The sequence below is a fragment of the Mastacembelus armatus genome, chromosome 17 (assembly GCF_900324485.2).
Source record: "Mastacembelus armatus chromosome 17, fMasArm1.2, whole genome shotgun sequence".
Taxonomy (NCBI): domain Eukaryota; kingdom Metazoa; phylum Chordata; class Actinopteri; order Synbranchiformes; family Mastacembelidae; genus Mastacembelus; species Mastacembelus armatus.
This window is the reverse complement of record NC_046649.1, coordinates 10,275,581-10,328,337: the sequence shown is the minus strand read 5'-3', so window position 1 is coordinate 10,328,337 and position 52,757 is coordinate 10,275,581. Positions and strand designations below refer to the sequence as shown.

General features: G+C 40.5%; 4 protein-coding genes across 6 annotated transcripts; 3 read left to right on the top strand and 1 right to left on the bottom strand.

The window, feature by feature from the left end:
- The first annotated feature begins 5,731 nt into the window (after positions 1 to 5,731).
- LOC113134525 (MARVEL domain-containing protein 2-like) lies at positions 5,732 to 11,111 on the top strand. Its single transcript, XM_026313940.1, has 6 exons — positions 5,732 to 5,881; positions 7,288 to 8,423; positions 9,683 to 9,891; positions 10,040 to 10,211; positions 10,428 to 10,478; positions 10,832 to 11,111. The coding sequence occupies exons 2-6, from the start codon at positions 7,296 to 7,298 to the stop codon at positions 10,946 to 10,948; spliced, it is 1,677 nt and encodes a 558-aa protein (XP_026169725.1). The 5' UTR covers positions 5,732 to 5,881; positions 7,288 to 7,295; the 3' UTR covers positions 10,949 to 11,111.
- Positions 11,112 to 14,512: 3,401 nt separating this feature from the next.
- On the top strand, positions 14,513 to 23,576 carry LOC113134660 (occludin-like). The gene is made up of 8 exons (XM_026314125.1): positions 14,513 to 15,061; positions 16,359 to 16,562; positions 16,640 to 16,801; positions 20,441 to 20,592; positions 20,797 to 21,057; positions 21,860 to 22,031; positions 22,306 to 22,347; positions 23,153 to 23,576. The coding sequence occupies exons 1-8, from the start codon at positions 14,513 to 14,515 to the stop codon at positions 23,252 to 23,254; spliced, it is 1,644 nt and encodes a 547-aa protein (XP_026169910.1). The 3' UTR covers positions 23,255 to 23,576.
- Positions 23,577 to 24,055: 479 nt separating this feature from the next.
- Positions 24,056 to 32,243, bottom strand: nr2f6a (nuclear receptor subfamily 2, group F, member 6a). Of its 2 annotated transcripts, none has more exons than XM_026313477.1 (6): positions 31,419 to 32,243; positions 30,281 to 31,096; positions 29,228 to 29,322; positions 27,401 to 27,732; positions 26,971 to 27,217; positions 24,056 to 26,158 (listed from the first exon to the last, which is right to left on the bottom strand). In XM_026313477.1, the coding sequence occupies exons 2-6, from the start codon at positions 30,547 to 30,549 to the stop codon at positions 25,884 to 25,886; spliced, it is 1,218 nt and encodes a 405-aa protein (XP_026169262.1). In that variant the 5' UTR covers positions 30,550 to 31,096; positions 31,419 to 32,243; the 3' UTR covers positions 24,056 to 25,883. The 2 variants fall into 2 exon arrangements, with proteins under 2 accessions (XP_026169262.1, XP_026169264.1); XM_026313479.1 differs by having other exon boundaries at positions 27,401 to 27,729.
- An 8,869-nt stretch (positions 32,244 to 41,112) lies between these two features.
- On the top strand, positions 41,113 to 46,271 carry plvapa (plasmalemma vesicle associated protein a). 2 transcript variants are annotated; one of them, XM_026314162.1, is made up of 7 exons: positions 41,113 to 41,252; positions 41,388 to 41,788; positions 42,048 to 42,108; positions 42,242 to 42,960; positions 43,734 to 44,583; positions 45,415 to 45,472; positions 45,912 to 46,271. In XM_026314162.1, exons 2-7 carry the CDS (start codon positions 41,393 to 41,395, stop codon positions 45,943 to 45,945), a joined length of 2,118 nt encoding a protein of 705 aa, XP_026169947.1. In that variant the 5' UTR covers positions 41,113 to 41,252; positions 41,388 to 41,392; the 3' UTR covers positions 45,946 to 46,271. The 2 variants fall into 2 exon arrangements, with proteins under 2 accessions (XP_026169947.1, XP_026169948.1); XM_026314163.1 differs by having other exon boundaries at positions 41,156 to 41,788.
- Positions 46,272 to 52,757: the final 6,486 nt, after the last annotated feature.

The window sequence follows — 52,757 nt, the reverse complement described above, 5'->3', positions numbered from 1 at the left end:
TTTTCCTGTTTATATGCTAAGCTAAGCTGACTAGCTGCAATCAGTGGGTTCATATTTACCCTACAGTCATGAGAGTGGTGTTCAGCCTCTCCACTAACCTTTTCAAGAAAACAACTAAGCATATTTCCCAAAATGTCAAGCTCTTTTGTTTTCTTTTTTAAATGACACTGAAACGCACTCGCTACGATAAAGAATCAGTTCGATTTTTATAAGATTTTTTTTCAGAGGCATGGTGTATGACATATTGTGATGACTTGTAAAGAGAATATTACTGAGTTTTAAAGTTTTTTTTCTCCCCTTGAAGAAGATCACAAAGTCAGTAGGTTAGCAGGCTAGCATGCTGTTCTAAAGTAGTGTGAATGGTAGATAATTTGAATCCCAAAATGACGTTAGTTCTAAAATCATCTTTATAGCCCCTTAAAATAACAGACAAACGTGATCAGAGGTGTTTCCTGGATTTTGATTATTTCCAAACTCCTTGGGGCTGAGCTAGATCTAAGACAGTTCACTCTCCCACAGGCTGTGGCCAGACACCTTTATTTAACAGCATATTCAGTTTACTGCAAGTGAAACTGAATCAAGCATGAATATTACCTTTTTCCTTTCAATCTGAGTTGATGAAGCATGACTCTTTACTGCCCCGACCTCACGTCACATCTCGTGCAGTACTGCACTCCACCCTTTCAGTTTGAAGGGATGTTTTTCATGTCAATCTTTGTTTCAGTCAGTGTCATCCAATGAGTCAGGATGGCTACTGGATGACTCTCTGGTTGATTACAACCTGCCTGTTTGTTTCTAAAGTTTCCACCATTACATCTGTCATTGTTTAGAGCATCTCTTCTGTCACCACAAAGACACTTCTTAAATAGCCCCTAAAATAATAACTAAAAAAAAAGACAGTGAGGGGGAAGCAGGGGAACCTCCAGGTCCTGTTCCATGTTGCACTCAGTGTGCAATATGCAGGTAGGATCATGGTGTGTGAGTGTCTTCCTCAGAGGGGTGTAACGGTGCCAGTGTTAAAAACTTCATCAGGAAACAGTAAATACGATGTTGGGGGTGTGGGGGGTGGTGGGGGAGAATATGAGAGTCATAGCTCATTTACTGACAAGATGTTTATTTTGGGCCTGGGGCCAACGGTCAGAGTGGGAGTCCTATAAATATGACTTCATTGTAGATGTCGCCAAGTAAACGGGACAAATGGTGGAAGATGGGTAAAGGTAGCTGGGTGCAATGCACAGCATGGTGTGGAGTAGAAACAACAAAAGGAATATGAAGTGTTTGAAATTTGGGCAAATATAGAGACAATGTTTTATCAATTGCACACCCTTTTTCTGTTAATGGAGGTATGATTAGCTTGTGTGTGTGTTTTTTTTTAATCCAGTTAAGGTTTGTTTTCTACAGACCTTAACCTGTCACCAACAAAGACCTGCCAAAATGTCATTCCAATATTTAATAGTGACCCAATTTGCTCCACTAGGGAACTTTAAAAAAATACACAGCATTTTGTAGTGAATTGAGGGACCATCATGACGTTACTTCAATGATGAGTCAAAGTGATAAATGCATCCCACAATCTTTTATTATCCTGAAAATGCAGGCTTTCCTCTCAGAGCCGCCATCAAAACAAACATCTACTGACAATAACAGAGAAAAACTCCAAAAACTGACAAAATGTAACCCAATCATTGTTCTGTGTACACTGCCACATGATGCATAATGTACGTAGTAGCACTGGAATAAATCAACTTTTAATGGATGGCAAATGGGTTCAACATGTTCTCTGTATACTGTTTGCTCTTCCTACATTTCGCAGGTCGACTTACGTCCAAGCCAGGAGTGACACCAAGGTCAAATCATTAAAGACTATCTTCAGCTATGACCATTAATCTTTGTTTTTCGCCTTTCATTTAAAAAAACAGACATTCTTATGTTTTATTTTACATTAAACCAACAAAATTGCAGTCTGAACAGCTGAATGGTCTGACTTCTAATCTGAAACATTTTCACACAAGGTCCTCCCCAAGGAAAGGGGAGATGGCAGCAGCCTAAAGCCATGTTTGACACTGAAAGGTGGGATGGCACGTGTTGACAGATACAGACATCACACGTCTCTTTCTGTAAAACTGTGAGGCAGTGACGTCTGAAAATATGATTACAGGAGGATTTACTGGTATAAACATAAACATCGCTCCAGAGGACACACAGCTGCTGAGGCGCTGTTCCAAGGTGAACTATGGGCTGTAGGCGACAAACACACACTCACACACACACACACACACACACACACAGCCATTAATGTTCAAATAACAAGCTACTATTCATGTCCACATGCACAAACAAGGCCCAGCCTGGTTAATTACAACAAATCAGGAGGGACTTGGCAGCAGACTGATATCCTGCAAGAGTGGTGCCCAAAGTGGAGTCAGCCACCCTGTAGTTGTTGCTACACAACCCCAAAGACATGCAGCCCACAAGAACACAGGGCCCTACTCCTCGTCCTCTGTTCTTTTTTTTTTTTTTCTTGTAACATGATCAAGGTTTTTTTTATGTTTTTTTATGGCAGAACATGCGGTAATTTGTCAAAATTTTGTTTAATAGGTCCAAGTCGTGCATCGAGGTTAGTTACAGATGCCAAGAGTTGGTAATGCCCAGAGCAGGTAAGGCTTCCAGTGTGTTTCCCTCTTTAATAATATCATCCTCCCAATGAATGCAGTTTGTTTATTAAGCTCTTACTTGTGTTTAGGTGACAAAGACAAGAATAGAAGCATCTGATTATAAAAGCTCTGTTTTAGGGGCAGCAAAGGCAAGAGAAATAAGCAGGTTACAGTGGACTGAAGATAACCCTGGACTGTGAATAGACAGGTGGTGGGATTGGTTTGTAGGACCATCCTAAAGTGTAAAAAGATCCTTCGGGGACAGCTTGTGGCAGACAAGGGAAGACATTTATTGAATTTACTACAGGCCCTACTTTTCTCCCCCGTTAAAACCTAGCAGCTACATTATGCTTAATGCCCTCCCTATCACTTTCAGCTAATGTGGTTTGGCATACACTTGGGGAAATCAGAGCAAATAGAAGTATTGATCTTAGTTTTTGGTCTTTTTAATGCACGTTGCTGTAGTGGTGGAGAGTGGGTGTGAAGGGCCTTTTCATTCCATCAAATGTTTTTTGAGTGTCATTTATTTCAGCCTCCGCCACCTCTTTTTCTCTTTCCATCTTTCCACCTCTATCTGTATCGCTTCCCCTGCCACTCATTCCTCCCTCTCTCTCTCTCTGAGTTCTGAGGCCAAATGAACTGATACAAATGGGTTTGTCTGTTCGAGGCTGACATAGCTTCCTTGCTTCATTTTGCTGTCGAGCAAGAAAAAAAAACCCTTTTCACAGCCCTCAGGCCATGTGTATATGTGTGTGTATATATACAGTGTTTATGTGCAAAAACTTTGATACACATATAATATATACATAAAGACTCCCACAAGTCCCACATTTGACAGAATCATTTCATCCAAGGCTAGTAATTCAGATCTATGGTTATATCTCATGTCTATTTCTGAGTTGTTGTTTTTTTTAATAGATTAACTTTTTCCGTACAACCACCAATACCTGGCATCATTCATTTAATGAAATAATTAGTCGAGGCTATTGATTGATATAGAATATCACCAGTGAAGGAAATATAACAACATAGCAGGGTGGGGGGTAATTAAGAGTGCAAAAAATGCTTTTGAACAATTTAATCTTTATTAATAAATAAATAAATAAATTATTACAGAAATAAATGAGACAAAGAAAACAAGATCAAATGAAATAAAGCACAAAAGACCAGAAAGCTTAAATGCAATAATATGTTGCCTCAAATTCGGTAAAAGGATGTAAATGTGTGGCAGTGGTAGAGAAATCAATCAATCAAATGATCAATACAATTAGAAAGGCTTTACATATGGATTTATGTGCAACAGCAGCATAAAAAACAAATGTAAAGGGAAAATAAACATGTACCTCTTGTTGCTAAGAGTCAATAGAGCATGAATAACACCAGGAGTGTTAGATTAGGATCTTTTGAAATCTCTGTCAAACTAATGACAGCTTTAGCTAAAGTTAATGTTCGTGTGCTAATCAGGAATGCTATTAAAAACTGAATAATATGTGTTAGCCTTTAGCTCAAAGCACCACTCTGTCCAAGTGCAGCCTCATGGAGCGACTGTTAATCTAGTGGTTAGCGGTTTCTTTCCAGTCCTTGTCAGTGTGTCAGGGACAAAGTTTCATATTTAGTGTACAAACCTGAGACTTTAAAAATCAATTTAAAATCATAATTTATTTCAAATATTTTGTGTGTTATGGGCTGTAAGACCTATGTATATGCTTTCTTATTTAATTATTTTCTGTGTTTGGGCTCTGATTATATGAGCATATATAGATCATATATGATCAATACCCTCCTTCTATAAGACGTTTGCATTGTTCCACATGGTATTTGAAGCTGAGTGGGCTCAGCGCCTGCAGTAGAGGACATGCATGGCAGCAGCAGATGAGGCAGCCGCGGGCCAAGGCCACTGGTGGGACTCACTACTCACTTGAGAGAGTGGGTTGTTTATTGTGTTTACTGTAGTGTATTGGCTATGAATACTGCAGAAAGTGTGTGTATGTGTGTGTGTTGGGAGGGGAGGGGAGGTTGGCGGGTGGATTGGGAATAACTACAGATGTCCTTGCCCTGAGCTTTCTCTTCATGAAAATCAGCTCTGCTCTGGAAGAGTCACTGGCACAGACTGACGTCACATTATATAGCAGGAACGAGTCCTGGAGTCAGTTTTGGAGGGTTAAACCGCAGCTTTGGACATTACATTCCTCAATATTGAAATGTAAATTATGAATTTAGATGCATTTTATTGTTTCCTTTTCTTCAACCAGGGAAACATGACCAACGTGTCCTAAAACATCAATTTCGAGTTGATATTTGCAGGGATAGGCCTGATATAAAACAACACAAAGATAGAAAGATAAGGAGACGGTAAATGATATGAAGAGACAAGCTGAACTCAGTCAAAGAGACAGGGGTGATGATGGACTGTGAGTTACAAGACCAGGAGCTTGCTGCCCTCTAGTGTCAAGCACTCCAGCTCCTCCTGTGACTCCAACACAATATGACACAGCTGAGATGAGAATGAATTATTCATAAATAACAGGATGATAATGCAGTTTTTCACAGATCTTAGATACGCGATGCAATTGATAATGTAGTGCTGATATCAAACACACGCCTTTGTGCCTTGTCTCTGAAAAATAAGTGTAATCTCTTAGAAGAGTTAGCGTTTTGGAGCTCGAAGTGATATCCAGAATACTTTAAGTACTACTAGACAGTGCTAGGCTTGATGTGTACCCAGCAATCCCTGAAGCAGGATTAATGGGTGGATTATGCACTTTTTTTTATGAATAAAGTCCCAGTAATATGAATTGCAAGCAGCCTAAAAAGGCCACCTATGTTCTTTTACAGCTCTTCTTGTGGGCTGCATGCACTATTTCAGTTTAGCTCATGAGTGTCAACAGCACCCTCTCTGTCTACCCCAAACATTCACCTAGCAGTGCCAGGCAGCACCAGCACAGGGGTGTTTCAGGTTTAATATTTAAGCTTGAACTCCCTCCCCCTTTACCCCATTCAGTTCTGCACACACATTGGCCAATCACCATGTGTGTGCGGAACCGAGCGCCTAACCCTGGGAGTGAGTCACCTCAGAGACCGAACAGGGTGAGCTGAGTGGGCCTGGTGGACGCTGCGGCCATTTTACAGTACAGTAGGTGTCAGTTCCTGTTCCCTTCAAAACACCCACTCAAACCCCTGTGAGAAACTAACACCTGCCTGATGTAAGAGACAACTTCGGGTAACAGGTAAAAGAATTGCTCTTTTTTTTATTGTCTTCAAAACAAATATGCTCCGTGTTGTTAATGTTTTTCCGCTTTAATGTGTTCTGACAGTTTCATGACTGTTGCTGTGTATTAAGAGCTTACGCAGCCACTTGCTGTGAGTCACAGCTCAGCTTAAACTGCTCTGTTATTAGTGGAGCCTGAGCGACACTGTAGTCATGTTGTGGCTCCTCTCTTAGCTGTTCTGCCATAGACAGCCTGGCACATTTCTGCTGTTGTACCACAACATGTGGTTAAAGGATCATTCCAGTTTTTTTTTTTTTTATTGTTTTGGGTGCTGAGCTGCACATCACACACTGTGCTTCAGCAAACAAAGCTGGTCGTTTTTTAATCTTTATTCTGCAACATCAAAGTCAGAAATGTTTGGAAAAATCTAATCAAGCTTCATTTCAATAGCAATAACAATATTAATGATTATAATAATGTAACACCTACATACAAGAAAGGGACTTTTGTGTTTATTTTATTGTGGTTGATTGTGCAGATGTAATAGTAGTTTTATTTCAACAGTGGGCAGGTTGTTCATAGAGACAAACCCATAGAGCGTCACCTGGCTCCTCAGTTCATCTCAGCTCTATGGAACATTTTAGCTCCTTTTAGCTCACTTGGTTTTTCGGGTCACAAATTTAATGTTTTAGTTCATTCTCACTGCTCTCTTCAGCTTGGTTTCCCAGTATAGAAGCAACTGTTGTCACTAAAACCAAGTCACCAAGTGTTACCTCTACAGCACCAAACAGCAGACAGAACCGTCAGTAGTTAATGAATGCCAAAATTAGGCTAAATCAACATTAGACTCCTGTTATTAAGGTGAACACAAACACGATTAGAAATAAATGCAAATATTGTCTCTGTCTCTGGTGACCAAAAAATTATCATTTAACTGAATTTTATATCATTTAAAAATTGAAAATTGAACACTAACTGCCTGACATGGTAGAAAGAGGACACTGAAGATCAACCTAAAATTACAGACTTTATTGTTAGGAGGTCAGTGAAACTGCGAAGAGCACCTGATGTGTACAGCACAGTGGTATGGTCCTTTGAGATTGTTAATGTAAAATCAGGGATTAACATATATAAAAACATATATGTCAGCCCTTTTGTTAATACAACTAAGAGGTTTACAGAAGTAAAAGTTCATAAATATGATATATTAATTTTAGTCAGATGAGAAACACTGGAGTCTTGTTAAAAACATAACCTAAGCTACTGAAGTTCATGAGTGTTAATTATAGATTTCAAAGCATATAATAATGTACACTTGCATACTTACTACACAAAAGTAATACGTTTTTCTGGCACAGTTTTTCTCTGCTGTGCCTCATGATGATTCTGTGATTATTTCTTTCTCAATAAATTACCAAAATCAGCCCACAGCATGAAGAGCTGGAGCAAGAAATTTGAGGGACAAGTGCCAGACAGTGTGGTCGAGTCCTCCTCTAGCAAGAGTGATCCACCAGCTCCTGTGTGGGTTACTCACACACCCGTACCTGATGATATCACGGATGATGATGAAAACTCCACAGTCCACACATCGAGCACACGACCTTATGCAGAAAGGAAGCATAATGACCTAAAAGGGAATATGAAGGACAGGCTGAAATCCCTCATCCCCCAGTCATGGGGCGGCATCATCCAAAAATGGACAAGACAAAGTGACAGTTCTAATAACTCTGAATCCAGCACCACTAGGATTCAGATTCTTCCTAATGGGACCAGGGTGAGCCCTCCTGTAAGCCCCCTGTTTGAGCACAAGAATTGGAACGAATCATTGGGCAACTCCAGCCAGAACTCCCATAAGCCTTTGTTAAGAGACAGCCCCACTGCTGAGCTCTTTCATCAACGCCCACAAGAGGAATCTCTGCTCACCGTTATCCACCCTGCAGAGTACTACGCTGAGAAGCTGCAGGTCTATACCCAGAAGTACTCTTACCTGAAGTCCTGGCCAGGCCTGCTCAGACTTCTAGCTGGACTTGAGCTCCTGTTTGGGGGCATGGTCTTTGCCTGTGTCATCGCCTACATCCAGAAAGACAATGAGTGGTCCAACACCTACGGACTCTACAATGGTGTATACAACAATGGGCTTGGCTTGTCTGGTTACAGCTACCAAGGCCCTATGACTCCTTTCATTCTAGCAGTAGCTGGAATATCCTGGATCGTTTCCCTGTGTCTCTTGGTTATGGGAATAACTATGTATTATCGCACCATACTACTTGACTCCCCCTGGTGGCCTCTGACAGAGGCCTTCATTAACATGGCACTGTTCCTGCTCTACATGTCAACGGGGATTGTATACCTGAACGACTTGAACCGCGGGGGGCTCTGCTACATGACAATAGGTGTTAACCCCATCATGGCCAATCTGTGTCGGGTTGATGGGGGCCAGATGGCAGGAACAGCTTTCATCTTCATCAACATGGCAATGTATCTGGGAAGCTTCCTGGTTTGTCTGAAGATGTGGAGGCATGAAGCAGCACGTAGGGAGAGGGAGCACTGTGAGAACAAGGTAGAGTTCATAAACAAACACGGAAACTTTAGATGAAAGACAAGCTCATTACCTCTAAATATTTCCTTCAAAGGAAATATATTTTAATGCTATATATATATAATGTTAGGTATCCTCCTGAATACAGTACATAAGTATGGTTAAATGTACTACACAAGGCCTGTAGAAAAGTGAAAGGTTCACTGTTGCAGGTTTTGCTCTAAGTTACCATTAATATTAATGTTTCATTCCTTATCTTTTGTGCCTCTTTCCTGTGTGTGCTGCTTGACTTTAGGGGTGAGACAGGTTCTCTAAACCAGCCAGGATTCATTGCAAAACTGTAAATTTTATTTTCTCAACTTTTTGTATAAATGTGCCTGTAAAAGGTAAAGCAGACATTGTTGTTCTTCTACCACACGTGATACTTTTTAAATTTATTTCAACATTTGTCCAAGGGGGAACAGCAAATATTCTCAAGCAGACAAAGCATTATAAACACATGAATGGACATTAAATGATTCAAATTATTACCATGGTGTGGTGATTTGAGGTAAACGCTAACATCAGTATGCTTAGCGACGTCATCACAATGGCAGTGATTGCTAACATGCATTGTTTAACGGGCAGTGTTTGCTACATTTACCATTGTAGTTTTGCATGTTGTTAAGATATCAGTCTGGACCAGTGGTGGACTGACTGACAGGGCAAGAAACATTGCCAACCCTAGATACACTGGCACAGCTACAAACCAGCAGCCAACAAGTCTGTGGGCAGTGGCCACTGGCAAGACACAATTTCATTAAGAAAGACTAATTTCCTGTACACGTTCAATACAGTATTTTAAAGTGTAGCCATCTCCATCGGTCCAAGTACTGCTGATTGTTCCCTTCAACCGCTCTCAAGCTTATTACTGTTTGCAAACGCAGTCCATGTTATCGGGCGTCACAGCCACCACCTACGGGTGAGAAACAGCATGGTCAGCTAATATATTTGATGTCAAAAATGAAAGGGTGAACATAATTTAATCTCTCAGGCGAAGGAATGCAGATACAGAGGTTTAGCTTGTCAAATGGGGTATTTTCTTTCCTCTGGCTGTGCTTACACTTAGCTTAATCTAAATTTTGCCCCAAGGACTTTTAGAGAGCTTCCAGTGATGTTGACACAGACCTACACACATTGTGGTGCGCAGTCATTAGATTTCAATTGTTGGTTCACATCTTATGAATATTAAATCCTGTTTTATGTTTTTTTTTTTTGTTGTTGTTGTTTTTTACCTGTAGCCCAAGGAGGAGGTTCATCAGTCCATCCCACTAACACAGAGAAAAACAAAACGTATATCATTCAGAGATGAAAAGGATCAGTCTCAGAGTAAAAACAACTCGGATCCACGTTCACTTGTCCCTGTGGTCCCTAAGAAGCCAGCCAGTGTGAAGAAAGGCAAAGTGTCTGAATACACTCCTAAAGAACACATCATTGCAGACTACATCAAGTGAGTGAATATTTAAATTATCCATGTTGAGTAGCATAAAAATGACCAAAGTATTTCTGTGTTTACAGTTGTCAAAATGACAGTTTAGAGAAACACAGTTAGCCTGAGAATATGGGGTTTTTTTCTGTTATGCCATCTTTCTCTGTAGAAAGTATCCAGAGATCAGTTGTGTGGAAGAACGGGAAAAGTACAAAGCTGTTTTCAATGACCAGTATCAGGAATACAAGGACCTTCACAGAGACATCAGTGCCACCCTCAATAAGTTCAGAGAGTTGGACCCCATGATGGCACAACTCCTCAGAGAGGGAAGAAGACAAAAGGTTAACTTTATTTCTATAAACCATACAAACTCTTTCTGTAACCTGCTTCAGTACATGAATTAGACGTCAAGAAGGTTATTTAGCCTCCAGATTAACAAATGTTCTCTGATTCTGTTGATTTCTGTTTCTGGATGATGCAGTTTTGCTGCTGATTTTATGTTTTATGTCATATTCTGTCTGCATCTTTTTGATATCATTCTCATGTTTTTTCTTTAGGATCAGCGGAGGATTCAAAGCATTTTGGAGAAGTATCAGCAGAAAAAGAGTGTAAGTGAAATAGTATGCTAAAAAGTGAGGGCACAAGTCTCTTTATTTTTTCCATCTGTGCAACTGAGAAATTATTCAGCCATTCTAATATCCAACTAGAGATGTATTAGAAATGCTACTGTTGTGTAAACACCCAGGTAATAATTGCCTTTTTTTAATAAAACTATCCACTGGTGCAAAACAATACTGTTTCTATCGTGAAACGTGGGTAACTCTGGAAATTCTCATTTAACGCAGCTCCATTACAGAATGAATCAGGCGAGACATAGGAGGAGAGAAAACAGAAAGGCTTATTTAGGTAACAGAGGTTGCTCGCATTAATCAATACATTATTTTGTGTTTGTGTTTCACAGGATCCTGCTTTCCTAGAGAAAAAGGAACGCTATGACTATCTGAAAGCCAAATTAAGCCACATCAAAAACAGAATCCGTACTTTTGATCAGGAATCCATGGGAAATGGCCGAACATGAAGCGCAGATGAGCAGAAAAAACAAACCTTTTACCACACGTCTTTTCAGTCAGTATTTTGAATGAGAAAGATACGTTTTCATTCAAGACAAAATGGATGGTTAGATATTTTTGTACTGATGTCCACATACAGTTAGTGGTAACATGAAGCCTGACTTAGACGACAATCTGAACCTCTGAGCTGAGCTACAGCATTATAAGGGATACATGGCACACTGGTTTTGTACGATTTTCATTATGTCATTTTACTTTTTCTTATTATTTTCTTGTTATTTTTAATAAACTAACAACTGGTTGGTTCAGGATATGATTAAAAATCAGTTTCTGGCCAAAAATATCTGACAAAAACATTTTTCTTGAACATCTGTGCTGTGTGTTAATATCACCTCTTCCCTTTGCTTTGTATCCAATTTGTTTTTGGATTACAGACTTAAGCAGCTGTGTTTTACTTGTTTTGCCACCTTGCTATTAAATTAGCATTTGGTAAACTATACTATTTTTCAGTTCTTTAGCTTTGTAATTTCTTTTGTAAGCACTGAAGCGAAATGCCTTTCTTCAAAAGTCAGGTGGATAAAAAATGTGGGTGCAGACTGAAGTGAGAATTGAGTATTGAAAACTGTTAATTAAAACCTCACTCAGTAAACAAACACTACAAAACCTTGACTTACTAGCCTGATACATTGTTTACTACAAAACACCCCAAATCAATTTGGCTACAGCAGGTAGGACATGTTTTAATCAGTGTTTGGGTTTGAGTGTTAGCGTGAGTGTGTATTTGGGAGCAGCATCCAATGTACCATATCCAAAATATGTTGTTAGAGACCCAATACACCCTTTGAGGAGACAACAGAACTTAAAATGGAGCTTCAGTTCCTTCTCAAGTCCCTCCCACAACTAATGTTAGTTTTAGAAGAATGCATGTGGTTTTTGGAAGAATGTGATGCAGCGGTTAACGAAAAAAAAAAGGTCATGGCTTTGAGCAGCTTCAACCAGGGGCCTTTCTGTGTGGGTTTTCTCTGGGAACTCCAGCTTCCTCCAAACACATGCAGGTTACTTATGGCATTTTCTTCAGGACATGGATGCAGTACTAAGTGGGCCCAGGACCCCAAGGGTCAAGGGTTAGGAGGCCTCTAGGGCCAGAGTCTCTGTTTGAAGTAGTAAGAGACAAAACACCCACAGAGAAAGATGCAAAATAACTAAAAAAATATACATATTGAGCACAAATAGATGTAACATAACCAAAAATAGCTGCAACTGCTGTATATTTCGGTGCAATCTTTAATTTAGGAATATTTAGTTTCTGTTGCCTATTTTAATTAATAGTTCTTGGTCACCTGTTCTGGCAGTACAACCTGCCCAGTGCAGGTGAAGGCCAGGTGTGCTGTGATACTTATAGCAAGTTTAAAAGACTGTTTTGATTCAAACTCCACAGGAATTTCATGCCAAGTGATTTTAATTTTGACAGAGGTTTTGCCTCTTTCTCTGACCTGCTGTAGGAGCCTGCAGCTGTGTGCGCCCTATGCTAGCCCCTACAGCTGCAGCTTCTCCCTACTTTCTGTATTAAATTTGTCAAAGCTTGAAACATATAAAGGCAGAATTCATTTGAATGTGTCTTTTTTTAAATATATATATACACATACATACACATTGGTGTTTCTATTTTTAGTTAGTTTATTTTAGTTTTTTAGTTCAGCTGAATTGTGGGATTCCTGGTGAAACCACTGTAGTTCATGTTAATTGGATTATTTTCTTTGTGTTTACCATATGTATTTTGTTACACTGTTACACTGTGAGGCACAGTGCGTCATTTGGACTGCACATAATAAACACATTCATTATTCGACCTATAACCTTTCATGTGCACGCATCTGCAGCCTGCAGCCTAGAACGTGCAGCAGCTGAGCTGAGACAGAGCCGCTCTGCAGGGCCCACGGTGAGTCAGGCAGCAGCGCAGGTTTCATTTACGGTTTTTGACGAAATTTACGACCGAGGACGAGGCATGAAGCGGCCGTGTTGTTAGACAGGACAGTCGCGATGTGACGGCAGCTGAGCCAAGGACCGTTTTATAGAGTCTGCCTCGGTAAGTTGTACAGCACAACCTGCTCTATAGCCAAACTAATCATTTAGTCTATGCATGCAGAATAACTTACTTTTATATCTGTTCTGACCTGTTAAAGCAGAGACTCTAGTGCTTTAATAATGGACTTTAAAAGCATTTATAAATGACTTGCAATTCGTTTGATGACCATTTCCAAATGAAGCGGTCAGATCTTATATTGCTAATGGAAAGTGGACAGAAGCCAAATATTTAGACTGAAGGGGAATTTATCTTTTTCTTTTTTTTTTCTGGTGTAACAGGACAAATGAATGTGTCCAGTTCAGACACTGAAGTAAGAATAATGAGAAGAAAGTCATATTAAAAAGGGGGGAGATATTTATTATTATAATATCAGTTCATTATGGCTTTCTCTAATTAGTTTGTACTAAGTGGATCATTGGTTAAAGAATGTTAATTCACGTTTATTTCATGCATTTAGTAATAAGACACCAAATAGCTTCATTGCAGTTACACAAGGGTTCATTTCAGGCCCATGCATTAGACCAGCCTCTCTAAGTTAAACAGAACAGAGTTTGTTCTCATTGAAATAGTGTGTGTTTCTGTAGACTGAAGTTGTGTGAAGAGAAGGCAGCACCAAAACCTTTACTGGTGTAATTTTACAAGTTCGTGGAGAATGAATACATAGCTTGCCATAACAGTAAATGTATAAATTAAGTGTAATTTAACATTCCTTTATTATTGATTAACCACATACTAATAACAGAGAGCCATAGTAACAGAAATTTATGATACATCCTGCAATAACTGATGCACTAGTTAACCTTTACTTATGATTGGCAGCCTTATTGTACAGTGTATTGTACAGTGTTACCAAACAAATAGGTGGCTAGTTAAAATTTTTGTTGTTTCTTACTCTTTGAGAGCATATTTCAAAAACAATGCAATATGATCAAAAACCCAAACAGCTCTGTAATGCCTGACTGGGCTCATTCTGTAGCGTCCCCTCTCTCCCTCTCTGTGGGCTGACACTCAGCGGGTGCACCCAGGTGACATACAGTAGACGCAGCACAGGGAGGGAGCACGTCTGTGGTTCTCTGCAGTAAACACCACGCATGGCTGCCCCGGCTCACCTCTTATCTGCTGTCTGTCTGAATTATTGAAGCCTGTTGGGCTGAGTTCCTCTGGAGTGATGAAGTGTGGGTCAGTGATACTGGAGAGAGGGTTCAGGGCTGGGCTGAGATGAACAAAGGGCAGACAGGTGGATGTTGTGTGGGAAAGAAAGCTTAAAGCTAAAATTAAGTTACAGCAAATTGACCGAAGTGCTGAAAGAGTAAAGTTGTTTTCAATTCTGTGTTAATATTTTCAATATATATGTGAATTTACTAATCATGGCATATTAAATGACATGGTGATACTACAGCATGTGACAAGGACGTTGCTTTTACTATGTAATTATTTCACCTTATTTTTCTACCCTCCTCCAGGGGAATTTGCCATAAAGTCCACCATGTATGAGCCTCAGTACTACGATAGCCCTCCTGTGTACAGCCCACCTTACAGCACCACCTCCCCCAGCTTCTATCCCCCGAGGAGCGTCCACTCCCCCCACAGTCAGCATGTCCCCTACACCTACAACCCCCCTCCAGAGTCCTACTACATGGAGGAGAAACCTCAACACTTCTACCGCTGGTTTTCTCCTCCTGGTTTTGTCAAAACCTTCCAGGGAGCCACGGTGCTCATGTGTTTCCTCATCTTCGTTTGTGTGGCTTCAACTTTGGTGTGGGACATGAATGGCTACGGCTATGGAGGTTACGGTGTCGGGGCTACAGGGGGTGTCGCAGGGACTGGGTCAGGATATTATGGAGGCAGCTACGGCTACGGCAGCTCCTACATGACGCCATACTCAGCCAAGTCAGCTATGATCTCCATGGCAGCCATCAACTTCCTGATTTCACTGGGGTTCTTGGTGGGGAGTTTCTCACGGTCCCGGGTCATGAGGGGCTGCAGGTTTTACCTCAGCGTGTTCATCTGTGATATCATCTTAGCTGTCCTTCAGGTGAATCTGCCTCACCCAACAAAACAAGTGGATCAGTCACGTAGAGTAATAACTATAAAGCCATCATTCAGATAATACAGTGTCATCAGTCAGCTCATGTGAGTCTTACTCCTTAGACAAAAAACCTTGTAAGTGCACTGCATCCTGCTCTGTCTCCTCCATGATAGACTTCACTTTGCAAGATTGATTGTTTTGGCTTGTGAACACAACATTAACCTAATCCTTTACACATCCAGCAAACTCAAAGTAGCATTACAATTTATTTGAAATTTCTAGTCATCTGATGTATGTAAGTCCAATATTCTCTATATATTATACTCTTTAGCAGCTATATTCTCCACCATGTAACTGTGTAACATAGCTTTGTACTGGACAGGTGCTGGACAGTTAACAGCTTTTCACTCAAAACAGGTTAAAACTGTAACGGTTGTATGTAACCAAAATAATGAGCTCAAAGATACTACAGTGCTCTATAAAGCTGAGATCTGTAGACGTGATATTATTGTGTGGGTTCATCACAACTAGCGACCTATTTCATATGCATTTAGTGATGCATCCATCCATCAAAACCAGGGTCACAGGGATCTGCTGGAGCCTATCCCAGCTCTCTTTGGGTGAAAGGCAGGGGTACACCCTGGACAGGTCACCTGTCCATCACAGGGCCACATAGAGACTAACACCTCACACACTCACACTCACTCCTATGGACAATTTAGAGTCACCAATCAACCTGACATACATGTTTTTGGACTGTGGGAGGAAACCAGAGTACCTGGAGAAAACCCACACAAGCACAGGGAGAACATGCAAACTCCACACAGAAAGGCCCCTGATGGGTTTCAAACCAGGAACCTACTTGCTGTGAGGCAATAGTGCTAACCTCCATTGTTAATATAAAATATTGATTGGAGCTGCTTGAAGTTGTCCTATGCCTGTCCCAGAATATTGCTGCAGTGTAGAAAACATCTTCAGTGGTGTCCTCATGCTGCATTTGTAGTCCAAACCAACCGGTCATGACTAGGTCAACAATGCAGGTTTACTGCCAATTCTCTCAAATCATACTTCTGTCCTGTCTATGACTAATATCCCATTGAGACTTGATTTTTCACTCTAATGTCTATCCCAACATGTTTTCAAAGAAGATAATCTGCACAATAGAGACTTGGTATGTTTTTTCATTTGACTTCAGACATTATACCTGCCTCAGGAAGAAAGGCAGACTGTTTTATGTATTGCAGCAACATTATGTAAAAGTACTCAAAACTGTGATTGAGCCTATCTCTCTTCTGAATTTTAGGGCATCATTGACATCATCTTTGTGATCGGGGTGAACCCGATGTCTCAGAGCTCACAGAGCATGCTGTACAACCCCATGCTGATGATGTGTCAGAACATCCAGGGCAGCCCCAGCCTCAGCGGCAGTGTGGGGGCCGGTTTTCCAGGGGGTTTCCCCATGTACAATCAATACCTGCAACACTACTGCTACATGGATCCTGAAGAGGTTTGTAGAATGATTGTTTTGTTTTATTCTCATGTATTATTTTTCTTTTCATTCTGCAATTCACTCTTTTTACTCAGGCGGTGGCGTTAGTGTTGGGTTTGATGGTGGTCTTGGCCCTCTCCCTGGCTGCTTACTACGCCTACAAGACCCGGAGCAAGATTTGGCGTCACGGTAAAGCTAACATCTACTGGGACGAGCCACTTGTTAGACCATCAGAGGGGCAAGACGTGCAGGACTGGGTTAGTAAAGACTCTGTCTTTTACTGTTTCTTGATGTGGCATTTTAATAGAGGACGAATGGGAATGTCAGCAGCTGTTGAATCTAAGGAGTGAGAGAGTAAGGACAGGGTCAGTTAACTTTACTGATGAACATTTTGCCTGGTAGCTGGTTGGTGAAAGGTTTATACTATTTGCGAGTCAACAAATGAGGGTTTATGTATATTTTTACATTCTCTTCTGCCAAATGAAGAATCTAAAGCTTGGCTTGTTCCAGTAAGTTTGACGTCAAAATAAACACATTATGACTCTAATGTTCTGCTAGTGACCATTAGGTTTCACAAACACACGTGCTGCCCTAGACACAAACACTGTCAGTGTTTATCTTCAGCACACCCAGGTTTTACTCTGGCTACTCATTAACCAGACTAGTGATAAGCAGCTGCACGGAAACCATAAAAACGACTGACAAGCAACATCAAAGGGAAAAGGCAAGGAGACTCTTTTACAGCAGTTCACCTCGTGGTCAAGATCCAGGTTTCAGTTCCATAGGCCAAAGATTCATATTTTTTTATATTGTTTAAACAGATAGTCTCTTCACACACACACAAACACACACACGCGTTTCCATTTCACGTGGACAGTCATGATCACACATTTTTGTTTAATGTTAACTGATTCATTTGAAACCAGTACAAGGTAAATGACTCATTATGTCTTAAATTACAGTTTTAAAACAGACTTTAAAAGCTTGTGAAGATGATACAATTGATAAATATCAGCACATTAACTGTGACCGTGTTAGCATGCTGATAACGTTTAGCTCACTGTGTCTAAGTATAACATGGCTGTAGACTCTTAGATGAAGCTTTGAACACTTTTCTCTATATAATTCACAAATTAATATCTGAATTCTCACCCTCACATTTTTAGACCCTACATAAGTCCAATACAGTACTGTTTATTTAAAATCGTGTGGTATTTAGGAAACTCATTCTCAGTGAGCAACCCATAAACTGTAAATAACAATGGGCACCACTTCCTGTCACTATGCAAAAGTGAACCCAAAATAGTGCAAAGACCTGTGCTGCCATCTTGATTTTGTGACACATTTTGGAAACAGATTCTGCAAGGTGTCATGTCAGACCACCGATCAAAGCTGTCAGTCATTCAAAATACATCTGTTTTTATAACTTAATGATGTATATATAATAATAATAAATTAGCAAAGTCATTATATCTACCTAAGACGACAGACCTCACCTTTGAAAGAAGTGAATGTTTAGTTTGGCTCATGTCCCATCCAGTAACATGTAGAGGGTGGGGTTTGGTTTATGACCTGCAACCTGACACCAGGGGGCGATGGTTAGACTACACTACAACCAGAGGGTCCAGATTAAGGTCTGTGTATGGCTAGGGGTTTGCAGCAATATGGCAGCTCATTTTTTTCCAGTGGTCATGATGTGGCCTACAGAAATCTTATGTTAATATTTTTCTGATGAGTAACATCGTGCAGCCACATGAATAATGAAAGAATAGAAAACTGACAGCTTTGGTCATTTGTTTACACCACATATGTTAATTAATGTTCAGAAACAAAGGCGGTATTAGCTGTTATTCTGGCAGTGAATATGGATGGACAAAATGTCTAACTTTGACTGTGGACTCACGGCCTCAGCAGTTTCTGGCCTTGGTGTGGACATGAGTTTTGAGGCCTTGGCCTACATACTGCCTATCACTGCAAAACATGTACCAAGTCACTTCATCTGGATGCAGACCCTATTCTAGGGCACTCTTGTATCTCTGGGATACTGACTGCCTTGCAGGGAGTCATATATAATGTATGTGGCATGTATAATGTATAAAAAGGGTTGAGTTGCCTCTATGTTGCTGTGTGAATCCCTACAGAGTGTGGTGGCGCTAAATGATTCAGTCTGCAAAGGGGCTGCGACACACTGCTGCAGACCTGACTCCTGACAAAGAATACATTTTCCTATGTGCTACATGTTCATTAAACACAACTGGAAAGCTGTTGTAATTGGAGGAAGAAAAATATCCCAGCATGCTGATATAAACAATATATACAACAACAATTAGCTCCTTGTCACAGCTCTCTAAGTTTTAGCTTTCACTGAAAGTGTAAATTTCACAAATACTGACTGGATTAAACGGCACGAGAACTTATAACACTTGAATTTCACACAGCTGTGGCTGCTGCAGCACCTTTCTGCTGCTGTGTGTCAGATTCCCTGCAGTTTCTGGGAGCTTTCTGTGATTCCACATTCGTGAGATCTGTTTCACAGGCTGCTTTTTCCAGACACATGTATCAGCTCACTAGAGCATCATCCTGCATGACTACACCCCGATCCAGAATTAGGTCAAAGACTAGAAGTCATTAATGATGCATTATACAGTATGACAGGAAGGATATGTAGATTTAGTGTTTTGCATACTGTACAATTTGAAGATGTTTTCCTTTGACCATACTTTTTTGAATTCTGTATTTACATTTTTTCCACCGTCTCTGTCATTAGTGTTGTACCATGGGTGTCAAAAGTTTAAGTATATTTTTTTTCTGAGAAGAAGCCTGGTTCTCTGCTGCATGTTAACCTGATAGTTCAGAGAGAAACAGTAGAAATGTTTGTTCCACTGATTTCACGCTTATCTCAACCTTTCTCACTGTTTACATTATGACACACACACACACACACAATTCTTCACTGGTAACTCGTGTCGCAATTCCCACAATTCATAAAACTGCTTTTGTGTGTTTCCTTTCAATTCATTGGCTTTGATAGCTGTGGTTAACAGTATGTTACCAAAGTCATCAAACATTTTTCAACTCAAACTCCTAAAAAGTCAACATGTGTGAATGTAGCCCTAGAGAACTCAGCACGTATGCACAAAGCACATGCAACAAATATCTTTGTCTTTCCATAGTTTCTCTACTGACAGCAGTAATCATCATGGCACTGAGCCTCTGTACCAGCACAGATTCTCAGTCAAGAAACAGATGAGACTGTGGGGACTCAGCCTTCCTCGTGGGGACCAGATGCTGGTCCCTATCATGCAAATCATTAAATTTTATTGTGCTGACTTGGTGAAAGTTTAGTGAAAGATTACAGTCAGGGTGAGACATGTGGTTTTGGTAAGTCATGGTTATGATTAAGATGAGGGTGTTGAGGAAGTGAACATTTTGTCTTAACATGCATAGATGTCTGGAGGTGATGCAACCTCTCTCAGCCAAGCAGTTTTTTTACCACAGTGTGCTCACAGTGTAGAGAACTCTCCAGTTGTGCACTTTGCTGCTTATAGTATGTGACAGATTTAAATAGCTGAAATGTTCTTTCTTTCCAACATAAAAAATGAATTTGATTGATTCTTGATTTGGACTTGTATATACCATGGTGCCAAATCTGGCATTATGTTTCATAACACTGAAACACATAACATGTCACAAATCTTGTATTTTTTGGTTGTTAGTGGTTGTGATCTTCTGTCTTGTTAATCTCAGTACAAACAGAATGAAATTATCTGTGCTGTGGTGGAACATTTAAAGATTTAACACTGAGAAACATAATTCTGCATCATTATCATCCAGAAGACACAAACCCTGGCATTAAACCAAGGCACTCTGATTCTTCTCTCCTGATACTGACTTAGGTGAACCACGTTGGAGAAGTGCGCAGCACCCAGCAGGCGCCGACTGTTGTATCAGAAAGGGCAGCCCCTAACCTCAGGGTGGAGAACAGTGTGGTCTCCTATCACAATGGAACCGTCAGCATCCACAGTGAGAGAAATTATAAAAGCAACAGGTGAGTGCCAGTCACCACTAAAAACACACATTATGGTCAGGACAAATAAGAAAAATATGTTACAAAAAATGACCTGTAAACCACCTTGTAGGAGAAAAGTTACTTTACTAATTGAAATAATTGAAATAATAGCATGTTACCTGAGCCATCAGACATTTCAATAAGTCAACATTTACAGTATGAATTTGACTGTAGAGCTCTGAGCACGTATGCACAGGAACACAACCAAATATCTTTTTCTTTCAGTTATCGTGGTGCTGCTGAGCCTCTGTACCCAAACAGTTCCTCAGATGAGACGGACAGCATCCAGAAACGCCCTCCTCTTTATGTGGCGAGGACACAGAGAAAGGCTGAAGAGCCACAGCCTGTTGTTCAGGAGATGTTGGAGTCTCAGTATGAAACTGGCTACACCACCGGAGACACTGGCAATGAGCTGGACGGGGACCACAGAGATTACCTTTACAGGTGGGCCTATCCAGTGACGCCAGTAGTACAGCAATCTGTGTGTGTTCACAACGTATCCACACAGGGCAAGTTTTGTTTTGTAGCACATTTCATACGTGTGCAATTCAAAATGTTTTACATGACCTCTGTACAAAACAAGAAATGCAACTTAAAGCACTGAACCATAAATTAAAATGGCATAAGCCATTTTAAAAATTGAATAAAAGTCCTAAATTAGTTTCCAAGATGATATTATATGTTTGCTTATTCAGAGGCTTTTCTTGGCTTTTAAAAATGGAATCTTCTTCTTCTTCTCCTTTCGGCTGCTCCCTTCAGGGGTCGCCACAGCGAATCATCTGCCTCCGTTTAACCCTATCCTCTGTATCCTCCTCACCCACACCAACTATCCTCATGTCCTCAAATGGAATAAACCATGTAATTTTAGGTGGGAAAATGCTAAAATTTAAACATGTTAAATATCAGTCATGTTCCCTGCTGGTAGAACAATAATTATTTGTATTACATTTAACACCAATCTGACAGTGAGGCTGCCTTACGTTTGGCTTTGTTTTTAATGACTCATGGCTTTGTAGAAAAAAATGCACCCTGTCAAGTGTTCCTAGTATTTCAAAAGAAAATGTTGCAATACAATAAATCAGCAGCACAGTCTTAAAGACCAGCCAGCTAACAGTTTGAATGATTTTCATTTAATACCAGTAAGATCACTGATAAAAAGCTCATTCCCCTCTGTACTAGCTACTGCCTGAATTATCATTTTAATTTAATAATCATTTCATGTCTACATATTAATATCCAACTCCAGGCTGTACCCAGAGATAATTTCAGAAGAGCAGCGCAGGCAGTACAAGAAGGAGTTTGACTCTGATCTCGTCCACTATAAAAGTCTCTGTGCTGAAATGGACGACATCAGTGACCAGATGCACAAGCTGAGCCGAGAACTGGACACGTTGGATGAGGGCTCCATGAAGTACCAGGTAGGGAAGAACAGGAGGGAGCACCACAAGAGTGGAAAAATTCAGGGCAGTCTGCCAGGAAAAAATAGTCATAGCTGCACCTTTTAATTATACTGAAAAGGCCAGGTCATAGAAGTGTATTGGACTGCCACAGAACATTAAGAAGTGAAGATTTATTGCGGTGATTATCTATGTCTTTTAAAAATGGGCATAGTCGTGTATTTCTGTGCTACAAATTCAGAATTTGCTTAATGTTTATCACAAAAATCAAGTGAATTTGTATTTCCATTCTCAGGGTGTGGCAGAGGAGTATAACCGACTGAAAGATCTCAAACAGGTGAGTGCAAGTACAGCTACGGTATAATAATGTGAAATGACATAGATAGTTTGACATTTCATTCATTTGTTTTTGTGATTCATTTTAATTAATTTGGGAGATATGCCTTTTGCCAAGAGTTAGCCTGGAGACCATCAGCTTAGTTTAGTATAAAGAGTGGAATGAGTGGGGTCTTTTAAACAGTTATCATGGCTGTGTCTAAAGGGAACATTTCTGGGCTGAGTGAAGTCAACGCCTGTAATTTCTTTGTGTTTTACACAAACAGGATAAAATGTGTTCATTTGTCAATTAAAAGTTGCAGGTTGTTACCTTATGTTCCCATTACTTATGCTAAGCTAAGCTAGATAAGCTGTAGCTTCATATTTAGGCAAGGCAAATTTATTTATATATCACATTTCATACCAAGAGGTAACCAAATATATTGAATCAAAAATATATATACAAAATATATATTGAATAAAGTATCTATCTATCTATCTATCTATCTATCTATCTATCTATCTATCTATCTATCTATCTATCCATCCATCCATCCATCCATCCATCCATCCATCCATCCATCCATCCATCCATCCATTTATCTAAAGGCATGAGCACAAAATCACGCGTACAGAGAATCAAAACATTAAACGTTCAAACAAAACCCAAAGAGAATAAAGTTTAATAATTAAATTAAAGCTAATTAAAGAAATAAGCAAAAGTACACAGGGTATCAATATAGAGTAATACAGTCACCATACAAATATGAAATATTACTACAGATGGTACTGCTGGTTAAATATCTGCTTTCTTAATGTTTCTTTAGAAGCCAGACTATCAAGCAAAGAAGAGGCAGAGCAAAGAACTTCGACAAAAACTTTTCCACATCAAGCGTTTGGTTAAAATCTACGATCAAGGTCTTTGTTAGCGTGTCTTAAAAATCTGTCTGAACAGCTGAGGATGAACACTGGCAGGGTGTGACCTGTCCTCTAGATTGAAGCTCAGATTATTACGTTCAGTCCATACCAACACAGCACTAGTACTGGCCTTACAGCTGCTGAACCTTAACTCTGGTTTTGACCTTAATGTTTACAACTTCTGTCTTACATTTGCAGCTGTCGGAATAGATTATTGCCAGAGTAGAGCTGCTGATTGACTCTGCTTTGTCTGGGTTTAATTCAAACTCTTTAACAACTGGCACTGTTGTGTAAGATTTTACTTTCTGTACCAGTGGCAATTTTACTTTATGTAAAATATAAATAAATATATAATAAATGTGAGTTTCACATGGTAATAGCATATGTCATGACTGAAGATAATGTTCAGAAGGTAGTTAAAATATGAATCCGCTGTGTATTTATTTAACATTTTGTGGTGTTTATTTGGAATCAGTCCTTAAGGTGTAATTACACATTTTCAGGTAATTTGAGAAAACAACAACAAAACAACAAAAGGAATTCATTATCTTGTGATTCTTTTATTAACATTGTCATACACATAACATTTTAAAAACTTAGGGACGCAGTAACGCAAAGATAAGAAAACATTAATAGTACATTTATCTTTTTTTTTTTTTAGTCTATGACTCAGCTGTTTGAGTAGTTGCCTAAAAGAAGAATATGCAAATATCTTTCAAAAGGCCCATTGGTAGATCAAGAAGCCGAGTTAGAATCTTCCATTTTGTATCTTCACATCAATAAATGCTTAAATATTTTCTGTTTTGAGTTGATTTTATTGTTTCCTTTGACGTACCTAAAATACTTAACTCGCCTTTAGAAACACCCATGTGAGGTAAATTCTGGTGGACCAGCGAATCAGGGCCCATCTTCTTTTAAATTGTCACAGACAGCGTGATGTTTTGGCATTGAATATCCGCTAAGTGCAGTTTTTCCACCAGATTCTCATCCATGACAACATCATTTTACACCATTCACAGCAGCAGAGACCTACTCAGATGCTTAAAGATGGGAGCATGAACATCATATCAGCTGCAGTGGCGTGAAGATAAGCTTCTTCTTTGACGTTTGAACAGATGAGAGAGGTATTTTCCATGTAAATGCATACAGAAACAAACATCTAGGAACTAACAGAGAAAGCAATATTTTTAATGTTTAAATGAATCCTGAATTACATAATGTAAAAGAAGGGAACTCAACTTAGCAAAGATGCAAAACATTTGAACATGCAAAAAGACAAAGTCGACCTCCGTTTATATACACATTGCAACACATTACTCAGCGTAAACTGGTATTCAAATGGTAGTGTTGGTTAGAAACTCTGGTCACCAACTCTATGTGCAGAACTAAGTACTGAAACCAGTTTCATTTACAGAAATGTCAGCCTGCCAGTTTTCATTTGCAAAGATTTATCCAAACAATGTTTAATAACTGAATTCATCATATTCAATCAGTCAAAACTAATATCAAAACACAAGTAAAAATCACTTTGGGGATCTTTTAAAGAGATACAAGACAAATGTTTGTGATGCTCATAAGACTCATATTTCATAGGTGTCCCAAATTCATACTGAATAACAAGGCAGTTGTCAAAAAGAAGGCGGTTTCTGGTGAATGACATTTACAGAGGTTTGTGTTGAGGAAATATCAGACTAAAGCATTCTGATGTCTACTGAGGTATTAGTCCATTCTTGTGTAAGTGTGGCTTTATTTTTTTTTTTTTTTTTTTTTTTTAAATCGCCCACTACAGCAACAGTGAGCCCTGTAAATGGATTTAAAATTATTGTTCTCTTGATGGTCAGGAGTCTGTTTATCTTCTCCTCTCTGCTTTGTGGTGCTAATTACTCTATTTGAAAACCATCTCAGAGGATGTGATAGACTTTGGTGAATTCTCCTTTGTTTTATTTCATTTCTGTTCCTTTTGCTTCTTCCTCAAGAGCTGAGAAAAGAGAACGCGAATTCTGTACTTTCTCTTAAACGACGAGGCCCCAGCTGTGTCTTATATCCAGTTCACAGAGTTCACTAGAGTTTTCTGATGCTTTACACTGTTCAGTTAGCATCACTGTAGTCAGGATTGTGATACTATCAGTTCTGTGGATAAAAAGGTCACCGTATCACAAATGGTGAGCCGTGACAAATGAGCCCAGTGTGGGAAAAATTGTTCTGCTGACTTTCACTGGGGATAGTTTTGTCCTCTAGATGTTTTTGTAGCGGGGTGCTGCTGCCCTCTACATGAAACTGAGAGATCTTTAGTCACTGTGGCATGTGGGTGGTGACATGACTAGCTGTGGTGACCATATCGGAGCCCAGCATGAAGATCTGTTCTCTGGCCTGAGACCTGGCACCAGAACGACTGGGCTGGCAACAAGACAGATCCATCCTGGCACCGACTCCTCTCTGTTCTCTGGAGGCCCGTGTGGAGACGAGGGGCTTGTTTCATGAGGGGGAATAGAGCAGTTACAGTAAAGTACATTTGATGGCCAGCTGGCACTGCAGTTTGACAACAACACAGATGGACAGTGATGAGTCAGGAGGTTTCCTGTGGGTCCTTGTCGTCACTAATTCCAGACGGAGACCTCATCCAGTAGGGGAGGGGGTGTGCTACTGTCCTGGGACATACGGCCAGCTGATTGAGCTTCCGGAGAGCTGCATGTCACGGATCAGTGTCTCAATGGGTGTCTTTCCTACCAGGCGCATGAAAAAGAGCTGGGAGATGAGACTGGCGGGAACGGCGCGCAGGGCAGGGAGACGCAGGAGCAGGCGGCCGAAGCGCTGAGGCTGACTCGGGTACTGCATCCTCTCGTACTCTGTCAGAGCCACCTGAGCCTTCTCCTGCAGAGACTCCACATGTACTGGGTCTGTTAGACCGCAGGCGTCTGAAAGAGGAGGAGGAGGAGGAGGCAGTTACTTAATAGTGTAGGCAGGTTACATAAAGAGTCGTGATGAGCCGAGAGGAAGATTCATATCCTAGCAAATAATGTGATAAAATGCCCCTGAGGGGAAATAACAAAAACAAAGTGTGGTATCAAATGTATACATTCAAACCCTACGACCCAAACATAAATTAAAACTCTTAGCAGGACCTGATCATTTAGCTTAGAGAAGATCTGAGTGCCTTTAGAAGTGGCACTTACAATAAGCAATTTATTTAATGTAGCCACTTATACAAGACTTTAGCTATTAAATGCACTGTGCTGCATAATGGCTGCTGACAGCATTAATTACACAGAACATTGAAGATTACTGCATTTTCATTAATAAGCCAGGAGATGGTGCCATAGTAGGAGGCAAATTCCCAGATTAATACAGCAAGTATCACTGCAGTTTCCCACTCAGTCTAGACAAAATGATTTGAAGTTTTTTAGGTTTAGGACCTTCAGTATTTTCACATTTTTTAGTTTCTTTTACCATTATTGTTTAATGTGCTTTTAGGCTCTTACTTTGTGTGTTCACTTCAGTTCATTGATAGCAACATTTTTACACATGAAGATAAGTGTACTAGTCCTACTCAGCCTTTGTATCTCTGAAAAACTGGTGGTGTGGTGGTTGGAAGCCATAAGTGGAGGCCTAGTGGATGACAACATTAAATTACTGAAGTAACTAATCACTGAAGTCAGTACCTACTATGGTTCTGCAACACACTGTGTTACAATAAGAACAGATAAAGCAGAAGCGCAAAGATGGTCACCTGGAGAGAAGAGTGCGATGGCCTTGAGGCAGCTGTATTCAGCTGAGTCCACCTGCAGCCTGGTCAGCTTGTCTACCTGGTCCTGGAACACCCTCACCTGGTCCATGAAGGACACCACACGCTCAGCAGACATGGGTGAGGAGTGGAAGCCAGCCGCAGCCAGCAAAGGAGCCATGTGGAGCGGCAGTGCCGACTGGGCTGCGTTGAGGATGAACAGCTCGCTCCAGCTCAGCCTCAGCAGGGCCACCTGCAGATTTGATTGGTTGTGAAACTGGTACTGCTACACTGTCACCATCCATTTGCTCCTTTTCTGTTTCTTTTCTACATTTACTAGAAAACACTCTGATAATGAAAGGGAAAAATCTGAAAATGTACATCCTAACACATCACCACACCTTTTTACCTGTTATGCAAAATTCAATATACTGACCTGGTCTGACACAGGCAGTTCAGGGAAATAAGGGATATTTCTGGCCCACTCCACAGTGCTGAAGAGTAGGCGAGCAGCCAGTTCACAGATGTTGTCGATGCCCATGGCGTTATCTGGACCGGCCTGTTGGTTGTACTGGTGCCCATACCGACTGCTGGGGTACGGTTCAGCTCTCAGAAGCTGCGAAATGAGTTCTGACACCGGCTGACCTCCGCCACTTCCTCCATTGTTGTTGTTATAAAACTCGCCACTTCCCAGGCCACTGGCACCACCTATGGGCGTGATGGAGGGGCTAAGACTCGGCTGAGGTGGGATGCGACCACGTTGAACTGCTTTAGTTTGGTTGGGGAACAAAGAGAAAGGGAATAGAGGAGGAAACCAAGAGGAGTTGAAAGCAGAGGTAATAAAGTAGAGGAGAAAGTAGCAAAGAAAATTGTGAAGGCCAAGGTGAGGGGAGTGTAAGAATTAGGACAAAAAAAATGCAGAAGAAGAAATGTTAAAAGTGACTTCAGCTAGCGGTGTATGGCTGATTATCACCACACAGGCTCCATATGAAGGCTGTACGTCAAGTTTAAAATAAGGCTCAGACTGACTCGACAAGAGCCTGAAGGAGGAGAAATATTCTGGTGCTCGTCAGGCTACATGAAGGTTATCTACCAAAATAAAAAGATGTGGAGACAAGAATTTACTTTTCTTATAAATGTAAAATCCCTGCAGTATTAATTATGGAGGAGAATTACAACACACTGCTGCAGTAACCTTAGTATGTCTTCATCTGAATATACACAGAAGACTGGAGCTGCACTCTAAAACACCACCAGACACTCGAACATCACTTTGAATAAAGAAAGTGCCACAAGCCGTGACAGACAGTATTACTGCCAGAACCAAGACAGCAGGCCGACCGACTGAATAGGCTAGAGACGCATTCATTTGAGGGTATGAATTCATATGTGGTAATCGACTGTCCTTCTTAGGTGTCCTTGAGAAAGACACTAAATCCCTTCCAGTCAGTAGATGATCCTGATGTCTGACCTCTCTGTGGAGGTGATCAAGCAAAGGGATTTTTTTCTGCAGGGAGTCATAATGTGTCTCATTAGCAAGCTTAATGATCTGTGTGTATCAGAGAAAAACGACTCAGACACACAAATAGATGGGCATGTTTTTTTAAAATCAGCAACCACTTGAAACCTTTAAACATTAAATATATTTTCTATGGCTTTAGTGTTGAAACCTCTTATTAATTTGGGTTTATCTTTACATAAAGATTTTTTTCTTTATATCCTCTGTATTGGCATAACATTGAATCAGACTCCACCGCTTAAGGTGAAATCCCCGTATTGGACTAGATCGAGCCCACAGGTCAGAGGGTTTCTGCAGCTTCAACTGGAGGCTTAAGGCTCTGGGACACAGGTGTCTTAGTGCCATATCCCTCTCAGTCACTCTTACACAGCCACTAGATTAAGCCACTTAGTACATGGCATTGAGCTGACACGCATGGCTAGCTTAGCCATGATAGGGCCTAGACAGCCATGTGTGGCTTTTGCTCTGCTCTGTGGAGCTTATGGAGCAGGAGAGGCAAAGACAAATTTAACTATGATTGATTTTTTTCTCTCATTTTCTGAGAGTAGCTGATGGGAGTAATGAGAAGACCCTCTAAGGCTCTTCACTGAAATAAATGAATAATTATTTTCATTTTTTATATGAGTTCAATTGTCAAATTTGATAGAGTGGCCATGTACAATCACAGCGTGTCCCAGGGCACCACTCGACCTTACCCAAGGATGAGAATGAATGAAGGGTTTATGAATCAGGATGGACATGTACCTTCTTTGCGCATGCCAACACGGAAACACTTCTTCAGGCGACAGTACTGGCACTGGTTCCTGTGATGCTGGTCAATCTGACACTCTCTGTTTGACCTGAGAACACAAGCAAACAATCATCTGATTGTACAGGATTTGTGATTTATGAATTTCTTGATACTTCAGTAAAACTATGGGCAATGTTAACACCCTCATAAAACAGTTAGTTGTATGATTCGGTATTATTTCAGTCATTGACTGCTGTTATGCATACATTCTTATTTGATTCATGTAGAGTAGGAATATTCAGGCAATCATGTATACGGCAGAAACACGGTTGGCAATTATTTTGATACTTAATTGACTGGTTTATTTTAAAAGACATTTTTTGGTTCCAGCTTAACAAAAGTGAGAATTTCATGCTTTTCTTTGTCACATATAACTGATTGACTATGTATGTAGAACTAAATATATTTGAGTTTTGGGTCAGTGAAAATGATCAATTTGAAAATGTCAGAGAATTATGTCATAATTAAATAAGCGATTCATCCTGCATCATTTTGGATTTGGATAAGTCTAGATCCGAGGTGGCAACTCCAGTCCTCCTGGGTCACTGTCCTGCTTGTTTTCCAACTAGCCCCTGCCCTTCCAACTTCTGACTGGCTGAACACAGCTGAAAACAGGCAGGGCAGTGGCCCAGGAGGACTGTAGACTATGAAGACATCTTTAATATCGTGAATATTAAATTAGCAGTTCTGTGTCTGACATGCTTCAACAAAAAAAACAAAAAAAGTCAAAGTATTATATGTTCTGAAATTTTGTTTAAAAACCTTATTCGTCATATGCAGTGACTGACCTTAAATGAATGACAGAAACGCGGTATGTATATGTTCATTATGTGCAAAGTCAGTAGTCAGACACTGTGTGTGTTTTATGACTCTTATCTTCTATTATTAACCTCTGTTCTTTGTTTTTTTAACTAACTGTCAATAGATAACCAAGTGTCGCTGTTGGCTTTCAGTTGCGTGTTAATCTGACCATCAGTAAACGACATTTCCCATGATGCAGCGCTCACCTGCAAGTGTAGCTCAGGTTGCGTCTGACGCTCCTCTTGAAGAAGCTCTTGCAGCCCTCGCAAGTGAACACGCCGTAATGTTTCCCGCTGGACTTGTCCCCGCACACCACGCAGTCCACCACGCACGCCTTGTCGTCGTCTCCGGCTTCCATGTCGCTGCCCCCTGCCTGGGGAGAGCCGTCGTCCTCCTCCCCCCTCAGGTAGCCCTTGTCCCCCAACCCGTTGGTGCCCCCATTGGGATCTCCCCAGCCCCCACTCACCATGGCCATCGCTTGGTTACCGAACCACCGCAGAGGAAAATGGGACAGGCAGCCAAGATTTCTGGTTGCTGTCAAGGTAACATAAATATCAAAAGTCCTGCCTCTGTGTTTCCACTCACCTGGAGAGGCTCAGTATTCCCCGCCTGCCTGTGCTCTCATTTGTTAATGAAGTCTCTTGTTTATGTTAAAGCCTATAATAACAGAGCCGAGGGGCAAAAATAGTCCTCAGGCTGAATAAGCAGATGTCAATGAGAGAAAAGAAAACAGGCTGTAGCAGTGAAGAGGAGGAGGAGGAGGAGGGTATTTGGCAGAATAAACCAGAGCAGTTCAGTCTCCTCCCACTCCACTATGACCTGGAAACAGTCTGTGTGTGTGTGGCAACTTTTTACTTCTGCATGCCTGTGGATTTCACTGCACCCTTTTCCTTTTCATCTTCCCTTATCTGATTCGCAGCCGCTGTGTGTTGTGGTCTCCTTTTCTCTGGACCAGCTCCTGAGACGGTCAGGGAGAAGCCTCTCGAACGCTGCCAGGGTTAAATGGGTTTCAGCCCAGGAACCTTTCACGGGAAACAATGAGTCAAACACTCAGTGCACATTCTCCACAAACACAGCAAAGGCAGAGAGATTTGTGAGCAGATGAGACGAGGTGAAAATCTTCGTCCGCAGAGCTCCACATAGTCCTCTCTGGCTCACTCTCACTCTGTCTCTGTAGCAACAGTAATGGCTGAAAAAGGACCTCAGTGTAGCTCGCCTTAGCACATGCCTGGAGAGGCTTTGACCACCCCTTTTAAAGTACCCCTTACACTTATTTTGCCTCTGCTCACACCAGCTGTATCGCCAAACCTTCAGCTGAAATGGTAGAAATGATGTCAGGCTTACCTCAGTGTGAACCTTAATGTCCTGTGCTCATGGCTTCCCTCGCTGAAAAATAAACCCTGCTCTCGCTTTAGATCTTCCTTCCATCCAGTGAGCCTGAGAGTGCAGACACAGCTCTCCTGTTCTGCTGCGATCCCCTCATCAGCAGCGGCAGCATTGTGACTCACGATGAAGATATTCCAGATCGAGCAAAACAACTTGCTGTCCACACAACAACAACACCACTTTCATGTGGCTTCCGCAGAACTGCAGCGGCAACAGACGAGCCGACGTGGACCGCCTGTGCTCACTTCCCAAATCGCACAACACAAGTAGATCCTCGACACAAGGAAGTGCTCTCTTCCTTGCTTGTTGTAGCATGAGTGCTCGGTGGTGGTAGTATCCTCTGTGCTGCTTTCTTTGAGGGGAAAAAAAAAATCCAGAAAGCAGGATAGAGCGTCCGTCTCCTCAGCCCTCCATAGTTCCTGCGGCTGCTCTCCAGGCACTCGTGCAGGCTTCTCCCTCCAGCCTTTTGTCAGTGCTTGCCCACCAAGAACTAATGACTTGCGGCCTAGCCCTGTTTGCTGCTTTTCATCTGTGTGTGTGTGTGTGTGTGTGTGGGGGGGTGTTAAGCCTTTCCCTATGGCTCAGGCAAACAGGAGGTGGGGGTGGAAGAGACGGGTGCTCCTCTTCCCCCTCTCCCTTCCTCAAGCCTCGGAGTCCACAAATCAAATTATGATTCAAGAAAATGGCCACAGCCTGAGACCAGCTGGATTTCACAGTTTGCTTTTTTTTTTCCTTCCTCGCCCCCTTTTCCTGTTATCTGTTTTTCTCCAACCTATTTGTGTGTTTGAGAGAGAGAGAGAGATCAAGCAAAGCGAGGGAGAGGGAGTGTGTGCGGAGGGGGAGGGGGCAGGCTGTGTGCTTGTCTGTGTGTGTGTGTGTGTGTGTGTGTGTGTGTGTGTGTGTGTGTGTGTGTGTGTGTGTGTGTGTGTGTGTGTGTGTGTGTGTGTGTGTGTGTGTGCGTGCGTGCACTCCCAGGGATTTGACACTGCTATTCAAACCCTGTGGTTACCATGGTGCCGGCTGCCTTATATGGCCATTGGAGTCAAAGAGCAAAGAGAGTGGGCTGTGTGGGGCAGCGCACACACACATGCAGGAGGAATGTGAAGGATCTGTCTCCTCAGAGATGCAGAGAGCATGACCCCGAGGCCTCAAAAACTACCTCAACAATACAATTACCCCAAAGCCCTGCACAAGTACAAGCAAGCCAACCTCCTGCCTGCCCTTTGTCTTTTAGAAAGTCGATAAATGTTGCATCTGAAAGTTTTTACATTGCAGCACGCACTTCCAGAAGCCATGGAAAGCAGCAGTGAGCTGAATTTTATATCTCAAAGCAAGAATGTGTCTGTTGCTGTTGGACAAAACACTTTGATCCTGTGAACGTGAAGGCAGCCTGCTCACCAGCGCATTGTTCCAGAAATAAAGGTCACCATTTCTCTTAAAGCCCTCCATCCCAGTGCTTTGAGGAATACATTGTGATTTGTGTTTGAGGTTACCCAAAAGGTCACAGAGACTTTCACTCTCCTGCCATGCGAAAAAGCCCAGGGTCAAATACAGATAAAGGGGAGGAGAGGAGGCACAATGACCCTGGGTAAGAGCTTAAAGAGATAAGTAATGAATCTGCTTGTAAATGTCTGATTCTTTGTGGTTGGGGGTGGCAGCCACTGACATAGGGAGATGAAAATGTGAGTGTCCTTAAAGATTTGTTGCATGTAACTTGTTGTCTTATCTACAACACAATTACACAGATTTTAAAGATCCCCCCCCCCATGGACACTTTTATGGCATTCCTAAATCCAAACCCAGCTTTACCCCCTGGAGGACAGAATGTGTGTGTGACAGAGAAGCATTGTCCCAGCCATTACACAGCTAATAGGTCATCAGAGGGTTGTGTGTGTGAGTGAGTGTGTGTTAATTTGAATGAAAGTCCCGTTAATTAGGGTGCTGTGCCTGCTTATTGTCAGTTCTTGTGTTGGGAAAGATTAGGCTTGTCAAATAAAGAGGGCTTGTAAAGGACTCTGTGGGTGTGTGTGTGTGATATCCAGCAGACCTTAATCAATAATTGTGGACCTAAATAACAGAACATTTCAGTAAACTGGTTCTATTGTTCTCAGAAAAAGTGGCATATTTTAGAGGCTGTTTTAAGGTTTGAGTTTCATCAACCTTATGATTTATTCTAATATTTAGAGCTTATCTTCTGTGACTATATAATCAAATTGTTTAGTTTATTAAAGTCCGGTGTCTGAAAACTGTCAGAAGCAATCCAGCTGTATGAGAGTAACCTTCGAGACTGGACGTGCCTAATCTTGTTGAATTAATCTCTTTGTCTGTGTTTGTAGATCAGATTAATCTTAAATGCACCAAATTCCAGCAGTTTGCCAACAGGATGCCATTAAAACATGGCAGTGTCTAATTGTTACACTTGTCTTCACCTAAACAAAAGAAGACTCTTCTCAGCTCCCTAGTAGAAATTAAATACAACTTCAACAAAGTAGCAGGATGATATCTGCATTTGCAAACATTTAGTAGACAGAACGAACTGCAGTAATCCTGGTGGTTAGTCTGGGATTTAGATTTCAAAAATAATATTTTTACACTGAATAGTTATTCTCTAAGGGAGAAGGTGGTATGACAAACTTTAGATTCAAAGAGATGCTGTACATGTCTTTCATTTCCACTTCAGTGTGTGTGTGTCTGTTTGAGAGATACCATTGGGGGCAGGAGTGACGTGACCTTTGAACCAACAGTCAGGAATGTGGTTGCTCCTCACTCAGTGAGGAACAAAAATGCAAGACTGCAAAAGATGTCTGCCAAGCTGCCAAATACACCTTATAGCGTCAATAAGAAATCAATAATTATCAGTAATTAAAAAGATATTTAAGAGCGAGCAGCATGGTGGATGAGTGGTTAGCACTGTTGCCTCACACCTTTCTGTGTGGAGTCTGCATGTTCTCCCTGTGCTTGTGTGGGTTTTCTCCAGGTACTCTGGTTTCCTCCCACAGTCCAAAAACATGTATGTCAGGTTGATTGGTGACTCTAAATTGCCCATAGGAGTGAGTGTGAGTGTGTGAGGTTGTTTGTCTCTATGTGGCCCTGTGATGGACTGGTGACCTGTCCAGGGTGGACCCCTGCCTTTCACCCAGAGAGAGCTGGGATAGGCTCCAGCAGATCCCCGTGACACTGGTATAGATGGAAGGAATAAGCAGGTATAGATGATGGGTGGATGGATATTTAAGAGATATAAGGAGGGTAAACATTGGTAAACTGTTGGCAGCAGCCTGGTCTTTAGACCAACCATTTTAACGGTGGGTTACCAAAATTTCAAAACTGGAAGTAATAATTGTGTCGACCATTTTAAGATTATATTATAAAATTATTATGTATGAAAAACTCCCAAATATTTTTATGCGCAAAACTGATTATCTCCTACACACATACAAAATACAAAACTACAATGTATCATCAAAATGATATTAAAAAGTATCAAGCGGATGGAGAAAATTATGGAAGTTTTTTTTTGGCTTCTTTATTCAATTAGCAAGTGATTTTGCAATTGGCAGCATGCAATGTGGCAATTCAATACTCAATTCACTTTTTAATTGTTCTGGTAAAAGTTTTAAATGAAAACTAAATCAACTGCATGTCATGGATTCCTGGCCCTTTAATTCATTTTGCGATTGGCAATACAATATGCAGTTATGCAATATGAAAATGCATTTTGAGCTTAAGTGAACTTCACAGTTTAATGCTATTACTGTGAAAAAATCAATTCAGTATAATTGGAGGTCATTTCTATAGCAAAATACTGTTACCTGCTGCTAATTCTCCAAACTGTCCACGCCCGGTTAGTTCCCCCTGTCAGTGAGAGGAGACATGGCATAGATGTCCTAATGATCTACTGAACTGGCAGTAGACTGTCAGCTAATCACAAAGCAGCTCACAGTCAACAAGCAGCACATGTTTTACATGAACCACTGAACTGTGTCTAGTTTAAGAAAAACAACTTCAATATCTCATCGTTTAGATAAGAATTCAAACTAAATGTCTAAACAGGCAATTTTAATGATCTGTTTACTTCTTGAAATGACCAGCTGACTTCTTCTACTGTAGTTGAATAGTTATCTCTATATCTGCTCTCCCTTGTTTACATACATCTCTCAAGGCTTTATGCACCACTAGCAGCGAGTGTAAATAAATAAACAATTTGGCATCTTAGCAGATAAACGTATTTGTATACACATATGCTATGGGCTTTGACATTTATGGTGTTGGCCTATTGTTGCTGTCTTCTTTTTTTCAACTTCTACCTATCTGAAATGAATTTGTCCTAAGACTCTGTGACTGAAGCGCCAACACTGTGATGCACTCACATCACTCCGAAGGTTCAGCTTAGCTTGTTGTCATTGTCCAAACTTGTTGACACCGCCAACCTGTTTCTTGCTTTATTGAGGTGAAAGGTCTCCAAGTTTGTTGTGTATCAGAGGAGCATAACTGATGGCTGTAATTTGAATCCTTTATTTGGGTTGCCTGTTTGGGATCACGGCATGTGAACTGGTCTGTTAATGTTGGTGAATGTAGCCTATGAATGATATTGTTTTTAGAATCTGGAGTCTGTGCCAAACACCTGGTTCAACGAGTTTAGTGGATTCCCTGCTGGGTATAAGGGCTTTTAGATCTTGTGACCAACTGACAGCTGTCCAAGATGACACAGGCAGAACTACACGATGGCCTTGTTTGCTCCATAATCAGCTACAAATGTTCTGTTTCAGGATCAGTCTTTGCATATTTTTATGAGAATTCAAATGCTAAGCTGTAGTAACATTACATTTTAAAGCCTTTAAGCCTTGTATCCCTGTTCAGAAATAATATGCTGACTTCTTTCAAAGTCAACATTACAGGGTGGGTCAATAAAGCCCAGCCTCTGGTGCTGCTGGGCAGGCCCAAACATGAGTAATTCACTGACTGAGTTAACATTGTAACCATTAATGTTAATGTTTTTCTTTTAAGATCTATTTCCAAACACTGTCCTTTCAAAAATACAATCACCTCTACCCCACCCTCCCATCTGCATTTCTGAATGTCTAAAGTTAGGCCAGCCCCCTCCCTCAGGCACCCCCAGCAACCACTGTAATTCTGTAATTCAATCTCAGGGTGTTAGCAGTCTGCTTTCAACCACATCAACATATGGAAAGTAGGTCTTTACTTAAAGTAATCATGAGGCGTCTGTGCAGCCTCCTTGTGGAGACGAGGTTTTCATCACGCTCTGATGGTTGTCAAATGTTTAGAGTTGCAGTGACAGCTTCACTCTGAGACCAGAGTGACCTGTGACCTTTGAGGAATGGACAAGCCTGGAAACAAAAACAGGCGCCTTTTGTACGGGTCAAAGGGAAAACATCTGCTGGGCTGAAGACGCAAAGAAGAAGGGGATTAACGCTCGGGTATTCATCATTCTGTCTTTTCAGCCACCTCTGATGAGAGCTGCCTGATGGGAACATGCAGAAAGCCACTGTACATAATGTTATTACGAACCAAATCCTTCTTATTTCACCCATTAGTGCCCCAGCTGCCTCCTTCATTCAGCAGGAAAAATTGATTAAAAAACGAAGGTAAATACAATCTGAAGGGGAATTTCTTTGACATGAATACTGCAGCCTTTCTTATCACACCACCACAGGAGCCCCTGGTCACAGCCAGTCTTTCATTTTTAAATTTAATTTGAGGCTGAATAAATGATCTGAGAGGATTGCACATCACAGTTCCTGTTGAGAAAATTCATTTGAACAACTCGAGCTTTGATATCATCATGCATTGTCATGATAAATGAGTGTCTGATTTTTTTTTTTTTTTTTTTTTTTAATCCAACTGAAGCAGTACAGTATCATTTACATTCAACCGATGGCCCACTCAGTAGCTGGACTGATGACAACAAAAGAAGGCGTTTCAAAGTTATTTAGCACAGTATCATTTCATTGCCTATGTTCAGTCTGGTGGTCAACTCAGGTATTTACTGCTTCCCCTGTAGCAGAAGCTTCTTTCTTCAGCGCAGCCACCTGATATAGCGCGTGGCTGTGATACTGATAACCAGATCCTTCAGAGCAAATTGCCAATTAGCAGCACGTCTTTGGACGGAAACCTCTCGGTGTGTTTGTTTGTTTTGTATTACTGAGGCTTTATTATTAAGAAAATAGCTTGGTGTAGCTGTTTTGTAAACGCAGGTAAAACAATATGGCAAGTGGGTGGCATGAGAATAGCTGGAGTGAAAAAAAAAAACTCCTTATTTTAGCTTTTGAATATGATATTGAATATGTTAACATGATATCTCTTATTACAGTTCTCTTCAAATCACCCACAACAGATGCACTATTCAGCCAGATTCTAGGTTAGTTTACATTTTTCATACATAGAGTTGTTACTTTAACAATTTAGGAACACAGACTGTATGTGTTCCTCAGTACATAATTTTTTAATACAAATAATATGACAGTAAAAGCCATAAATAAGTTAAATACAACTTTTTTTTACATGATGTATGCTGTACAGCTGTTTGTCTTTTCCCCCACATGTGCTACCATATTCCCCTCGCTTTACTTAAGGACCATGTACTTCTAAAAATTTGTAGTTGTGTCATTTGCCCACTAAGTGGCAGTGTCTGTGTGTATGTTTCTTCAATATTTCATGGAGACTGTCCTGTTACAGTAGCATCAGTCCAAATGATCTATCAAAATGAGGAAAAGAAAAATTTAAAAAAAAACACTGGATCATGATTTTCAATAGACGATTATCTTGTTTCAAATAGCAAAAATCTTGATAATTGATCAGTTTGTAAACTTGAGTTTTATATTTAACACATTACAACTGAATTTAATGTAAACACAGATTTTCTGCTTTAACCAAACTGTGTGGTTTCTTGTATAAATATAGCATGTGTGCAAATCAGATATTATTATTATTTGTATGTATGTTCAATTCTTAAATGAAATTGAAATGAATTAGGAATAGTGTTTGTGAGTAAGGCCATTATGTCGGCAAGGTTTTCTTGTGTCAGTGAGATCTGCTGTTGCTGTGAGGCTCTTCGCTAAAAGCAGCTGTAATTACGTTTTTTAAGCCAACACGAGATAATCTCAGTGGATGCTGTGTGGGTGTGTGTTGTTTTCATATTGATGAAACATGAGTATAATGGAGTCGAGAGTGAGCTTCACTTAAGTGAGGAGTCAGAGCTTCAAGTTTCAAAGAAAATAATAAACACACTGCAGTATTTATGTTTTGGCTCCTCATACCACATAAATCAATTAAAGGTTACTGACTGATGAGTAACGATGTAAGACTTTGTTCAGGTGGTTCAATTTAGAATTTTTTATTGTTTATCATTTATTTTTTCATTTCTTGTTTAACAATGGTATATTCTACAGCTGCGTGACAACTCAGAGGAAGTCAAATAGTGACATTAGGGATATTCTGAGTAAACACCCAACACCCCCAAATCACAGTACGAAGATCATAAGACTCATTGAACAGGTTGTTTTGTGTCTTACCGTAGATCAGCGCATTTCATTTCCTGAACACCAAAACAACAGAGCTCTGTTCCCTCACTACCTGATCCAGTAAAGGGTGTAATCTGGGACACGCAGAGCTGCTTCAGAAGCTATAGATTCCGTTAAAACCATGTAACCTCGGCTGCAGCAGCAGATGCTGCACATGTACTGTTGCTGCTGGTGTGTGGGAGTGGTACAGCTTTTAACTGCTCACCCATGAAGTGCTGTGAAATTAGGCTGTTCGCACCCACGTGGACAGCTTTAGATAACAATGTTTGAATTGAGAAATAAGCAATATTTGAGTGGCTTGAAAATATTTGCTTGGAGAAACAGTTTTCACTTGAACTAATATATTTTCTAAGAATATCTGGGTCAAAAGAAGCTTTTGCTATTATCAGTCTTTCTCAAATGATCATTAGTCATGCAGTTAAAATCATGTAAATCGTGTTCTGAAGAGTTTCATGTTTCATTTTGATTATTTTATTCATTTTGTTAATATTAATGACCATGCTTAGTGACACTGAAACCTCTTGTGATTTCTAGCTCATAAACTCAAGTATTATTTATGTATTTTTAATGTTCCCTTTGATTAAATCTCCTTTGGACAGACACCCTTTTCAGAGATCAATTTGTGTAACCCATACACAAAGAAATCCAAATAAATTATGAATAGCACTCATTCAAACTCATACTGAAGCAGATGTGTAGTGTTGGGTGAGCACATACCTTTCATCGGTTTTATAATGTAATTTTATTGTTTTGCATTAGTTTGTTTTTCGTGTAAACACCAGTCTGGGGGACCAGTAATGAACGTTGTTAAAAGTGCGGCCTGTAATTATTGTCTCTGGAAAGATATTTTGCTGTTGAGCTTTTCAGATATAATTTTAAGTGCTTTGAGCATCACACACAAAGCTCCATTCACTTTTTATTTAAAATTGGCTCTACATACTTTCGAAGCAGATATCACAAAACTTAATGACAGTAAATCTAACGTAGCTGCATGGCTCAGTACTGACAGAAGTGACAGGGAAATATGGATTTTTGTGCACTAATTGCATGAACTGAGCATTTAATACAATTTCAGCTCTCACTTAGATGTTCACTTAGATGTTGACCAAGTCGACTTCTCTCTTTTTAAAAAAAAAATATTTTTATCGCATGCGAACTGTGTAACTGATAAGGTATTAGGAATATAAACGACGCAACAATTTGTTCTTGAGACTGCTGCGTCAACATCACGAGTGCGTCCAAGATGGAAACATAAAAAAAACCCTCCCATACCCAGTGTTTGGAGATTCATATAAAAACAAACCACTTCAATTTCAGTTTTACTGACTGTCTGTCTTGCATTTGTCGGCGCTCTTTATCTGGGATCTTGTCCCAAAAGTTGCTGCGGGGTTAGCCATCAACAGTTCCTCTATGAGTTACTGCTTCCTGTCAAGATGAGCCCAGGCGTGTCAACAATGCCTGACAGGAAAAAGTTGTGACTGTACCTGTCAGGAGTTTTAAATTAAGTGTCTTTATGTGTGTGCGTGTGTCCTTTGAGACAGAGGGCAGCTTACCAACGTCATCATGTTGGACTGAGACTCATGACATCAAAGGGCCACTGAATAAGAATGTCAGAAGAGCAACATGAGCCAACATGAGCCATTGTCCTCCTGGTTGGCTGTGCACCAGAAAATGCTCCCATAAATGTTTTTTTGACATATTCATGAAGCTGCACATGTTGGGTCTGGTGTGGTGTTTATGGCCTATATGTTTTCACAATAGAAGAAAAATGTGCTGTCAATGAAAATGTCTTCTAATCAGTAAAACCTAAATTCTCTATTTTGCATTCCTGCTTTGAGCTTCATAGACATTTGCTCATTAAAACCAGCAAGATCCATAAATCCAAAAATCTTTTTCTTTTTTTTCTTTGCTTTGACTGGCAGCAGGACATTTCCAAGAACAATCCTGAAAATGTGTGTGTGTGTGTGTGTGTGTGTGTGTGTCTTTGTCTGTGTCTGTGTGTGTGTGTTTGTGTCTGTGTGTCGGTAACCTCTGCTTAGGGAGGGTGAGCCAAAGGAGCGGGAAGAAAGCTGATGGAGGGAGGGGACTGAGTCCAAGACAACCTCCCATCATGGAGTGTGTGACCAGAGGAGTTTATAAATTCCTACCCGTTTACACATCGCTCACAATCTGATCAATTCTCAGGCTCTGCAGAGAGGAAGCGTCTGGCCCATGTCTGCAGTGTCCTGAGCTTTGTTAGAGGAAGGGGCACAAGGTTAGCATGAAATGGACTGTGAAATCTTTTGGCTGGTCTGGAATAATTCAACATTGTCTTCTCTTGCAGATTTCCTCATAGCAATTCTCAAGCCTTGGATTGTTTGCTTATTACTTCTCTCTCTTTGATCATCAGAAGCCATGTACAGCTCTGGGTATTCCCAAGTCAAGAAGTACAGCCCAGAGGCCCAAAAAAGGATGCAGTACCGCTCAAAGGGCAAGAGCTGCGGCTACTACATGCGTATTGTCTTTTTCTTCTCTTCGCTCATTCAGTCTCTTATCATCATCAGCCTTGTGCTCTTTCTGGTCTATGGTAAGAAACAGGACTCAGCATCCACAGGACGCATCCAGAGTCTGGAGGATAGCTTCAGCCGGCTCTCCATAGAGAATGTCGCCCTTAAGCAGCAGAGGAAAAACCTGACAAACCTACTTAATACCACCCTGACCAATAAGGCCCGTAACGACTGGGACCTGTTGAAGCTCCGGCACTTCTCCAACATCTCATTGCTCATTATGCAAGATTTCGAAAAGAAGTTGGTGAGCATTTTGATTACATCTTCCCTGCACGTTCGTGTCCATAAACAAGCTTCTGATTTATCTTTTATGTGTTTGGAATTCAACTTATTACCTTTAAACAGCCATTGAAATCAAAAGTATGTCTGTTTGGCTTTTAAATATTTTGTATAGTCACACAATTACTTTCTATAAATTGGTTGTTTTTTCAATAATTAGGGTTGTACATGTAGTTCTGAGATAATTACTAAAATCGAAATGGCTTTTCTTTCACTAATGACAGCAACAGTGCAATACCAATTTGTACCTTTGCAAGGCCACACAATCTGGGAATTGTCCACCAAGTAAGTATGAGATTTCCTTAATGCAAACCCACAAACATTCACATACTAAATTAAACATTTGTTTCAGAGAAAATCTCTTCACCTACTTCTATTTTGCATTATTATATATTTTTTTTATCCAACTTTGTCTTAGTACAAGATTGTAGGATAACCAACTGTGGGTTGCTGGCTGAGCAGCTGAATGCCAAGTTTCAGCTGGTAAACTCCAACTTCACTCAAACAGTGCAGAGTATGAGGATGGAAATGGACCAGATTGCCAAAGAGAGGGACAACACTAACTTGGAGGCCATCCGTCTGAGGAGAGACAAATCCACACTAGAAAGGGAGTTGGACTTCTATAGAAAAAAATCTAAAAATGAGTTTTCCCAGTCCTTGAGTGGTGTCGCCAACGTCTCCAAGGCTTTTCTGCAGAAGATTGAATCCCTCTTCCCTGCACACATTGCCTTTCAGCTCACTTGTTCGAAACAGAGGGAACACCTGGAGCAGATCCGCACCAATTGCACCAGCCTATCCAGAGAAGTGGAGGACAGGCTCCAGCGTTACCTGAACATTGTGGGAGACCAGGTGTCAGACATCCAGGCTGAGAACAACCGCTTAAAGGCCGAGAACTGGCGACTGTCTGACGACTACCGCTTGTGCAGTCAGAACCGCTCCGGCCTGATCCAGGAACACAAACAGAACTTAGAAAAGCTTCAGTCAAAATATGATCAGGACAAGGAGAAACTCTTATTGGTGAAGATGAAGCTAGCGGGAGATAAAGAAGTCCTGGAGAACAGTGTCAAATATAAAACTAAAGAAGTTGAACACCTTACAGATCAAATCAAGCAGCTCAACATGTCCTGCAATTCCAAAGTAAGAAAAATGCAGCATAACAGATTCCATGAATATGTAATAAATTCTTCAGGGATGCTAGTAGCAGTGTGGCTTTCTGAGTTCTTGTTTTCAGCCTTAAATAATCAAAGTTACATTAAGGTTATTAAAGATAAAAAATTTAAGCTGTTTGCCAATGAAGGTAGATAAAGCAAGAAAAGACTGTAGTATAGTATAGTATAAATGTATAAATATATAACAACAGTTGGGTTTTACTCAGCAAACTAACTGCAGCTGTAGATTGTTGAGTTTATCTACTAAACCCCTGCACATGCAGCATGCTCACATTTTAGCTTTGTTGTCAGTAGTGACATCCCCTGTTTCTGTGCAGTATCAGAAGACCTATGTTATTATATAATGCCTGTAGAAATACCAAAATAAAAAAACAAAAGCCTATCTCTAACTTTTGTTCAATTTTATGGTTTTACATAAAATATATCAGATGAAAACACAATTTGATAAATACAGATGAGGAGGAAGAGTAAAAGTAAAGAAAGGAACAAAGGAGCAGAAAAGTGAGAAATGAGAAAATATTGGTCTAATTGGCTGCTGTTAGACTAAGACATATTGTAAAATGTCCTTCTCATGGAGGAATCAGGAGTTTGTGTACATAGAAAATAGAAAATATAATCAAATATAATCATATTTTGTGTCCATTTAAAATGGATCATACATATTATATAATTGTTCAAGGAATCAATAGTTATACAAATCAATAGTTAGAACATAATAACATTGCTCTCATTTTATTTCAGATGGGGCTTGGTGGGACCTCTAGGTCAAGCGGGTCCAGTCAGACTGGGTGGAACCTGTTTGGTGGTGGTGGAAGCAGTTCTGCATCATCCAGCTCTTCTGGCGTGGGACAGCTTGGTAGGACAGGGTCAACTGGGTTGGGTTCAAGCTTGGGCTCATCAGGGTCAACGTTCAATAAGCCAGGATCAACTGGCACAGGGTCCTCAAGCTCGTCATTCTTGTCACCAGGTTCAAATCCAAGCCTCACAAGCTCCATTGGATCAGCATTCAATAAGCCAGGATCAGCTGGAACTGGCTCTTCAAGCTCATCCTCAAGCTTTTTGTCACCAGGTTCAAATCCAAGCCTCACAAGCTCCATTGGATCAGCATTCAATAAGCCAGGATCAGTCGGAACCGGCTCTTCAAGCTCATCCTCAAGCTTTTTGTCACCTGGGTCAAGTCCAAGTCTCAGCTCCTCTGGGGGAGCTTTGTCAGGTTTTGGATCAGCAGGCTCAGGTGGGATAGGCTCAAATAAGCCAGCACTAAATACAAGGGGCTCATCAACCACTGGGTTATCCTCTGGGTCAACTGGATCAAGTCCGAACCTTAGTTCAAGTGGCACAGGCTTAAATAAGCCAGTTTCAAGTGTGAAGACCTCCTCAGGCTTTGGGTCATCCTCTGGGTCAACTGGATCAGCAAGTAAAAGCAGTTCAACCAGCTCTGGATTTTCTTGGCTTGGGTTTGGGAGCAGTAACTCAGGACAAAGTAAGACAGGAAGTGGAACAGGGAAAGACACCTCAAGTGGGACTAGTCAGGGTGGAACTGGATCATCTTTTGGCACAGGAAGGACAAATGGACTTGGAGGAGGCTCAAGTAAGAATGAGTAAATGGTTCATCCAGAATACAAAAATATTTCTTTACATACCTCTGTCGGCATCCAGTTTTGTGGATTATTTTGGTTTTATTTCCCTAAAACCAAAACATTCTGCATTGAGCTTTAATCTGGGTGAACTAGCTTTTTTAAAAGAACATCATTTTATACTTTTTTATACTAAAGATACCTGCACGAACTAATAGTAACATATTGAACATTAGTTCAACAACTTTCAGGGGTCTCAAACTCCATTTCTCAAGGGCCACTGTCCTGCTTATTTTCCAACTATCCCTGCCTTACCCACCACTGATTACCTGGATCAGGTGTGTTCATCCAATGAGACGCTGCAAGGCAGGGATAGATGGAAAACAAGCAGGACAGTGGCCCTTGAGGACTGGAGTTTGAGAACCCTGTCTTAAATGGATCTGATGTTTATTAAATTCACTCAACAGAAATACTTAGCACATACTTTAAAGCAGGGAGGGAATGACCCCGCTCCCCAAGGACCACTGCCCTTCTTGTTTTCTAAATATTTCTGTCCTACCCACTGCTGATTACCTGATCAGTGTTCAGTCAAGCAGAAGCTAGAAGATACCAATTCACTTTGCCTTCCCCCCCTTTTCACCCTCATCTGAGATAGTGTCTTCCAGCTTCTGATTGACTGTAACACACCTTATCCAGGTATCAGCAGTGAGTAGGGCAGGGCTAGTTGGCAAACAAGCAGGACAGTGGCCCTCCCATAATATGGGTTGTACACCCCTGCTGTAAAGATTAAAGGCATCTTAAGGACATCAATGACATATCACTGTTTTCTTATTTTTATCCAACAGTCAGTGTCGCTCAGCACATTCAAGAGCTGCAACGCCTCATCAACCCCTCTGCCCCAGAGTGAGTATGAAGTATCCTTAAATGTCTTGTTGCATGAGATAAACTAAATCAAACTAAACAGAAATGTTCTTAATACTTTGACTGACCCAAACGTCTTAAGATGTAAATATTTAAAAACAGAGTTCTACATATATATTTGGTGCTCTAGTGAGTATTTCTGGCGACAGAACTGTCCTGTATATACAGTACTGACTCAAATACGTCAGTGCAACAGTTGGCTCACAGTTCAGTTTTTGATAGTTTCTTGGTAAAAAAATAGAGATCTGTGGTGCAGAGCACTAAACAATATCAGGTTTGAAATACTTGAAAGATCATTGTTGGTTTTGTTTTTTTTTTTTTTGTAGCTCATTGATTTTGTTGATAAATATAGAATATCACTGAACATATCTTACTCATTAAGAGCTGATCATTTTAACTTTATCATTTTTTCACTTTTTAGGGAGAAACAAGATCTCTCCAGGATGTTGGGTTAGTCCATTTTGATGGACAAAAAAATCAAGCGATTGATCCTCGATTGTATTTGTTATCTCCAGCTAAATGCAGCTCTTTCATATTGAGTTCACACATTGTATATCCATAAATGTACCATATAATATTCACTGTTTAAGACCCTTTATGCTTATAAATATGCATGTAAAAGAGTCTTTTGAATAACCTCTGCACTTTTAAATGTGAAATGTGAAGATTTTGACTTAATGATTTGTATCTACCCAGTATCCATCCGAGCATGAATAAGCACATGTATTATTTTTACACTGTAGATGCATAAAAATAAAAGCTTTGTTGTAATGTAAGCACATCATCTGTCCCTGCCTCTATTTTTTTATAAACAAAGCTATTTAAGAGAACACCCTGTTCGCAGACGGAAATAACTGTTTATCCTGGTGTGCGTCACCTATTGTGTGGTTAATTGTCTCCAAACGACTCTCTGACTCCTACTGTGATATTACAGTGTGTATCAGGCGGGTTTTGCTGGCAATGCCATTTAATCTGTCTAGCATTTTTATGTTTACCTGACAACCTGTCAGGAGGCCAGGACAGGCGGATGAGAGGAACCTTGCTTACATTTTGTTCTTAACCGTAGAGAACACGGATATCCATAACCTAAACAAATTTGCAATGTATCCCTTAAAAAAAAAAAAGAAAACACATGAAGGGGGGAAAGATAAAGCATTTATTGATGAGTGGTTTGACCTTTTTTCAGTAGAAGTCTAAAACAGTTTGACCGTTGCTGAGATTATAATGCAAAGCAGTAGAAATGAATATAGAGAAAAAAATGAAAGTGTTGTTTGTTTATATGTATAAATAACCCTGGTTTCAACAATTGTTAGATATAAATGGAATATTTTTCTTACATCACTGCAAAACAGTTTGGCACTACATTACTGACATATTGGATCAATTTCATTTCAATCAGAACAACTTTAGCATGGAGCCAAAATTGAGCAGGGAGACAAACCATCATGAGAACAGACAAACATCCTGTTCATTGCCATGTGAAAGGATGGGAGCGTCATGTTAATTTGAGATCCAGAAGTGCATTGTGTTGCTGCCAATTAATAAATACAGCACTTAGACTTGAACGAAGGGAGCGCTGTTTCCCGTCTGAAGGGCATCCTTTGTTTAACATCAAGTGTTTTTTCCACATTTGGGATGTGCAGCCTACTGCAGGAGTAGCTGTGAGGATATTAAAGGTCAGCTGGTTGAATGACTCTGGGAATCACTTTATTAGAATGACTGAGACACAGGACATGTTAAACTATACTTCACTGGAAAATTATAATGGCACAGGTTTCTGAAAACATGTTTCCTGTCATCTCAGAGCATTTTCCTGTCAGCTCATGTTATTTCTGTATTCCCCGTACACAAATGACACAGCGGACCATTGTTTCAAATGACATTGTGGAAAATAAATATTAGTGAAGAATGATTTCAATTGTATTTCAACTTGTTTGACCCTAAAATGTAGTAAACTTACCTGCAGACTACAAACAATATACAGTTAACTCATATTAACTGGGTTTAACAGTGTTTGAACAAAAGCCGTAGTAATAAAGAAAAATAATAAAACATTTATCTGCAAAAAATATATGAAATCAAAAGAATAATAATAGAAGTGGATGTCATTCCAGAATTTTGTGTAAAATCAAACTCTGGACCGTTAAATGAGTTCTTGGTTAAGTGTGTTGTACTTAACTAAAACATTGCACGGTGTCATATCATTTGTGTATTTAATAGCACAATGTTAGTTTGTGATTGTGCAACACAAAGGTCTAAAAAGGAGGTTTGAGATGTACCAACTGTTAACTACTCAGGTTACTGACTATAACTGACCCAGCCAAATATGTTAGAGTGTAAATTTGTGTTATAAGCAAAACATGTCAACTTTCTGGACATTTTTTTTTTCATTTCATAAGAAATGTACTTATTTAAGTAGGTCATTGTTTAGTCTATATATGCCACTGGGATCAGGATCGTCCAGTACAAGGCCAGTTTGAGGCTAAACTACTTCCACATTTTGTTACTCATCTCTGGCTGTTTTCTGGGGGTTCTTGATCCACAGCACAGTGCACGGTACTGAGACCTTTGACAAAGAGCCATTGTGTCACAGTCTCCATAGCCACCTCTCCATCTCCTGATGCAGGAAAGGGCACTGGTGCTCATGATTACGACCTCCTTCCTCACCTGGGGTTGCAGGATTGTGACCTCTTTTGTCTGTGGCTGCTAATGTTGCCTTTTTACTGTGACTTCTAATTGCATTTCCTATCCGCCTGGCCTGTGTCACAGTCCCACAGTACAGAGTTGGTAAAAACATCAGGGTGCAAAACCCTTTCTCTTGTGCAGCAATCGTAGTGTTGGGGGTGCGGAGGGGGATGTTAGCACTTGGAATAGCTGGGAGGGAAGCACTTAGAGCCCTTTTGTGTTGATGGCCTTCACCTTAACCCTCACATTCGCCTTGACCTCGTTCAGCAGAAGAGTTCTGGGAAGGGAAACATGGGTCAGTTTAATTGCTTAAAGAGGGTGGGTTTGATTTTATGTAACTTGTGTTTGAACGGCTGTGTATCCTCAGGTTTATCAACAATCCTGTATGTAACAAAGAACTAAGTGTCTCCAATTGCATTAGCTGCTCCCTGAGACTGTACAGTGTTTTTGGGGTTATTGCTAAGATCAGCTTTCTAATGTTTACAATGCTAACCTGTTCATGTTTATTAGATATGTTAACATTATTTAGTATTTGTTAGCATTGTTTCTAACCATCATGTTGTTTTGCAGTGCTGTCGGACAGCTGGGGTTGATTGTAATGGCTGCTGCTTTGAGTCAGTTTCATTCACAAATAAACGTTTTTGGAAAATAATAATTTTGACCTGAAGAGGCTGCTGAACTCAAAAGTCAGGGGTCCAAATCAAAAATATATTATCGCTATTATCTACTCTGTTTTGATGACCCATGTCAATTTAAGGTACAGACAATATTCAGTTATATTCAGCAGAATCTCCTGTTCAAAGTCTGCAGCCATGTGCTAACATCAGACTCCCAGTATGCTCACAATTACAATGCTCACATGCTGCTGTTTGTTAGGCCCTAATGTTTATTTAGCATTTTAGCATGTTTTCATTAGCTAATTAACAGTAGACACATGACAGCTCAGGCTGATGGAAATGTTAGTTTTGAGTTAGATAAGGTCACGGATAAAAAGGATTGGATAAATTATAATACTGACAAAATAATGGTGATGCATTGACAAGTCAGGGTTTCAAAATAAAATGATAAATACGGCATGTCTCCTGACCGAAAAGGTGATCCAGTTACCTTTTTCATTATACACACACAATATACAGTCGTGGCCTAATGGATAGGGAGTCAGACTTGTAACCTGAAAGTCACAGGTTTGAGTTTCAGGTCTCAGGTCTGGCAGGAATTGTCAGTAGGCAGAGTGAACAGCCAGCACACTGTCCACCATCAATGCCACGACTGAGGTGAGACCCTTGAGCAAGACACCGGTCCCCCAACTGCTCCCCAGGCGCCGCAGCATTGGCTGCCCACTGCTCCGGGTGTGTGTGCACGGTGTGTTTGTGTGTTCACTACTGTGTGTGCACTTGGGTGGAAATGGAATTTCCCCATTGTGGGACTAATAAGGGAATTAAGTTTAAGTTTAATTCAGTGGAAACTATAATATTTAAATGTTGCATTATCATGTTATCTATTGCTCCATATTTTTATCTTCTATAACACATACTAACATAACTATACAAAAAGTGAGTGAAGACTTTATTGAGGAACAAATAACTTTTTCCTCAAGTGTAATTTGATGGATGTTATGAGTTGAGCTGCTGTGAGGCCAGATCAGCTGCAACAGTGTCCTATTTATTTCAGTCATTGATTATCTATCACATGCTGAAAGCTTTACCACAGGCAGGGATGTAGAGAAGATTACTGATCAACCAGTGTGCTAACAAAGCGGAACAGAGTTAAATCCACCGCAGTTATTTGGTTTCGATCGCTCACACTCACTGTTCACTGCATCATCAGTCATGGCACAGGGTGTGTGTAAACACACGTGGACAGCCACTACCATTGAGTTGAGGTTAGCTGATGGGACAAACCTATCCTCATTAATAATAAACACTTAGTCATAATAAATAAATACCAGAATATTGCATGAGACCAAAAAGTTGTTCTGTTTCCTGCTAGCTAACAAATTGTCTGGGGGTTATCAGTTCTTTGTCTATTTTGGATAAATCAGAAAATGAAATGAGAAATGACCTCTATGGAAGACCCCAGTTATAATTTTGTAAATGAATAGGGGTCGATTTGGAAGGTCGCCTGACTCAGCAGGTTCAGGTTTAAACATGACAAAGGTTGGGCTGCCCAGAAGCCTCTCACAGAGGTCTAGTTTGACACAAACACAATGTAAATAGTGGCATGCTTTTAACTACCTTGCACTCATAGCTATACCTAGTCAGACTAATTCTTTAATTTTATGTTTGTGTTGTCTCAATAATTTACGTAAAACTACCTTTTTTGTTTACCACCTTCTGGGGAGTCTTTCTCTTTTTATTACTAGAGGTGTTTTGTTGTTTTTGTCTTTTAATCATCTCAGACATATTGCTGATTTTAGACTGTATAAATATATTTGATGTGTCATTTTGGGCAAATGTGTAACCTTAAATTCCAGATCTGTCTTTCTACTGTCTAAATTACACACGGAGCTATAATAATGAGTTCATTTCACAGGGAGGGTTGTAATGAAGTAGCTGTATTGCAATAGGTCCATATTTGAATATTACAGCAGCAGCCGGACCTTCCCCAGTGGTTTTAACCCTGTCTACTAGCGCCATCTAGTGTCCATAGACGTGTATTGCCACACTGGAATCGTAAGAAAATTTATGTTATTGATATTTGGGTAAGTTTCTTTATGATCCTCGCTCTTTTCTCGAGTATGAAGTGTACAGCAGTTTGCAACCTATAAATTTAACATCATTCTGAATGGACAAAGTTAATTTACTGAAGAAAGTGGACATTAGGAAGGTTGTAGCTTATTTCCTTACTTTTTTATCCCAATAGCATATTCTGCGGAAAAACGTCACTTTATCAGAAGTCACTTTTGGAATAATGTGATCCTTTCATTCTTAGTTCGCATTTGCAGCACTGTACTCAAAGCTGGGAACATGGACACGAAACACCGTCTTCCAACAGAGAGAGCTGAGGGATAATCTGCCCATGTGTTGACACGACAGAACGAACCTGTGACAGGCAGACAGATGTTCCTTTGGGCAATGGCCCCAGCATAAGGTGTGAATGAATAATTGATCCCAAGAAATCAAATTAGTGTCTCCCTAAACCTGTTGGGAGAGTTTTTATGCATGCTGCTGGAAAATGAGATATGCACATTTAAATATCATATGGTAATAAACAGTTTGAGTTGTTTTCAAAGTGTTTTCAAAGTTTAAGATGCTGTTTTGAAAAAGGCCTGGTTGACTATTCACACTCATAAAGGTTGTCTATGGGAGTAACATACAAGACTGGATTACCAAGCAGGTAACTATCCCAGGGGCATAAAATCAACCATGTCCACTGCAAATTTTGGTGATTTAATTAGCTGCACATTTATACCACGGCTTAAAGGGATTGTTTGACATGTTGGGCCATATATTTGGCTAAGGTCTGACATGCCCATCCAGCTACAGTTTCTTGTACAAACCTCACAGTCTGAGACATTATATTATTTTTGATTATCTTATAAATTCATTTGTTTAATTTCGGGCTGTAGCGGATCCTCGATGAACTCGATTACAAAAAATCCTCGAAGCAAATTATTTTCCTCGAGTATTTGTTTAATTTCTATCACTTGCGTCATCGGACCAGCTCAGCCTAGGAATCATTGTTCCACACGGACCGTAATCACTGTCGCACAACGCGTTTCAAAGTTGGTGCCATGACAGAGAGTGAAACCATCTGTAAAAGGCAGAAAAGGTCCAAAGTCTGGGATCATTTCAAACTTAAAATAGATGACAACACGGTGCAATGTGTGTATTGTAAAGTAGAACTGGTGAACCACAACAGCACTTCGTCAATGCTCCAACATCTGGACAGAAAACATCTGGTTGTCACAAGGTAGCATCATTTCAAGCTAACCTGTGGTTTCTGTCATGTATTACACAACAGTATTATTGTTTCAAAATGCAAATGTCTATTTTATCAGATTACTCGATTAATCGCAGAAATATTCCGTAGAATACTCGACTCCAAAACTAATTGAGAGCTGCAGCCCCTTAGTTTAATTACCTTCTTTTTCTTCAACACTTGTCCTGTGTGCTGATGGTGCCTGCTATGCTGGCGTGTTGTCACCATTTGATTGAGTTGTAGACTTGTTTGTGGTGATGGCTGATTATCTTCAGGTCATTGTGCAACGTGTTAAAACCAGTGTTGCCTTTGGCAGCCTGTCAGTCTTTTGGCACTGATGTCCAGTAGAAGGCCTTTCATGGCAAGTGTCTCAGCTGTATACGGTGAGGACTACATTTCAACAAAGTAGTCATTGTGGAAACAGTTGTAGCACGTAATGCTGGAGATCCAGCACCAAGGCGGCTTATTGCATCTGTCATTGTGGACCAGTACTTCGAGCCATAAAGTACAATGGGGCAGGTGACTTTATGCTTCAGGTTGCTATTGGCTGTGATCATTGATCTGAGGTATTTAAATCTCAAATTTACATGGAAGGTTTGTGCCATTGAACGTGTTGTACTGATTCGGGACAGTTGTCAAGCATTCATTCTTCTTCATGGAG

Coding starts and splice junctions, on each gene's coding strand:
- LOC113134660 (XM_026314125.1), top strand. CDS start 14,513: ATGTATGAGCCTCAGTACTACGATAGCCCTCCTGTGTACAGCCCACCT. Junction 15,062..16,358: donor TCATCTTAGCTGTCCTTCAG/GTGAATCTGCCT, acceptor TCTGAATTTTAG/GGCATCATTGACATCATCTT. Junction 22,032..22,305: donor AGGGCTCCATGAAGTACCAG/GTAGGGAAGAAC, acceptor TTCCATTCTCAG/GGTGTGGCAGAGGAGTATAA.
- LOC113134525 (XM_026313940.1), top strand. CDS start 7,296: ATGAAGAGCTGGAGCAAGAAATTTGAGGGACAAGTGCCAGACAGTGTG. Junction 8,424..9,682: donor GGGAGCACTGTGAGAACAAG/GTAGAGTTCATA, acceptor TTTTACCTGTAG/CCCAAGGAGGAGGTTCATCA. Junction 9,892..10,039: donor ATCATTGCAGACTACATCAA/GTGAGTGAATAT, acceptor CTTTCTCTGTAG/AAAGTATCCAGAGATCAGTT.
- nr2f6a (XM_026313477.1), bottom strand. CDS start 30,549: ATGGCCATGGTGAGTGGGGGCTGGGGAGATCCCAATGGGGGCACCAAC. Junction 29,323..30,280: donor AACCTGAGCTACACTTGCAG/GTGAGCGCTGCA, acceptor TTGTGTTCTCAG/GTCAAACAGAGAGTGTCAGA. Junction 27,218..27,400: donor AACTGCCTGTGTCAGACCAG/GTCAGTATATTG, acceptor TCAAATCTGCAG/GTGGCCCTGCTGAGGCTGAG.
- plvapa (XM_026314162.1), top strand. CDS start 41,393: ATGTACAGCTCTGGGTATTCCCAAGTCAAGAAGTACAGCCCAGAGGCC. Junction 42,961..43,733: donor ACATGTCCTGCAATTCCAAA/GTAAGAAAAATG, acceptor ATTTTATTTCAG/ATGGGGCTTGGTGGGACCTC. Junction 44,584..45,414: donor TGGACTTGGAGGAGGCTCAA/GTAAGAATGAGT, acceptor TTTATCCAACAG/TCAGTGTCGCTCAGCACATT.